General features: G+C 33.1%; 3 protein-coding genes, 5 long non-coding RNA genes and 1 pseudogene across 36 annotated transcripts; 4 read left to right on the forward strand and 5 right to left on the reverse strand.

The window, feature by feature from the left end:
• Positions 1-6,653: 6,653 nt before the first annotated feature.
• Positions 6,654-13,042, forward strand: LOC146896954 (uncharacterized). 9 transcript variants are annotated; one of them, XR_015022360.1, is made up of 9 exons: positions 6,654-7,317; positions 7,872-7,953; positions 8,876-8,943; positions 9,057-9,957; positions 10,149-10,659; positions 10,753-10,867; positions 10,982-11,161; positions 11,741-12,301; positions 12,491-13,042. It is a non-coding gene; the product is annotated as an uncharacterized LOC146896954 (long non-coding RNA). The 9 variants fall into 9 exon arrangements; XR_015022364.1 differs by lacking the exon at positions 12,491-13,042 and having other exon boundaries at positions 11,741-11,811; positions 11,903-12,399; XR_015022366.1 differs by lacking the exon at positions 12,491-13,042 and having other exon boundaries at positions 10,149-10,427; positions 10,524-10,659; positions 11,741-12,399.
• A 4,649-nt stretch (positions 13,043-17,691) lies between these two features.
• On the reverse strand, positions 17,692-18,587 carry LOC146896955 (uncharacterized). Its single transcript, XR_015022431.1, has 2 exons — positions 18,308-18,587; positions 17,692-18,132 (listed from the first exon to the last, which is right to left on the reverse strand). It is a non-coding gene; the product is annotated as an uncharacterized LOC146896955 (long non-coding RNA).
• A 125-nt stretch (positions 18,588-18,712) lies between these two features.
• LOC146896956 (uncharacterized) lies at positions 18,713-20,237 on the forward strand. The gene is made up of 2 exons (XR_015022430.1): positions 18,713-19,667; positions 19,788-20,237. It is a non-coding gene; the product is annotated as an uncharacterized LOC146896956 (long non-coding RNA).
• A 1,813-nt stretch (positions 20,238-22,050) lies between these two features.
• On the reverse strand, positions 22,051-27,246 carry LOC146896957 (glycine-rich RNA-binding protein 4, mitochondrial-like). 5 transcript variants are annotated; one of them, XM_085731735.1, is made up of 5 exons: positions 27,165-27,246; positions 26,336-26,462; positions 26,192-26,251; positions 25,263-25,390; positions 22,051-22,588 (listed from the first exon to the last, which is right to left on the reverse strand). In XM_085731735.1, exons 2-5 carry the CDS (start codon positions 26,451-26,453, stop codon positions 22,310-22,312), a joined length of 585 nt encoding a protein of 194 aa, XP_085587861.1. In that variant the 5' UTR covers positions 26,454-26,462; positions 27,165-27,246; the 3' UTR covers positions 22,051-22,309. The 5 variants fall into 5 exon arrangements, with proteins under 5 accessions (XP_085587861.1, XP_085587859.1, XP_085587862.1 ...); XM_085731733.1 differs by having other exon boundaries at positions 26,192-26,260; XM_085731736.1 differs by having other exon boundaries at positions 26,640-27,246.
• A 1,345-nt stretch (positions 27,247-28,591) lies between these two features.
• LOC146896958 (protein PIN-LIKES 3-like) lies at positions 28,592-33,200 on the forward strand (annotated as a pseudogene). Its single transcript, XR_015022609.1, has 8 exons — positions 28,592-28,632; positions 30,716-30,824; positions 31,414-31,624; positions 31,711-31,803; positions 32,061-32,161; positions 32,417-32,469; positions 32,560-32,748; positions 33,118-33,200. The product of XR_015022609.1 is annotated as a protein PIN-LIKES 3-like (transcript).
• Positions 33,201-33,448: 248 nt separating this feature from the next.
• LOC146896959 (uncharacterized) lies at positions 33,449-34,129 on the reverse strand. The gene has a single exon (XM_085736366.1). The coding sequence runs from the start codon at positions 34,127-34,129 to the stop codon at positions 33,449-33,451; it is 681 nt and encodes a 226-aa protein (XP_085592492.1).
• Positions 34,130-36,282: 2,153 nt separating this feature from the next.
• Positions 36,283-46,727, reverse strand: LOC146896960 (uncharacterized). Of its 3 annotated transcripts, XR_015021505.1 has the most exons (10): positions 45,113-45,982; positions 43,645-44,825; positions 42,499-42,615; positions 41,810-41,984; positions 41,189-41,208; positions 38,954-39,184; positions 38,652-38,744; positions 38,293-38,392; positions 37,841-37,898; positions 36,283-37,717 (listed from the first exon to the last, which is right to left on the reverse strand). XR_015021505.1 is itself a non-coding variant. In XM_085732789.1 (5 exons), the coding sequence occupies exons 1-5, from the start codon at positions 46,394-46,396 to the stop codon at positions 41,924-41,926; spliced, it is 396 nt and encodes a 131-aa protein (XP_085588915.1). In that variant the 5' UTR covers positions 46,397-46,727; the 3' UTR covers positions 41,585-41,923. The 3 variants fall into 3 exon arrangements, 2 of the variants coding, with proteins under 2 accessions (XP_085588915.1, XP_085588914.1); XM_085732789.1 differs by lacking the exons at positions 36,283-37,717; positions 37,841-37,898; positions 38,293-38,392; ... (1 more) ...; positions 38,954-39,184; positions 41,189-41,208 and adding an exon at positions 46,327-46,727 and having other exon boundaries at positions 41,585-41,984; positions 42,499-42,591; positions 43,645-43,733; positions 45,113-45,195; XM_085732788.1 differs by lacking the exons at positions 36,283-37,717; positions 37,841-37,898; positions 38,293-38,392; ... (1 more) ...; positions 38,954-39,184; positions 41,189-41,208 and adding an exon at positions 46,327-46,722 and having other exon boundaries at positions 41,585-41,984; positions 43,645-43,733; positions 45,113-45,195.
• On the forward strand, positions 41,825-42,550 carry LOC146896961 (uncharacterized). The gene is made up of 2 exons (XR_015021520.1): positions 41,825-42,146; positions 42,225-42,550. It is a non-coding gene; the product is annotated as an uncharacterized LOC146896961 (long non-coding RNA).
• A 4,107-nt stretch (positions 46,728-50,834) lies between the features above and the next one.
• LOC146896962 (uncharacterized) lies at positions 50,835-70,537 on the reverse strand. Of its 14 annotated transcripts, none has more exons than XR_015021517.1 (16): positions 70,366-70,535; positions 70,223-70,271; positions 69,454-69,960; positions 69,279-69,352; positions 69,150-69,192; positions 69,025-69,063; positions 68,799-68,913; positions 68,329-68,462; positions 68,062-68,143; positions 67,868-67,982; positions 67,427-67,558; positions 67,217-67,234; positions 67,061-67,137; positions 66,886-66,967; positions 51,127-51,254; positions 50,835-50,975 (listed from the first exon to the last, which is right to left on the reverse strand). It is a non-coding gene; the product is annotated as an uncharacterized LOC146896962 (long non-coding RNA). The 14 variants fall into 14 exon arrangements; XR_015021515.1 differs by having other exon boundaries at positions 51,127-51,238; positions 70,366-70,534; XR_015021516.1 differs by lacking the exon at positions 50,835-50,975 and having other exon boundaries at positions 50,982-51,254; positions 70,366-70,533.
• Positions 70,538-71,421: the final 884 nt, after the last annotated feature.

Raw genomic sequence — 71,421 nt, forward strand, 5'->3', positions numbered from 1 at the left:
TGTAATTAAAAACTTGGCAACTAGCGCATAATCAGGCACGGATGCAATGTGGGGGCAATGGGATCAACCGACCCCACTTGCCTCCACTTGCTTATTGTATATGTAACCTAAAATTTGATATTTATGCACTTTGACCCCACTTATATAATATTATTGTCTTCATATAGTTTATTCATAACACTAAAAAAATCCAAAACTAAGAAGGATTTCAATGAGTGTTCTAAGATCACTAGATAACAAATTAAAAGAAGTAATTTTTTATAGAAAGTTGTTGTAATTATTATATCGACAAAAATAACACTTATTTTTAAGGAAAAAAAAATTCTTTTATGAAATCTTTAACCAATTCTCTTAGAGCATATCGTTAGCAAGGCCATAAAACTACTATTATATTCTAAATTATTTTTATATTTGTTGAAAAAGCTCTGTGATTGACGTTGGTGGATGAAAAAAATAATTAATTTGGGTTATATTTTTTATACTATGGTAGAAATAGAAAAATATCTTTATGATATAATTTGGTGATTGAAATTTTTTTTTTGAGCAATCATAAACATAACCTATATAATGTTTGCACACTTATGCGTTTATATAGTTTCATATAAATTTTTATGATATAACTTTGACCCCACTTATTAAAATTTTTGGATCCGTCACTGCGCATAATACCTTTGAAAACACATAAAATAGCACCCCCCCCCCCCCCCCCCCCCCCCCCCCACCCCACACACACACCATCTATGGCTTAGTCTACCCGACATGTCGTGCACAACCAATTTGGAGTCTAGTTTAATAGACACTTTAGGATAACCCAAACTCAGGAGCTAAAGTAGGGTTTGCTTAAGACCACATGCTTTCGCCTCTTGAGGGCTCAGTTGGTCAACGTTCCACATTGTTTACGCAGATATGAAATTTCTTTTGTCGTCTCGAACACGCACATCCGCACTAAAATACTTTGCCTTGAACAGTCGTGCTGTTAGATTACCTAGATTAGAGAGTAGCTTCCATGCTTGCTTGTTCAACATAGCGTAATTTAACGCTAAAATACTATTAAATCCCACCCCTCCTTCGCTTTTGGGATATTTCGAAGTTATTGTTGGAGCACTATTTTATATTTATAATGTTGTTTTTAATTATTGATTGGGACAAAGACAATAGTATGCATGATAATTTTGTCAAAAAAAAAAAAAAGTATGCATGATAATTATTTAGTAGCTAATTGGTACGGTTGTAATCTATATTTCGCAGATGCATTTTTGTGTTAAAATTCATGATGGCAATGATGTGTCAAATAGCTATGATAAATGTTGGTACATTGATAAATATTTCCTTCTAACTTTACAACAATATCTTTTTTTGACAAAAACTTTACAACAATATCTATCAACCTTTTTTTAGTGGAATCTATATCAGCTCGTTGTTTTAATAAATTTGACTTTTTTCAAGACAAAAAGAAATAATACATCGTGCCAAATTAAATAACAAATTAGATTGTTGAAAATTGATGTTGAAGTTCTTCAATTTTCGGTCCTCTAAATATTTTCCGTCACAATTTTTGGTCCTTGCTTTTCAGCCTGGTCATGTGTACCATTCATTTTTTGGAATGAGATTTTTTCAAAAATGTTAGACTATCATAAGAATATCTTCAATTTTTTTTTAGCAAAACATGAATTAAATATGAATTTATCTCTTGTTAAATTATTCTAAACTTTTGCAAAAGATAATTATATAATGTACTAATCGTGATTGCAAAAAAAATTAAAATTTTGAATGATACTTATGAGTTGATTTAAAAGCTGGAAACAAAAGTGGTGACAAATTATTTGGAGGATCAAAATTGAAGAAATTTTACAAAGGTACTAAAAAAGAAATTTGGAAATTTTGTAGAGATAAAAAACTTATTTAACCCCTAATTTTAATTCTTCGTTTTAATTTGTTTCAAGCAAGAGGTTAGTAGTGTAAACATTTTAACAGTAAAATTGAATACATGAATAAAGAAAAAGAATAAATGAAAAAAATATTGGTTTTAATGTATTGTTACTTTACGTTTTTGTTTTATAATTTTTTTTCTTAATTTAGGTTTCATGTTTTACTCTTATTATATGTTGGTGCATTTTTCATTGAAGCACAAGAAAACAAAACCAGTTGTAAGGACTACGGACTGCAGGCTTACTATGTTTGTGAAAGCAATGGAAAGTGAAAAAAAGGACATCATTGTTTCAACCAAAGTCTTAAAGTTAAAGAAAACTAAAGATATAAGAGTAAATATTCAACCGCATGTAACAACACTTTCTCATGAATAATCCAGCACATAAAAGAAATGCTTCCTTCAATAACGAATAACAGAACAGTTAATGTACATATATCATTGCAACTGTTGAAATCCATGCATTGTTTGAATGACAAATCATTTTAGCCCATGAAAAAATAGGATTCACATTCCCGTATTTTAGAATTCTTTCATGTTCATTACAATCTTATATTGGGCCCGTTTGTTACGGATTAAAATAAAAGTGATTTTGATATAAAATAATTTAGAGATTATATTATAGAGATTATATGAAAAATCAGAATCTATTTTGCGTTTGTTTACTGTAATAAAAATCACTTTTTTTAAACAAATAATCTAGTTTGTTTGGATACAACTATATAAAAGGGATTTTTTTGTTACAAAATTAGTTCAATCTTTTAAATTATATTTTCTCTCTCCTCTAAAAAAAATCTATTTTATTTTAAGCTGCTCCTAACAGCTTCTCATTTGAAGCTGTTTTTAGATTATTTTTAGATTCTGATTTTTTTAAAAATCTGTAACAAACGGATGCAAAACTCTTAAAAGTGATTATTTGTTTAAAAAAAGTGATTTTTTTCTTAAAAAAGCTATAACAAACGGGCTCATTATCACTATCGTCAATAAACCTAATACTTGATGGCATGCTGTCATTACGTAATTTTTAGGACTTATTTTGATAATTTGGTAGAGTTCTGATGCAATATGAAGGATCCAGGGTTGTAAAAGCAAGAATTTATGGAGAACTGAAGCTAGCAAATCGTGGCGCGTTTTGCACTGCCGTGACACGATTTTCTCTTGGCAGAGGCATGTTTTTGAAACAATGAAATCGTGATACGATTATCCATGGCGTGCTACGATTAGAGGAAGGATCTGGAAGGAATCTAGGGTTTAATGACAAATCGTGATACGATTTACACTACCGTGGCGCGATTTTGGGCGCAACCAGACTTGCCTATTTAAGCTGAAGTCAGTTCCAAACATAAGGGTTATGATTTTGGAGAGCAAAAGTGCGATTTTGAGATCTGAAGACTGCTCGAAGGGCGATTTCATCCTCCTTTACTCAGTTCTGTATGTTTTAATTATTTCCTTGATTATGCTATTTGTAAACTCGATTATGAGTAGTTAAATCTCTCAGAGATTAGGTTCGAGATGAATCTATGTAACCCTAATTGATCCATGTTGTTGTGAAACTCTATTTATTATGAATAACAATCTAGTTTTTATTCAATTCAATTGTTATTAATGCTTTTTATATCTTGGTCACATATAAACCTAGTGAGAATGAATGACTACTGACCATAACTTTCAACTTAGACCTAATTGAATTGTTTTAATAAACAGGGTTAGTCTAGGAATGGATAATCGTTTGTTAGTGATATTATGTTAACGTGCTTAAACCTTCAAAGATTATTAGACCACCTAAGGAATTAGGGGGTGTACAGTTTAAGAAGACGGTCCTAACTCAAGGGATTGATTAGGACTATTTTGTTAACCATCGTGAAACTAGAGAATCATTCGTAAGAAATAGGTGCAGTATACCAATTAGGGGAACTCAGAGGATTCGAATGACCTAGTCTCATCTCTCCATATACTTTCCAAACAAATCTTTATTTTCTGTTATTTAATTTTATGCAATCAAACTTACTGCCTCGGGCATTTATAAAATTTACACATCCTAGATATTAACTTTATTGCTGAGTTGAGATTAACACAGTCCTCGTGGATACGAACTTATTTGTATTACTTCGATAATACTCATCATATACGTGGATACGAACTTATTTGTATTACTTCGATAATACTCATCACTATATGATATTGTTTATGAAGTTTCTTGCACGCTATGCATTGTTAAGAAAAAAATTATTGCTAAAAATTAATATTTAACCTTTTAAAAAAGGAAAATGTTAACTAGTACCCCCGGGGCACTGGTTAAGGAAACCAAATATAGCATAAGTACATTGGAACTTGTGTAGTCAAGATTTAAAAAATGTAAATAATGATGTTTTCAATGCAAGTATTTCCTTTTTTGTTTCCTTAACGAGTGCCCCGGGGGCACTGGTTAACAAGACCCTTATTTTAATGGGAAACTTGGTGACGAAGAATAGTTTTTTGGTCTAGAATTAGTCCACATGAGATGTTTTTAATTGTGTTTTTTTTTCTTTTTCTTGGGTCAAATAGTGTAGTGGTTAGAATTTCGCTCCTTAAGGTGAATAATGGAAAATCTCAAGTTTAAACTCCGACCCATCATATTGCGATGTTCTTATCAACTAAGAGATATTCATGAGTGTTTTATACTAGCATCAATAAATGTTGCGAAGTTCAAATGTGATGTTGTGTTGAATTGATTTTCGGTTGAGAAAATAATACAGTTTCTCATTAGATTTTCGGTTGAGAAAATAATACAGTTTCTCATTAAAATGCTATGAAAATTCATATGTTGTTTTAACTTTAGGGGGCATGGTTTTTTTTTTTGACAAAAACAAAACGATATTCATTCATTCAAATCGATATAATACATCAGATACAAACATCGTTAAAAACGTAAAGGATGAATCTGCGAACAAACTCACAACACCCAAGTTAATAGCATACGACGGCAAAATGCCTACAAATAATATGATAAAACCTAAGTCACCGAAATACTCATGCTTCTGAATCTGCAACGTTGACGCCCAAATCATTGGTTGAATTTGTAATTGACTGATGTTGATCTTTCAATAGGAACTAAACAAACACCGCGACAAGACGCAGAATCAAACGCCGCACAAGATGACAAACAACACAACGCCGCACTTAGACGACGAAATCACAAAAAGTACAAAAGGAAAAACTTGATATATGTGAAAATCACTTATTTAAATTGAAAGAAAAGGGGAAAAAAATGTAGAGGAGTGATTCTAGGTCGGAAAATGACCTAAAACCACCCCTCCTCGATGAAAGAAAGAGACGGAAAGTTTAGAGAAAAGTTGGAGTTTCTCTCACTAAAAAACTAGTGCCGACTTCTCTTATAAAACTAGTAATAGACACGTGCATCCGCACGGGTCACGTTACATTGTGCTAATCAAATAAAAAATAATTACATTTTTTTTTTAAAATGTAATTATTTTTTATATGATTAGCACAAAGTAATTACATTGTTGATTATTTTCAAAATATCAAAATTAATGTGATATTTCTATTAAATAACTTTTTATGAAAAACATTGTTCAATGTTTGCATCGCGCACGTTGCAGATTTTATGTGTTTTATCTGCATAAAACAATTTTTAAGTAAATATATGAGAAAGTTGATATGATAAAATTGTGGAAACTCATTAATATTGTCAAAATATAATAGTGTTTCTATTGAATAGCTTTTTATTTTATACGCAAAACACGTGCAAAATGTGTTTAACAGTAAACCTTTAGAGTAAGTTTTGATGATAACAAGGTATTACAAATTGACAATTGGAATTGCTACAGGACCATAGACAAAAATTTATATACAAAGGTTCTGAATGAGCAAATAAAGAGCCAAGAATCAACAAGAATGGCTCATTCAAATTGAGTAAAATTCCCACGAACTATTCGATGCAGACTGCAAATTTAGGAACCGTGCTGCAAAACAATGGACTAAACAAACAAACAAATAATAACTAGGCGCAAACATGGTGAGATGCTTGTACCTACAGTAGCCAAACAGAAAGAAAACAATACTAAGAATAAAAGAAACACGAACAGTAGCGCATCAAATTGCTTCCAATGGATTGATGGAATTATGCAGCAACAGTGAAAATAAAGGCTCAGCACACAAGCTCATCGGCACAACAGCACTATGACAATTAATTGGTTTTTTGGAATAGACTTAGTAGCAGCCAAAAATAATTTTGTTTTGGATTTCGAAAACGTAGTAACAAACAAAAGTAATGGCTGAATACTTAAAATAAAGGTTTATATGGTAGTAAAAGTTCCAAAAGAAATAATATAATAATTGAAAAAACTAGGTTCTGAAAGTAATCAATCGAAAATAAGGCATAGTAATAGTATGGAACAAGCAATTGAGATCAATGAGTATTCACGGCTGAATGGAAACTTGCAGGCTAAAAATATTGTACAGCAACTAGGGTTCCAAAAAATAAAACGGAAAAATAGGGTTCTGAAAATTACAGTGAAAATTGCGGTGGCTAGGTCTTGGTTTTCAAGTTTTTTTTGGAATATTTGTGTGTGTAAATTGTGTTGTTGGAGGTTTGGTTTTATAGTGTTAGGATTAGGGTTAGGGTTTGTTAAAAAGAAGCAAAAAAAATTGTGGCTTGAAGAGGAGGAAAGCATGTGTTTGTTACATAATTTTGGATTGGGACAACTTTGGACTTATCGAATAATATCAATCTATATATAAAAGTTGCCCCAAGCAAACTTTGAAGCCCTAATTTTTCCTAAACCCTAATGACTAAAATTCCTATTTTACCCCTAACCTAACCCTTAATTTAGAAACAGCTGTAACAAAAGAAGAGCAAAAAAGCACGGGTTAATTCTTCTTCTTTCTCTCTCTTTATTTGAATCTCCTATTTCCCAAAACAAGGTCACGCGTTTCTTCTTCTTCTTCCTCTTATCATCACCACCGCCAACCCTCTCCCCCATCCATCGACGGCGACCACCAAACCTCTCCCACAACATATCAATAGCAAAACTTTCTACCATATCTATCCTCCATCATAGTCGTATTTCTCCTCTCATCCCTCGCCGTCGTCGACTCGATCGCCGCCGTCCGTCCTCTACCGCCTCAGCCTAAACATACTGTCGTTGTTTGCCTCAGCCTCAACAGATTGGCTCTGTTCCAATTTGGTTGAATTGTGTTTTAGTGGATTGGCTCTGTTTTAATTTGGTTGAATTGTGTTTTAGTGTTTGTTTATGGGTAAGTAAATTTGGTTGAGAGGTAGAGTGTGCAGACCGAGAAGAAAATCCCATATCACATCAAAATCTCGAAATTCACGGCATTTTCATTTGCTGGTTTCAATCCATGGCAACACATTGAATTTTCCTCTCCAGGTAATCAATTTATTAACCCTTTTGTTTTGTTAATCAAGTGCAGTTAGTTTGTTTTATTTTTTATTGTATGCTTCTTTTTCAATTTCAAAATAAACAAAAATAATTGAGTTTGGTTCTGTTCCAGTTTCATGAGTTAACATTAAACAACATAAATTTTCATCTTTTCTGTGTAATGGGTAAGCGTTGCTGTTGTTAAGAATGAAATGTGGTGTGCGGCTCTACTACTATTTTCTTTGATCAATTTTCAAGAAAAAATTCATCTTTAACCTTCTCTTTCGTCTGCTGAATTTTTTATTTGATTTTTTTGAATTTTTGAAGAAACAATTCTAGGGATTCATAGATCTTTGTGAGTATGGATTAATTATGCTATATATTTGCAACTCACAATTTCCGTTAACTTCAATCGGATTCTCTTAATTTTGCTTCCTTTAATCGGAACTCACAATTTCCGTTGACTTTACAAAAATAGACATTTTTTATTTGAACATCTTTTGAATATGCCAATTTTAGTTTCGATCCTCAAAAGAACTGATTTTGCCAAGTAATTCTTTTAGGTGGACAAATTCAGTGCAAAGTTTGATGCTGCTGGAAGCAATGCTCATATTCGTGTTGCAGCTTTTGAAAACTTTTAACAAGGTTTGCTCTAACTTTGGATAAAATAGTAGATTTTGAGTGTGTAGTATAATGTAAAATTGGTATTTTCAAACTTGGTGTGGTATTCATATTTTTCAAACTGATGGTGTTTCGGTCAGGAAAGAAGTAATTTTTGTATGTTTTGTGCTTGCTTTTGTATCTGCTGCTAGAGAGTTATAAATTGATGGTTTGTTGGTTTTGTGTCTTGGTGTTTTGCTAATGTCTATTATGTTATTTTCCCATTGAGTCCTGCTGTTTTTTCAGTATATGGCTGTTAAGGTTTGTCGTTTTGGCCGGCTGTTGCTAATGTAATCTATTTTCAACTGTGTATCCTTTCCTGTTAGTGCAGAGTTGCTGTAATTTCTATCCCAAGTCCGGTGATGCCTTCATGATTGCCTTTTTTAACTACAATTTTAGTGTTATTTTAGATTAGATTGTTTCTGTTTTTCTTTTTCTTTTTCAATCAACCAATTATACTGATGTAGGAAAATAGGAAAAAAAAAGTAAAAGCTTGCTGAAAACACATAAAATTTGCACTAAAACTAAACATACCAACTGCAGGCAAAAATGCCTAGAAAACCATATATAAGTACAAAAGAAAATTGCTTTAATCTGCATACCCGACATCAAAAACAATGCAGAATTTGGACGTTCCTCTTCAAATAATTTCTGGACCTTGGTTTGTTTGTTTTTCAATTTAGATTTGCATATTGGTGATTTCACAAATAAATGTAATTGTCCACATAAATAATCGTCCGAATTTTACACTTTGATTGCTTGGAAGCTTTTTTCTTCGTATTTATGGTTTAGGATAAATATGTTTATATGTCTTTGTATATATCTATTTTGCTTTCAACTGATTCTTTATATCTGATTTCCATTCATGGCTTAAGATGACTTTTGCTTTTGGTTGCTTTTGCTTTAGGTGACTTCTGATTCTTCTATTGTCTCTTATGATGCTGCCTATTGAGCAAAATCAAACCCTCCTTTCAAGTAAGCCTTGAAATAATCCATATCCTCAACAAAAAATTGCTTCTTTTTTATTTCTGCGGATGTATTAGTTTTCCTCTATGTTCCCTTACATACACTAATATAACTTATTTCAGTATTAATGTAGGTAACATGTGCCTTAACATTGTTGACAACGGAATAATGGATTAACAGATTAAGTTATAGTGATGAAGAAGTTGCTAAAATAATAAATATCCTTTGCCTTAAGGTTGTCTAGAACCATTGTTTTGTCATGCTGCCATATGTCATTCAATAGCAGCAAACTAAATGGAGAATCTATTGCAATCAAATATACTTTTCAAAACAATCATTTAGGTAGTTAATCAAAGTGATTTTATATTATGGTATTAGAACTCTCCTTTTGAATTGATAGATTTAATTGAAGATATGAACTGTGGTCATGAATTTACTACTCATTTCAACAAATAGTTCATATGTAGCTATGTACAATTTGGTATTAGAACTCTCCTTTTGAATTGATAGATTTAATTGAAGATATGAACTGTGGTCATGAATTTACTAATCATTTCGACAAATAGTTCATATGTAGCCATGTACAATTTGCTAATAATATTTTTTATCTTCTCATATTCATATTCCACTTGAGTCTTCTTGCTCTGTTTTTGACAATCTCTACTATCATTCCTATTATTGTTTAACTTATTTTGACATCTCAGTTATTTTTTTTCCTTTCTTGAGGGGTTATTCAATTGGCAATGTAGAAATGATATAACCAAAACCATCAAATGGGAGATATGATTGTGTAATAGTGGAAACTGAACTTTTAATACTTTAATGGCTAGGATATATCACATATTTTCATATATATGTTTTGATACTGTTGTTTTACCCCCCATGACTTTGGCTTATTGTCAGTTTTTTTCCTTTCAATGTGAATGCAACGCTTTTTTCAGTTGACTCTTTTGTATCCCTTTTTCAGTTTAGTTTTTTATGCAATACTTAGATGTGCATGTGGTATGCCTTTTAATTATCTAGGTGAGAAGCATTCCTTGGCCTGATATGAGTCTATTAATATGATTTTGTTGTCCTTATAATTTGTTTTTCGCTGTTATATATTCGAGATTGGAGATGAACAATGCCATGTAGTTTAATGATTGACTCACTTTTTTTGTGAAATTCATCTTTGTGGCCATCGTGATTTTGTATCAATTTTTATTATAATGTAGGTTTTGTGACCGTTGGGTATTTCAAAGGAAAAGATGGAGTAAGTTTGATATGGATTTTAGATAGAGTGCTTGGTGACTACTAATTGAGTTATTGTGGGAATTTGCAACTTTTAGTTCTGCACGAAAGGTTGTCTTGAGTCATGCCTTTTGGTGTGTTGATAATCAAGTGGTGCGGCCTTCTTGACCGTTTCCTATTTCTTCAACGTAGACAGTTTCCTATTTTTGTGTCGTTCGCTATGACCATGATTAAAAGCCAAGGACAATCACTGAAAAAAGTTGGTATATATCTACCTCAACCTGTATTTTCGCACGGTCAACTATACGTTGCGGTATCAAGAGTAACCTATCGAAACGGTCTGAAAATTTTATTGACAGATGAGGACAACAATTGCATCAATACTACATCAAACGTGGTGTATAAAGAAGTTTTTTTGCAATTTATGAATTGTTCGGTGCTGATGAAATATAGGTGTTGCCGTTTTGTTGATACATTTGTCTGCCATCAATACAAGTATGTACTGTATTGATATTAATCTTAAATAAATGTCTGAATCATGGTCGTCAAACCTAACTCATCAGTGTGTTGCTTAATTTGTTTTTACAGGTTTTGTTTGACCTGACTGTTGCATTTGCCATCATATCTGAAACGCATAAATTCATGTTTATAGTATACTCAATGATCAATCCTTCTGTCTATATGAAAGGCTTGATGTATACAGGTATGTTGATTAAAATTTCGCATAAATCAGTTCTTCTCATATTATAAATAACTTATAATAAGGATTGCAGCAACTAATGCTTCAATTTTATGCTATCTTTGTTTTTCTTCGCAGGTTGAGCACAATTAAGCCATTGCATTTTTGGAATCATTATCATTGTTTCACCATTATTATCTTTGCTAATATATGCTCCTAATTGTTTAAGAATTTCATCTATGGTCTATTATTGACAGTTTATTACTGATAGCATCTATGGTCTATCATTATCATCGTTGGTTAATTTGTGGTTTTAAGGTACTTTCATTCCATTTTACATTGTAATTTTAAGATTGGATTTAAGTTGCTAGAACAATTTGTTCAAGCAGTTTTCTTCTTCTTCTGTGTGATGTTTTCAGTGCATGTATTGAATTGTAGTGTCATGAACAATGACATTTTGTTTGGATGTAATGTTTGCTGCCATAACTATACAATTTCCTTCCACTTGGTGTGCTCGGTAGAATTTAAATGGTATATGAAGAACATGTTTTGTTGGCATGCAATGCAATGTGGTCTGAATATGTTTTTTGTGGTCTGCCATAACTATATGATAATACTTGCTAATTGTCAAGCCTAATGTCCCTTGCTTATTTTTTCTTTGCTTAGTTCATTTTTTGTAGTTTAGATGTGCATGATAGTATCTGATGGTAATTATGATTTTTGCTTGGATAACATGCCTTAATTAGAACACTAAGAGAAATGCATAATGAGTCTTATGAAAAAAAATGGTATAAGTTTAATTTTCAATGATAAAATTTTCTAACCAGTTAATTATGTTAGTATGAAAAATTTAACTTTGACAACAATATTCAATTACATTGTTGATATTTGTTTTAGCTGTGATTTCACAATGGTGATTCTTATTACATATGAGATGGGTTAGTATAGCTTGGTTGTTTGAGAGGAAGGTCAGTTTTTGATCTTTCAAAGTGTTTATTATGCATTGATTTATTTGCATAACAAAGTTTGCTAATTTATTTATCTTGCAATAATTTACAGGTAAAAGCTTTCATATTTGAATATGTTCCAAGAATCAAGCACCAATAGAGGGAAGGAATCATAGATTTAGATGATGAGGTTTTAATAATACGAAAATGAGCCTACAAGTGTTGTAGAATACTTATGTTGCGTTCTTTTCAAAGAAGTATAAGTGTTATTTAGTTATGTTATATTAGTAGTGTAGTTTTTTTAATGTCAAAGTCAATTGTGGAATCCGAAATAGTGTAATTTCTGTTTGCATTTGTATTTATCAATTGACCTCTTTGTATAGCTTGCATAGGATCATTGACCTTTTTGATTAACTTGATTGCAGCTTGCAAGAAGAAATTGATTATAATGTGTTGTTGACCGGCAAGCCAAGCAATCCAACTATCTTTAATTAAATTTAGTTGAAGCATTGTAAGTGATATGAGTTATTTATACATGTTACTAAGATTGGACATCAATTGGTCGCATGAAATTTAATGAAAGATGGATATTTGTAATGTTTCATTGTATATTTGGTATTTCCTTGATAGTTGTTGATAAACGAATTTTCAAATTCAAAACTTTCTGCTGAATTTAGTTAGAATGAATAAAATAATGCAGGTGAAGTCATCCCAATCCCAATATTATGAAAGATAAAGTTTAAGCATTGTGCATATGTGGAGTAACTTACCTCTTTTTTGAAGGAATTAGTCTAGGTTTGCTTTGATCAAATATGATATAATGTGTTCAAATGTCTTATTTAGGAGTGCGAGTGGATTAAGATTATATGAAACCAATGACAATAAAGTTGTCTATTCTATGCTATTATTTTTTTTTTTAAGGATATTCTATGCTATTCATATCAATTAGTAATAAAAATACATTTTACATGTGATGTAACTCACCCATGATGGACGGGTGTGCGATCGAGTTGAGTTCTGAATGCTAAAGTTAATAAAAAAAGATAGGAAATCATATGCTTGAAGGAAATGTGATATCATTGGTGGGAGGAAAGATTTTGAGGTTATCTCTAATACTTTAAAAGAAGGGATGAGGATATCTATAACCAATGAAGATAGTGACAATGCTACTATAACTTCAAATATGGTCAAATATATTAATGTTAATACAAGTAATATACGGTTTATTTAACATTAAAATTTTATATGATATACTTTATTTTTATATATTACCGTCAACATGACCCGTGCGTCGCACGGGTCGTTGGTCTAGTAAATAAATAATAAAAAGGATCTATGCATATTTTTGGATTTGGATTTTTTGGACTTATCTATAACTAAAAATAAAAATAAATAAAAGTGATAAATAAGAATAAACTAAAAAATTATAAAAAGTGAAATAAATTAAAATAATGGATAATAACAAAATAAATAAAAGACGGAAATGAATAAAAATAAAAATTAAAAGGACTAATAATAATAAAAAGTTAGAAGAGGACCCGAATCAAAACAAAAATGAGGTATTTTAAAATATCTCTCAGCCGAATTTTCATTGAAAAGTCAGAGACTGATCAGTGTCACGCGACGGGTGTCAGTGGGACCTTAGGTCAAAAATTGGGGTATGACATTTTCAATTAGTTGTTTTTGCATTAATTGTTACTTCATCCATTTTATTGATTGGTGTACCTGTTGTATTTGCTTACGTCTTTCACACACACCTACACCATTATTTCTTACGTCTTTCTCTTTGTGAATTTGCTTTTCACATTCTCTTTGTATTGTTGTTCCAGAACCTTGTTTACTTTCATTATTTTACACACCACGTTTCTTTCTTTCTTTTTGATTTGCTTTTCATTTATTGTTCTAGAATTTGTTCTTTTCTTGATAGTAGTACTAGTTGTATCATTTTCTTTGTGATTTTTATTTTTGTATAATTTTGTTGTATTTTCCTATTTTTTGTGACGATTTTGGGTTTTTGCTTTTGACGTTCTCTTTGTATTGTTGTTCCAGAACTTGTAAACAGTACTTTCATCATCTTTACACACCACGTTTTTTTTTTCTGATTTTATTTTTGACTATTGCTCTTTATTTTTTGTTCTAGAATCGTTTTTGTTATATTTTCCTATTTTTTGCAATGATTTTGGGTATTTGGTTTTTTGTTTGTCAGTTCATAGAAGAAAGAGGAAGTTAGAAACTCAACATTACAGTGAGTGTGATATTTTGCATTTCATGATTTCATTCCTTGAACCATGGAAACAAGAGATTCACAAGACATTAACAATCTTCATGAATCCATCGCAACACTAAACTTTGCATTTCATGATTTCAAAGTAAATGAAGATCTTCACCATGAATCATTTCTCAAGAATTTTCAAAACCTACATACTATCACTGAATCCTTTTCACATGTTCATCATCAAACCATTTCATCTTTGAACTCTCATACATCTTCAAACTTCATTTCATCCATTTCATCTTTGAAGTCTCATTCTCTCGTACGCGAGTCATTTAAGGAAATTGATCAACGTATAGATGAATCATTTTGTAAAGTCATTCAAGAACTAACAAAAATGAATGACATATTGCAAAGGATGATTGATTCTGAATTGTCCATCGTCATGTCAGAATCGTCCATCACTTCAGAGACAAACTTGATTGTTGTGTGTCAACCGCATGTTATAATTTTGATTTTGGGTTTTTGCTTGTTTGTTTGCTAGTTTATAGAAGAAAAAGGGAATCACAAAGAGGGAATTAGAAACTCAAAGGCACCATTATAGTGAGTGTGATATTTTGTTTACATTTTTTCTAGTTATTACTTATTATGTATAGTAGTAATTGTTGTGTTTGTTTTAACTGTAATTGATATTTGAAATTTGAACCATAAATTTAACATTAAAATTTGTATTTTTATTCATGAATCTCATTTATTCATGAACCATAATTTGTATAGTATTAGTAACTATAAATAATACTACCTTCGTCCCTATATATAAGACCATTTTGCTAAAATTACGGGGATTAAGAAAGTGGATATTTGTATTAAAGTTGTTTGTAATCACTATTATTTTTACAATTTTATCCTTAAAAGAGAGAGTTAGTTTATTTTTTCCATATGCTATTTATTGTTGATTGAAGAAAAAATATGTATAATAAATAAGAACATGTATGTAAAGAAATAATTAATGTAGTTAGAAATAGTAAATGAGTCTTATAAAAAGGGACAAAAAAAATTCTCAAAAGGGTCTTATAATTAAGAACGGGGTAATAAGTAATAACTAGACAAAATGTTATACATGTACGTAATTTGAAATAAATTTAACATTATAATCATGAATCTCATTCACATTTGACTAGCGATATAGTTATGCAGCTTCGTTATATCCATCTAGCTTCATTGAGTCACTTTGAGTATCCTTTAATGGCATCATATATTGATCTAAATTAAATTAGGTAACTGGTTTGATACCCAAAAGTGGTCAGAAATGGTCCCCTTATTTTTAAGAGACCAAGAATTCCAACAAATTAGTAATTTATATAAACTCCATATTGACCAAATGTTGCAGTTCATCTGGATCCGGTTCTTTATCTTCCTCCCTAGATCCACAACCTTCCACATCTATTTGGGAAAGACTTGTATCTGAATCTCCAAAGATGTGTGTGTGTGTGTTTTTTTTTTACTTACTTTTCTTAGTGTTTAAATTTGAAGATCTTGAATCTTCTTATTTTTGTTTAATCTGTATATTTTAATGCAGAATCCAAACATTGACTTGGCTGGTGATGTATACAAAGCTTGTCTTTCCAGTATTGTAATGTTGTTAAGCATTTTAAACTTTTTTTTTTTCCTTTTGTTCTCCTTAAACTATTTAGCAATCAGTATTTGTTATTTTTCCTTTTGCTCTCCTTAAACTATTTAGCAATCAGTATTTGTTTTTTTTTTTTCCTTTTGCTCACCTTAAACATTTCATCAAATACTTGGAGTGCAAATTATACATAAACCCTAAAACTAAAAACTATAAAATTTCTAATTTAAGAGGAAAAAATGTAACATATAAACTTAAAATGTTAATGTTACTTGATTATAAAAACTAACTTGTTATTGGAGTGTCGAGTGATTTAAACTTGAAGAAAAATTGGGGGGTTTGGTTGATTTGAGAGTTTTTAGAGATTTTAGATGTGAAATGAAGAAAAATGAGAAACGAGTTGGTATGAATTTTTTGGCATAGGGTGGAGGTTCACTAGTCACGTTACTGGAAACAATAGAGGGTGTGGTTAAAGGGCCGTTCCGGTAAAATCGGAGGCCATGTTCAAATTATAAAAATGGGCCCCTATGGCAAAACAAGATTTTTAAGCAATAGTAATTATCTATTTAAGTTGTAAATAACATAAAAAATAGTCATTCTTATTAAGTGAAAGTAAGTTTATATGGGAAGGACTAACTAACTTGTGTTGAACTTCACTAACCACTAATTGTTTTAATATTAAAATTTGGGTTCATGTTTCATAATAAAAAGAAACACCAAAAACTTAAAAAGAATCATCACTTTGTTTAGTGCAAAATGGGTCTTAAGTATATTGGTTGTTGTTGCTTAAATAAAATGTCTTTGTTATCTAAATAGTGACAAACTAATACTAATATCGAAGAAAAAAAAATAGTGGCAAATTAGTACTAGCTTGCATGATTAAACTTAAAACAATAGAAAAAATACTAATTATTTACCGGATTTAATTTACATTGTTAATGGAAATAGATGACAAAAATTTCAAGATATATAGTAGTTTTATACATTCATAGTTAACTCTGAAATGCATTTTAAATTGCAATGACCTAGTAGTTGTGTATGTAATTGAGACTTTTATATTTGGTTCAAATTCACACAAATGCTCAGGATTGAACCTCAAGACCGATGACTCAAGTGCATTCTATTTTACCACTAAACTATTCCAAAATGTCTATTAATTTTTTATATTTTATTATATATACCTAACACTTTTGAGTGCTATATTAATTTGTATTTTTTTATTAGGGTTGTGTTAACCGGTGCCCCCGGGTACTGGTTAAGGTATCTAAAAAAGGAAAAATTAAATTAAAAGTAACACTTTTTTGACTTTTGATACATTGATTACACAATTTTCAATGCAAAAGATACTATATTTGCTTTCGTAACCAGTGTCCCGGGGACACCGGTTAACATTTCCCTTTTTATTATATATACTTAACACTTTTGAGTGCTATATTAATTTTTATTTTTTGAGGCTATTAAGATTGCGAGGTCCGGCACCTTAGCTCACCTTGCACATGCCAAGGGCCGGGTGGTAAGAGCTGTGAGAGCGGTAAGCGTCTGCTTATCGAGGACGGCGATGAATTGAAATTTGATAACTCAGCCTACGTATCCTTGTTTGTACACATATATTTCTTACTTTAGAATAGATGTAATATTATATATTTTTTATATTTATATTCTTTTATGAGTATTTTTGCGACCTTAACCAACTTGCGATTTAGATTTTTCTATTCTACAAAGTAGTTTAAGCTCTTCTTTGAATTTAAAAGACTTAGAACTGGCACAAAGCATAAGAAAAGCATGGGAAGAAGGCTTGAAGAAAAGCATTATACATGCTGATGTTATTGATGCATCCTTGGAAAAGTTTCCTTATTTTATAAGGTGCAATCAATTTTATTTATACACGTAACTAATATCTAATTTGATTGAAGTGTTAAAGTTCCTTTTTGTGACACTCATTCTATAGGAAGAAATTGGATGTGAAAACCATGTAGTTCATTCGGTAGAATACATGTTGTGTTCTGTTCATTTTTGTGAGTTTTCAAAAAGACGTGCAAACATTTACATTAAGTATAAGACATTTTAATGCTAACATTCTCAACAAACTTCCATGAATTAAACTTAAATTCCAACAAAATAAATACACTGCTACATAATATTGATGCTACCTAAATATAATCTTATATCAAAAATCAAATTCTTGAGAATATCTTCAGGCGATCTCAGCAACGTAGCATCCATCTCAATCCTCGTGAACATGCGGTGCGGGCGAAATACGGAGAACATGCTCCTCACGGAGTCGTCGTCTGTGAGCATTATCTTGTCGGACTGCAATAACCCAGAACGTCCATATTGAACGTCTTCCGCCCTCCTTGTGTCTTCGAGGTTGAGTCCTTGGTTGATTTCATTCAGTTTATCCTCCATATCCTTTAACGTGACATCGTCCTGAACCTTGAACAAATAAGGGTGTTCACCGTTGAAGCATACTTGAGCGCTGAACAAATTGTCCATTGTTTCATATCTACACCATAAGAAATTAAACATTCAATGAAAAACTCATTCAAACATTTCATCAAACACTTAGAGTGCAAATTATACATAAACCCAAAAACTAAAAACTATAAATTTCTAATTTAAGAGGAAAAATGTAACATATAAACATAAAATGTTAATGTTACTTGATTATAAAAACTAACTTGTTATTGGAGTGTTGGTTGATTTAAACTTGAAGAAATTGGGAGGTTTGGTTGATTTGAGAGAGATTTTAGATGTGAAATGAAGAAAAATGAGAAATGAGTTGGTGTGAATTGTTGTATGATCTCTATATACACGCCGCGTGAGTTAACTTGTGTTGGATGTAGGTTGTATTCCAACGTGAGTTACGTCACGTTGGGATTAACACTTGCGCCCATGGGGGTATTTTGGAAAGTTCGGTTGAAAGTGAGCAATTTCTGTTGTGAGAAGAGCAATTTTCCAGTTGTAAAAGTGGTTCAACAATGTGATTGATGGGCCGACTTTCAAAGGGAAGGCCGATTAGATAATTTGTAATCCGGACAGTCAGGATGGATTCTTATATTTAACCCTAAATCTTAAAAACAGTCAATCCGCAGCTCCATCTCCACGCTCTTTTGTATCTATCTGTTCCTTTGTCGGCCGCCAGTCCCAGCATGAATTCCTGTTTATCAAAGTTATTGCGGCCATCACACCGCAGGATCCTCAAAATCTCCTCCTCCTCAAAGATGATGACAACAACCCGCACTCTCCAAGGTTGTGAAAAACCCCAATCTCCCCTCAAAGTTATTGTGGATGAATTCCTAAAAAACTACGTCCCTCCTAAAAATAAAATACAAATCGTACCCTCCTTCTTGCCGCCATCATATTTCGAGGAAGATGATTATTTTTTTGATGATTATGATGATTATCCCGCTTTCCTTCCAATGATCCCCCTTCTCAATCGCGTCATTCACCGTTTTAAATCAATTGAAAATGTTATCGCAAAGTTACACTCTTACAATCTTTATGAATCTGACCCAGATTCGCATTCGTATATGTTTTTAGTCTTGTTAAGACTTTTGTCGCATGCAGGTAAACACGATGTGCTCCTTGATGCTTATCACCACATAGTAAATTATTGTGACTTTGTTCCAAATACTTTTGCTTCAAATCTACTTATGGATTCTCTATTTACAACTGGTCAGTCCCAATCTGCTTTTTCTGTTTTCAAACAAATCTATTCCCCTGATTTTTTCACTTTTGACATTGCACTTTTTCACCTTTCCCATCTCAACGATATTGCCAATATTTCACATGTCCTTACACACATGTTGAGGATGCCTTGTTATCCTAGCCATGATACTTTTAATAAACTTTTGTATTCCTTTTGTAAAATGGACGCCATACCGCAAGTGAATCAACTCTTGGGTCTAATGGTAGTTAAGTTAGGGTTTGAAATCTCTGTCAATGTTTGGGCTGTACTAGTTACTAAGTTTGTTAGGGAGAGGAGTCTCAGTCGAATTGATGCCATGATTTCCCAAGGTTTTGTACCAGATGAAGAAGGTACTTCTTCTGCTATGATGCAAATACATGATACATTTTGTGATCTTCTCTATTCAGTTTGTAAAATGAATGCCATGCCGCAAGCCTTCCAAATTTTTGGTCTAATGGTTCATAATTTAGGGATTGATTTCTCTATCAATGTTTGGACTTCACTCGTCACTAAATTCATTCAAGAGGGTAGATCGGGTGCTTTGCTAAATCAAATGTTTTCAGAAGGTTTTTTGCCTGATAAAGGTAAGTCTGTTGCAAAAGTTTATGCAATATGTGATGAAGTTGCAACTGCTGCAACATCTGGTGTGTTTCAAGTTCGTACTTTGGATTACTGTGACTATCAAACATCCCCGCTTTTTAGTTTACAAACTGAGGTTCATTCACGAGGCTTAGCCACATAAATTGTGAAATATGGTGAAACAGACAGACTTTTTGAGCTATTCCTCAACACTACCCTTATATTTATTTTTATGTTCTATTTCAAATAAATAATTACTCAACTTGGTGTAGTTTATATTTTGATGCCATTGCACTTGGAGTTTATATTTTAATGTTATTGGTTTCTAATTATTTTTGCTATTTATGTATTGTTTCATGGTTTCAAATTGCGGTATGCAATTGCGACCACAATATTGCTTTCGCAGCAGCGTCTGCTACAACATCGCACCTCAATATGCTTGTTAACCATTACTAGCTTTATTAGCATTCTACTTTTGAGTATTTGGAAACATCGTAGTATTATAAAACTTTGTAACAATTCTACAAGAGTCAGGCGTTGACACCAAATCTCAACCCTCCATTTAAAGTTTGATCAAAGGCTCTTAATTCTCAATTAATGGTCCTCTAGAAATGGCCAAATTTATTGATGTACTGAATGTCACTATTTATTTTTATTTTCGGCAATCACTCTTTATTAATCGTATATTATTTAGTGAAATCTTGTTTGTGCTCGCCGATCTCAAATTACACAATTAATCCTTATTTGCTCATGATTTTTTCTTGTTTCAGCAAATTGATTTTTTTTACACAATATTATTGTTCAGTCATTGAAAAAATCAAATTGAAAACATTGTCTACATCTCCTTGCCCTCTTGGCTAATAGTTCGTACAGCAAAGATAATTTTTACCAAATTCATGATAACCATGATAATTTGAGAGGAATATAGTGAACGTAGGACTGTGTTAGATGGGTTTGCTTCTATCTATCAGTTTATGTGCTTAACAAAGATTGAATTCGGTTCAAAAAAATAAATACTCCTGGGATTGTATCGTTCAAAATTAATTGAATATATATAAAATTAATTGTATGATTTTGATAAATTGGAAAACCCTTTAAATTGAATTGGGGCCAATTTCTCAAGTCAAGAGAAAAATCAAGAAATTTCTTTACAAGGTATGAATAGATGTGATTGTGTAATTGAGATTTGAGAGGAGAACGAATAGACTTTCAGATCAGGAGGAAAGAGTTTGCTCAGCAGGGAAATCAAGTGAAAAAGGCTCACGAGAATAAATTTAATAAGCAATTATGTACCTTTGGATTAAATAGATAAACGGTCAAGATTTGGTGTCAACGAATTCGTTGACACCAGGTGTCAACGTATCCTAACTCATTCTACAAATGTATCATGGTTTAAAGTTTTGTTGCTACTATTGTTTGGAAACGTTCAATTATAAACAGTGGATCAATAACTATTTATCGCAACAACACGTCTACGCTATTGCGGACTGTGTGTTCTAATAAACAACAAATAGGTGTGCTGATGCCACTTTGTTTAAGGGGAAAAACCGGCCCCAAGGAGGGTAAAATGATGCCGCTTTATCAACTAGCAACAATTGATAGTATAAGAGATTACAACTGTATTTTTTATCCTTGCAAGTTGCAAAGAATGAGAATTTCAGTAACCAAAATCTTTGGACAAAAGCCAGATCATTGAAATATTGTGTCTATGTACCATGCAATAATGCAACGTTTTCACCCGTAAACTATACATCTTGAGTTCTTGATCATTTTTTTTTTTTTTTGACAATAATTTAAAAAATTATTTGGATAAACATTTTTTAGACAATTATTCATTAACGGGAATTTCAATAATTAAAATTATTAGACAATTTGTACCAATTTTTTTTTATTAGACAATAGGTACGCCATTAAAATAGCGTTTATGCACCATTCCAAAATTTTATAATGCCCAAGTCCTTGAATGTATTATCTTATTATAAAAAAAATTAAAAAATAGCATTGAATTACAAATCCATGCTATTGCACGGTTTAGTTTATAGTGCAACGTGTCAAGAAAATGGTTTAGAAAAGCTTGCATTTCTATTTATACATTTGAGGAAAAACCTCAAATTTATAGTATATATATAGAATACGTGTCATGCCAATACCATGTCGGACATAAACATGTTGGATACCATACCAAACACACCTTTAATATGAATTGTTGGTGTTACACATACAATCAAAAGAAAATTATTACAAATGTAGTTGCACTCAATCCTAGAAACTCCTATTTTTAAAATCAGTCATTAAGCTGACATTAAGCTGACAAACTATGACAATGAAGTTCCCAAAACTAAAGGGGAAGAAGTAAGGAAATGTTTGAAACCCATCTTCAACAGTCGTTATTTGCTTTGTGCAAGGAATACCTTCATTCTAAAAGCTCTGTCAGCAAACTCCGTAAGTTGAACTCAACCACCTTTTTGTTTATTTCATCGTTTATTTCATCATCTTGGTCGCTACCAAGTTGACCAACATATACTAAATCGGGGTTTCTGCTGAGTTCACCATCTTGGTCACCACCAGCTGCATAACTAGTCTTGAGATGGCTGCCGTGATAGCTTCCTGGGACACCATAGTCACCACCACCAAACCCAGGATGCGGCTTTTCTATAGCATAGTTCACTCGTACCATCCGACCATATAGATCCTGTGACAACACAATTTTAGATACTACAAGAAACATTGCCAGCATTTTCAGTTTAACAAAGCAGCAAAATGAGTCGATAGAAACAAACAGCAACAATTCATTGATGGTGAAATTGTAATACACACTGCCTTGTAAAATTTTGGCCAAATATCTCTGAGATTCATCAAAGTTAAATGTTTGTAATTAAAAAAAATTACACCAAATTGGTTATCTAAGTCAATATTTTGACCATTACCATCTTTTCATCAAACTCAGTTAAAAAGTGTGCATGTGCACGTTTAAAGCTAAGTTGGTGAGTTCGAATTTACTGCTCTCAAAACTGTAGTTCAGTGTATTATTTAGTATAGGTTTGAAACAAACTTAATCAATTGATTTATAATGTCAATAGTTTTTCCTTAATGTGCGTGAAACAAACAAGTATGCTAATTAATACAAGATAGAGAAAGTACATCTTTCAAATACTTAATCTAATTCCATTTTGAAAGAATTTTCATGGTTACTCTGATATTACTCCCTCCGTTTCAAAATGAGTGTCACTTTAGTCAAAAAAAAATTGTTTCAAAATGAATGTCACTTTACATTTCCAATACAACTTTAATTTTTTTCTTCCAACTTTACCCTCAATAAATACTCCAACTTTTCTCTCACACAATTTTCAATGCAACTTTAATTTTGTGTTTTTCTTATAAAGTAAGGGCAATTTAGTAAAAGCGTTATATCCAATGATTATTTCATTCCATTTATTAATCTGTGTGCCAACGCCTAAAGCGACACTCATTTTGAAACGGAGGGAGTATATTTTTTAAATGTATACTAGAAAAGATCTAGAACAAAGAATCAGTAACACACACACACACACACACATATATATATATATAGTTTCTGGTTTAAAAAAATATCTTTATCTAAATAATTACAATTGCTTCCTCCAAGTATTGAACATTAAGTGATGAAAACTCTGAAAAAATTCTTAAAATAAGGCATTAAGTCATGATTACCATATGAATTGGTGAATGTTATAATTTAGCAAGAACAAATCATCACAAAAGTTGATAGGCTAAAGTATTATTTTGATCCCTTAACTATTTAATTGGTTTAGATCCCTTAACTAGTTTTTGTTCTGTTTAGGTCCCTTAATTATATTATGTTACACACAATGGCCCCTACTGTGAGTTTTTAACCACAATTGTCTATGGACCAACATTGTAAGTGGTCCACCAAAGACTTCATTTTTTTTTTATTTCGATCATTTGATCTTTTTTTAAAAAGAAAAAAATTGGATTTTGCAGGGTCTATTGTATCTAAAAGTTAACCTCCCACAACTAATTATTTTTACATTTCTTCAACTTACTCTTTTTCCTCACTTTGTCTTTGTTTTCATCATTACCTTCAGCAAACGAACCCAGAAAGAAATTGAAAAAAAAAAATTAAAAAAATCAAAAGAAAACAAAAGCTTCACTCTCCTCTTTCATGGTCTCTCTACTCTCCCACACAACACAACGCTACTAATAAAATAGAAAAAACAGTAAAGCATCATGTGATCCCTCTCTGAAACCAATGTCTCAAATTAAGTCTCCATTGTTACTAGATGCACCACAAAACTACCTAGGTTTGAAACTTTCTCAAAAACATGCTCACCTCAAATCCAACCTCGTAAGCATTGTGTTATTAACAATATACCCAAATCTCCAATTACATCATCACTAGATGTTGGAAGTGCTTCAAGATTGTCAATTTCAGTAACCATGAAAGGGAATTTCACAAGACAACGAATCACGCTCATCTTCTCCAACGCTTTAGGAACCGTTGGCTGGCACTAATTCTTTTCGCGTTGATTAATAAAATTGAAACCATTTGGGTTCTGTACCAACAACAATTCATATATTGAAAGAGATGGTGAAGAGAGATGGAGCTAAGAGTGGCTTGGATATTGAAGTATCGTTCTTTGTTTTCACAATGATTGAATTGAGACAAACTGGAGTTTGGGGATTTGTTTTTTCAGGTTAGGTTAGATTGAAGGTTTTAAGATGAAAACACAAAGAATGAGACTGGTTAGATTTTTTTATTGATTTACTGTTTTTTCATGAATTTTATGATGAAGGTTAAAGATGATAATGATGAAGATGAAGAATAGTAGGAGGAGGAGGAGAAGGAGGGAGGAGAATTAAGAAATGTAAAACAAAAATTAAGTGTTAATGAACCAAGTTGTTTGGGCTCCAGTGGCAATGAGCACCTTCCAGGGACGTACCCGCGGAATACCGGGTTCGATTCCCAAGGGGCACAACGCTTGGTCAGTGTGCATGACTCTACGCAAGAGCCGGATTAGTCGCCCACCATTGGTGGGTCGAAAACCGGTGCGAAAGCCAAAAAAAAATTAAGTGTTAATGGCACGTAGTAAGATACTGCACGATCAAATGGTTTCTTTTATGAAAAAGATCAAATGTTTAAAATTAAAAAAATAAATAATAATAATAATAATAAGGTGCTTGATGGACCACTTACAATATTGGTCCATCCTACACATTTGTGGTTAAAAACTAATGGAACCGACAAATGCTAGTAACAAATATATAACTAAGTGGCCCAAATGGAACCAAAACCAATTAGGCAACCAAAGCGAAACCAATTAAAAAGTAAAACGACCAAAAGAGTAATTCAGCCAATCAAATAATACCTGGTTTTTCATGGCCTTAATGGCAAGATTCATGGTCTCAAGGGCAGCCGATGCCTCCTCGGCTGTTGCAAAAGTTACGAAACCAAAGCCTCGAGGCATTCCTGTTTTACGATCCATGATAATCTTTGCTGGAGGAACATTAAAAACAACCAGTAGTAGGGTATAAATCAATAATCACCATATTATGAAATACATTTTTTTGACACAACTACCATTTTTCTCGTTGTCATATAAACATTCATTGTTGCTTGCCATTTTGCCACGCATGACAACTGGTGCCAATTACACAACTAGAATTGTAAATTAAGAGAGGAACAAAGAATAAAATCAAGTACACCCACACAAGAAACAATAGCATACAGAAGTATAAATACGAGATCTTCAATTTCATTAAAAAAATTCATTTTATCAGCAAAAAAAAAAAATAACCACTCAATCAACTCATATATGAAATTTAGGGTTAAATATACTTTTAATCCTGCCATTTGAGCAATTTTGAATTTCCAACATGTAAAAAGAAATTGGATTACAACCTAGTAAATCAAGGATTCTTCTCTTTTAGACCTTGAAAACATCAAATATGAGATTAAAGGTACTTTCGTCTCCTGCCATTTGTGCAAATTCTAGTTTACCCCTTCCCAAATCATCTATTTAGTAAAGTAAGATGCCTCGAAAGTTAAGAATCTTTGAACTACAAGGTTGGCCTCCTGAAATAAAAACAATTATAAGGGTAAACTGGAATTTGCTCAGATGACAAAGGGCAGAAGTACATTTGGATCTAAAATGAACATCATATTAGTTTGCTTTGTCTCACTATGTTATGTTATATTCAGAAGGGGATATTTAGGGGGACCAAAATCGCTAGATTGTGATACTTAGGGGCCAAAACTGCAATTAAGTCTATTCAGAAACCATTTAACAGTAATTACCATCGAGAACTTCCCCGTATCGAGCAAAATGATTTTGGAGACGGGTTTCATCAGTGTTATCTGAAAGGCCTGCATTATGATTAAAACTTGAAAAAATTGTAGCCACATTCCATTTAGATAATTCAACATGATAAACTAACATACCTCCTACAAAAAGTTTTGCAGATGACATGGATCTGGTTGCTTGAAATACCGAAAGAGTAGACATAGGTGAATCATGATTCACAACAAAATTCTTCCCCATTTTACGAAATAATGCCATTGCTCAAACCTTAAAAACATCAAACCACGGAAAATCTCCGTCTCAAATTAGAGTTACTAAGAATAATAAATAAATGTGGTTAATAAGGATATATTAGCGGAAAAAAGATGTTGCATTGGTATACAATAATTTGAGACAGAATAAGAAAGAATGGGGACACCCTATTTGAGACAGAGTGAGAATCACCTAATTTCACATGTGATATGATATGACCACCTAGTGTAGTGGTTAAAGTTCCGAAAACCCCTAACTTGTAGGATGGACGATTTCATCCTCAGATCAATGATCCGCAGGTCAGGCTTACATGCAATTGGGTTCTAAATGGGGTTGTACTGTTATACATGTCGTCATCCTATCCTAGAGTTCCATTTCAAATTACCAAATGTTATAAGTGACGACTAGTTGTCAATAGCGGCCTCGCCGCCTGCTATAGCGGATTTTTCGTGCCCAGCCGCGTCGGAGCTGTGTAAAAGTGAGAAGCTACTGCTACGGTTGATATAGCGGTCACCCATCTGCGGGCAAGTTCAATATCTCACAGCAAGATCCTACCTATTGGGGTAGTAAGTTCTTACGGAAGACATGGGGCGCAGCACCAGCTGTGGCACAACTAACCAAAACAATTTTTATAAGCTAATACCTTTCTTTGAGGAGTATGGGTCGATTTCGAAAATAACAATGAAAGAGAAGATAAAAGTAGGAAAAGAGACGAACCAGAAAACAAGTGTGGGGCGGCGGCGGGTGCCGATGGTAGAAAATGATTGAAGAAAACTAGGGTTGATGTTTTCCTTGACACAAGGAAAAAAAAAATAACCTCCCTTTTGATATTTATTTATTTTTATTTTTTTAAGAATTGTTTTTGATAGTTATAACTTATAAGTGGTTCAACAGTTCCCTCAAAAAAATAAAAAAAGTGGTTCAACAGTGTGATTGATGGAATTCTGCTCTTTACCTCTACTCATTTCTAAAGTAAATAACCAAAATGCCCCTACGTAAGTTAACTCACGCTGCGTGACTAAGTCACGCAGAAAAAACACACACTAAAACTCAACGTGAGTTAACTCACCTTGGTTTTGCTTCATTCAATTTAACACACACTGAACACCCATGATTTTTGAATGGTTGCTTTCATATAAAGAGTACATGACAATCATGAGTATATATGTATTTTGCTGCTCTTCCTCTTTGATCCCCTCAATATATATATAAACTCCTAGTTCTATACCTGTAATTATACACCACTGTGACGTTACTATAAAACTTAGTTTTGAATTTTTGTTTGTTTGTTGCCGACATGGAAGAGGAAGGAAAAATGTTTAATTTATGATAACTTGCATAGTTGGTGAAGGTTATAGTCTTATTAGGAAAAGAACAAAAAATTATGATGAAAATAAGGGAATAAGGTGGCCCCCTACTGTGTGTGCGAATGTGTGATAGAACATTGATCAAACAAAACCAGCGTGAGTTAACTCACGCCGGGTTTTAGTGTGTGTTTTTTCTGCATGATTTAAGTCACGTAGCGTGAGTTAACTCATGCAATGTGTGTTAACTCACGTTGTCATTTACAATAGCGTGAATTAACATGCGTAGGGGTATTTTGATCATTTAATTTGGGAATGAGCAAAACCGTTTGAGTAAAGAGCAGAATTCTGATTGATGGGCTTGATGGGCCGACTAGATAATTTGTGGAAGAAGATTTCTTTTTTGACATTCATTGTGTCTTAGTAATATAAGTAAATGACCAAAAAACCCAGCGGCAGTTAAGACGTGTTTTTTATATATAAGTCAGCGGTAGTTAACTAACAAACACATTAGAACTTTTTTTTCCTTCTTATTTATTTTTTGTTCTTTTCAATTATTCATGTTATTTTTTTGGTCCATACTTTTAGTATAAAATAACAAAGCTCTAACAATAAAATTATAATTATTTCGTAAAAAATTAATACAAAACAAATGTTATAAACACTTTTTTCTCTTGAAAAAAAAATTGAGTATTTTTTCCTCGGGGCCTCTTTTTATTTTTAGAATCGGACCACAAATTTCTTAGGAACGGCCCTGCAAATAACACATCTCAATACGTAAGCGGTCCTCCAGATATATGGTCAGTTTGGATCTTGATTCCTGAAGAAAAAAATTGAAATATGCCCTTACATATTTTTTTGGCCTTGGGGTGTTGTGCTGCATGTAGAAAGAAGGGTTAATACACCTTTTGGTCCCTGCAATATGGGCGAAATCCAGTTTTAGTCCCTGTAAAAAAAAAAGTTTAGATTCTGTCCCTGTCATTTGAGATTCTACAACTTTTGGTCCCTCCTCTAACCCAGTCTGCAGAATCTGCACATGTGGCACGCTGACTGTGTATTTATTTTAATTTTTTATTTTTGTTATTGTGCCACGTGGCATTTGTAATGATTTTTTTAATAAAAAATTCTTTAAAAAATAAAAAACGAAAAAAAATCTTAAAAAATAAAAAAAATTATAAAAATTAAAAATAATGAAAAAAATCTGAAAAAATTATGAAAAAAATCTTAAAAAATTTTAAAAATATAAAAAAATCTTAAAAAATAAAAAAAGTCTAAAAAATAATGAAAAAATTTAAAACGAAAAAAAATCTTAAAAAATTTTAAAAATATAAAAAAATCTTAAAAAATAATAAAAATTCTTAAAAATTTATAAAAATCTGGAAAAATTTAAAAAATCTTAAAAATAATAAAAATTCTTAAAAATTTATAAAAATCTGGAAAAATTTAAAAAATCTTAAAAAATAATAAAAATTCTTAAAAATTTATAAAAATCTGGAAAAATCTTAAAAATTAAGGAAAAATAAAAAAAATCTCGTAAAATGAAAAATAATGAAAAAATAAAAAAAAAATCTGAAAAAGTTAATATGTATCGAAATTTTCGAAAATTATGTATCGAAATTCTGAAAATTTTGAAAAATATGTATCGAAATTCTGAAAAATTCTCGAAAAATATGTATCGAAATTCTGAAATTTCTGAAAAATATGTATCGAAATTCTGAAAAACTTTCGAAAATTATGTATCGAAATTCTGAAAAATATGGATCGAAATTCTGAAAAATTTTCGAAAATTATGTATCGAAATTCTGAAAATTTTGAAAAATATGTATCGAAATTCTGAAAAATTCTCGAAAAATATGTATCGAAATTCTGAAATTTCTGAAAAATATGTATCGAAATTCTGAAAAACTTTCGAAAATTATGTATCGAAATTCTGAAAAATATGGATCGAAATTCTGAAAAAATTTCGAAAATTATGTATCGAAATTCTGAAAAATTCTCAAAAAATATGTATCAAAAATCTGAAATTTCTGTCAAATATGTATCGATATTCTGAAAAATCTGAATCAAAATTTTACGAGATTTTTTAAATTTTTCCAGAATTTTTTTATTTTTCCTTATTTTTTTCTAGATTTTTTTTAGATTTTTTAAGATTTTTTTTCGTTTTAAATTTTTTAAGATTTTTATATTTTTTTCATTATTTTTTAAGATTTTTGAATAAATTTTCTAGATTTTTTTTATTTTTTTAGATTTTTTTTTCGTTTTAAAATTTTTAAATTTATTTTTCTAGATTTTTTTTCATTTTTATTAATTTTTCAATTTTCCAGAATTTTTAATATTTTTTTCAATTTTTCAATTTTCCAGATTTTTTTATTAATTTTCAGATTTTTTAATTATTTTTCATTTTTCCAGATTTTTTTTCAATTTTTCCAGAATTTTTTTATTAATTTTTCGGATTTTTTTTATTTTTCCAGAATTTTTTAATTTTTTTTTAAAAAAAATTGAAAATGCCACGTGTACCCCCATAAAAAAATAAAAAAAATTACACAGTCACCCTGCCACGTCAGCAGATTCTGCTGACTAGGTTAGAGGAGGGACCAAAAGTGGAAGAATCTCAAATGACAGGGACAGAATCTAAACTTTTTTTTTTACAGGGACTAAAACTGGATTTCGCCCATATTGCAGGGACCAAAAGGTGTATTAACCCTAGAAAGAATCACTTACATTTTTTAATTTTAAATTATCTTCTTACATACACAATTTTTTTTTTGTGGTGGTCAAGGTTTGAACCTCGAACCTTGCATATATTATGTATTGTTCTTGTCAACTGAGTTAAGCTCACGACGACATCTCCTTGCACAACTAAATATCATATATAATTTTTTTCAATGACTAAAAAACATTGTAAATTATCATATAAGAATATAAAAAAGTTAATGCTAAAGATGAATTTGATTTGATGTCTACAGGAAATTTAGGAAATTTGCCCTTGATTATTGTCCCAGCTGTATGTAAACAAAGAGGCAACCCTGTTTGTCATAGAAATGGACTTGCTTATACTTCTTTATCAATGGCAGTACGATACTGAATTAATGCATATTTATTTAAATCAACAGCGAAATTGTCTTAATGCATATTTATTTAAATCAACAGCGAAATTGTCAGAATCAGTAATACTGAATGCACATTTCGTCAGAATCACGATAATCAACTATAGTCCGTTGATAGGTTAACTAGAGCTATTAATTTGGTCAAAGCTAATTGGAGTTAGTTACTCCAACTAATTTCTATATATAGGAACACACATTGTATCATTTCAATTATTCATTCTTTTAACAATCTATTCATTCTACTATAAATTTCTATGAGTATCTCCCACGTGAATACTCCTATGATTGCTTTCTTGCTCATCACTATGATCGCTTAGTGGTATCTTCCATTCGATTCCATGATTACCAACACAGAGGAGTACTACAATTTATAACTTAAACAAAATTACAATGTCACCATCGAAACATCCACAGAGGGAGAGTATACTTTAATGATTAAATTGATAGTTTATTCAAAAAGATATTATACATATTTGGTCCATCTCTTAGTGGTATCGACATTTCATAATAATGTTGAACTAATTTTTGTTGTTTTTTTCTTTTCTTCTTTTTCAGATAGGAACCATTTACATTTGGTCAATTGTGTACAACATTTGTTCGCATATATTCAAGCAAGATTTCCAATGAAGTTAAAGTTGATGATTCCATGATTAGCTCAAATTCTGCATTAGAAAATGATCCAGAAAACATTTCAAAGGATAGATCACACAACGAACATGTGAAGCAATTTGAAATTGAATGTACAAATTCTAATGGACAAGTAAAGGTAGCTTTATATAATTAGATTATGAAAGCATTGTATTTATTTGATAGAAGTTATTACGATCTTATATTTTCAAGAATTTTACATAGGTATCAAAAAAGGAAAAGATTATGAAACAAGTAAAAATATTAGCAGAAAAGATGAAATTGAAGGCATTATTTGCACCAGCCACAATTGGAGCGGTATGTAAAATTTCTTCCTTATTGTTTCTCTTTGTTTTTTTCTATAATTTTTCATTTAACCCATTCCTCATAGAGAAACTATAGTTTAGATCAACACATGAACATAATTCGACAAATTTCAACTTTGTGTTTAAATACTACGGTCTATTTACAAAATTAACAAACTAACTTAATTTTATACTTAACTTATGACATTTAAGTTGAAATATAATTAAACTTCAATTATTTGTTAACATATTTTCTTTGTTTGTAAGCAGCTTGTTGGTTTAATAATTGGCGTAGTTCCTATATTTCGAAAACTGTTGATTGTAAACAATGCTCCTCTTGGTGTTGTCCAAGACTCTGTAGTCATGGTAGGGTAAGTATTCTAAAATTGGTCAATATATCCACTGCATCCATATTTTGTTATTATTAGGTAACAAAACTAGAACTAGGTTAGTATACTTTGCGTTAGTGTAAAAACGTTTTACAATGTCAATAAGTTACTACTCGTATTATTAAAAAAGTTTTGTACATAACTACTTTTAAAATAATTCATTTTATTGGTTTTGATTTACTAACAGTATATACAAATTAAACTCACAAAATTATACTTCTTTTCTTTGATTTGTAGGGATGCAGGCATTCCGGCAATGACCATATTGGTTGGAGCAAATCTTATAAAGGGTAACTAATTTTATTTTATTTTGTCAAAATTTAGTAGTTTATTTGAAAATGAATGTGACAACAAAATTGAGATTTTTTGTTTGTTTTCAGGTTTAAAAGGATTAGGAAAACAAGTTCCAATTGTTGTTGGCATAATTGTGGTTAGATTTATTATAGTCTTGCCAGTAATCGGTATAGGAATTGTTAAAGGTGCTATTCATTTTGGCTTGATCCATCCTGATCCACTGTATCAGTTTCTTCTACTGCTTCAATTTGCTCTTCCACCTGCAGTAGCCCTAAGTAAGTTGTTTATGAAACTTAAGAATATTTGTTTTTAGAAATAATTATGTCATATTCCTAAAATTAGTTTTTTACTTACTGGTGTTTTTTTTTTTTAATAGGGAACAAATAAAATTTATTATATGTGAATTGTGATTGAGGCCAATTTTACTAACTATAGCATAAACTCAAACATTATAGTTTAATGATTTATCACTATATTGTTGAATGACTCCATTTTTCACTATAAGCTTTAAATTAGTTGTTATTAATAAATATCACTCTTTTCTAAACTTGTTTGCATATTTAGTATTTTTTGCTCGATTTTCTGTCTCTAGAAGATTTGAACTTTTTTTGGTTGAAAATGCACTTACTTTATTAATGTTACAGGTACAATTACTCAATTATTTGGAGTTAGTTAGGTGAGTGCTCAGTTATCATGTTGGCAACTTATTCTTGTGCTGCATTTTCACTTACATTATGGAGCACATTCTTTATACTTTAATTATTTTAAATTGCAATGCTTCAAGTATATTATTTCTAGATGTAATCTATATATAGTATACCTAAATTAGGAGTGATTTTAGGCAAACATTTTTTTTAACTATATTATTAGTGGGAAGTATTTGCTTAGACAAACAATCTTAATAAATAAAAAGTGTGAAAAACGTATATTTATATGACAACTACATTTTTTTTTTTGAGGAAAGGATAGCTCATTTCATTTCATCCATAATAAGAGAGTGAATACAATAAGGTGGATGATAGAAATACTGGGACTAGCATGTAATATAGACGCTCTAGCAAGACTATGAGCGACTCTATTAGCTTGTCTCCTAATAAAAGCTAGAGTATAACTAGCATTAGATGAGAGTAGAGTCCTACAAGTAGACAATAAACTTCCAAGTTCGTTCACATATAAATTGTTGTTGAGGACAGCATTCGCAACTACCTGACAATCAGTTTCGAAAGCAACTCGATTAAAGCCCTTGTCAAGAGCAATTTGAATGGCTTGTTGAAGAGCAGTAGCTTCACATTCGGCTGCTGTTGCAACATATGGAAAAGTCATGGAGTGAGCTTGGAGAAGACGTCCAAGGTTATCACGGAAACAAATACCGACACCAAATTGACCTTCAGCTTCAAAAAGAGCACAATCCACATTGCATTTGATCCATTCTGTCGGCGGTTTAGTCCAAGTTCGATCAACAATTTGCGCATCAGTATTAAGACGGTTGCACCACATATAGTCTTGAACCGTATCTAAAGCTAAAACACAAGATGCTTTAGCATTAACAGATTTTTGTTCCCACAAGCATGCATTACGGGCGCGCCAAATACTCCACAAAATAGCCACAAAACGTGAACGTTCTTCCACATCAAGAGTTGCAAGAATGGTAAACATTATATGACAACTACATTTATCTATCACAGAAAGTTGAGTATTTTCTGTTAAGCAAAATTATCCCTTTTTTTTTTAGAATTTTATATTTTTCTAAATGACTTTTGTTTTACTTTTTGGATATTAATATGCAACAAATCGATGCACAAAATCATAGGTTTTTGTTGAGCTTGTTCAGTACCAAGCTTACTAGCATGATGAGGAGAATGAGAGGAAGTGTTATCATTACGAGTGCCCAATGTTTATGTCATTTTTTTTAGTTGCGCTTTATTCATTACTATATTTTTTGATTTTTTTTTTTTGAAACTTTAGTATACAAGTAGTATAGATTTAACCAAAACTGATGCACATGACCTTTGAAGAAATGTACTCTAATTTTTTTGAAAAAAGAAAAAGAAATAGGTTTGGTTTGCATTAGAATTAAAGAAAGATTATAGTATGGAGGAAGCGATGTTGGTGATTGCTATACACGCTCATGCATTGGTCAATTTTGCAAGAAAAAACCATACCTAAATATGGATTATGATAGGTTTTATGAGTAAAGAAAACCTACCAGAAGATAGATAGATTCCAGTATGTGTGTTGGGGTTGGGGGAGATTAGCATCAATGCTGTTTTGTCCCTAAAAAGTCATATTGCTACTATTGGGCTACTATATGAAGAACTAAGATACGGTGAGATTGGACAAGGAATTTTGATGGTATGGTACACCCCCACCTTTAACAAGAATGCCATTATTTTCCTTTTTTGATGAGTGGATAGTTATTTAACTAGTAAAATTCCATAAAAATTTCACATTAAAGGATTAATTTACGAGTTTAAAGACTGTTATAAAAAGATTGTAATGTATGTTGGATTGATTTTACATATGTTAGGCGGCTAACCAAATTTGGGTGTGATCATCTCAAAGTCTCAAATTTAATTATCCATGATGTCAATTTTGATAGATTAGATTGACTTCATAAAAAAAAAAATCTCTAAAAGATATTTTCAAGCCTTATATTTAGATACAAAGCTAAATAGTGTCGGGTTGATGTTCTTGTTCTGGCATATTCATTTAATTAAAGGTTATTCTAACAACAGTGCAACCAATAAAAGACAATATTTTTGTGACAACTTTTGGTATAATTTTTCAACTTTTTTTTTTTTTAAGATGAGAGAGAGTTATCCTAAATGATGATACAACCATCATTTCTCATAATTTAATTATAGTCAACAGTACCTATATTATTGATCTTAAGATGAAAAATCCTTCATATTTCAAATTAACATTCCACATAGGGTTGGGAATAGGCCAGGCCGGCCTACAGGGGCCTACGGCCTGGCCTGTTTTGGCCTGGCCTGGCCTGTTTAGTAGATAGGCCTAGGCTTAGGCTTTTTAAAAAGCCTGTTTAGTTAAATAGGCCAGGCTTAGGCTTTCAGAAAAGCCTGTTAAGCCTAATAGGCTGGCCTATTAATACTATTTATTAAAAAATGTTTTTTTATATTAAAATAATTGCATATATTAAAAATATAAATATCTTTTTCTCTATCTAGTAGTCCCATAATAGGCTTTGTTGTTATAGACTTTTAAGTAGGCTTTAATCTAGTTAAAATTTACTTGTAGTTAAATAGGCTTTTAAGTAGGCTTTAAGGCTTGTTTAGCTTATTTAGTAGGCTAAATGAACTATTTGATGGCCTTAATATAAAGTAGGCCTGTAAGTAGGCTTTCAGGCCAGTCCAGGCTTTTAAATAGGCCAGGCCAGGCCAAGAAAAACGGCCTATGATAGGACATAGGCCAGGCTTAGGCCTGTAAATTTTTTCATAGGCCAGGCTCAGGCCTATCAAAGCCTTGCCTGGCCTGGCCTATTCCCATCCCTAAATTTCCACACTTCTATGCTGAGCAATCATATTATACTTCAGTGATAATTTCGCTAAAGTTATAGTTTATAGCACAAGCCACATGAAGACGGTGCACCAAAGGGTAAGTAAAAGTGGAGCAGAGGAATAAGTTGCAAACATGATAAGTGAGCATTCACTTTGACCAACTCCAAGCAAGTAAAAGTGGAGCAAAGGAATAAGTTGCAAACATGATAAGTGAGCATTCACTTTGACCAACTCCAAGCAATTGATTTTAAATGTTTTTTTTTTGAAGAAACAAAAATGAATTATATTACCAAAATCAACGTAATTGTTGGAGCACAAGACGTGCCATAACAATCACGGAAAGAGCAACATCCTGTCAAATTACAGCAGAGTCAATCGATGCCCATACATAAAAGCAGACTCGACCACCAATTATGAGTACAAAAATTAAAGACCACATTACTAACTTTCAACCACCACAAGGTATGAGATTTTACTTTATCTAGCAAAAGTGGCATAGAACTTTGACGGTTCCTAAATAATCTATCATTCCGTTCATTCCATAAAACCCAAACACACTGAAGCCAAATCAAATGGAATAAGGATCGACGGGATTTCAAGCCACCTGCATATTCAATAAATTGCATAAAATGATCTGAAATAGCAAGAGAATCTACCCTTTCAACACCAAGCCAAGCCCGCACCATAGGCCACAATGCGCCAAAAATTGGGCAAGACAAAAACATATGAGTCACATTTTCAACATGCCCACACCCTGTAACACAAAACCGAGCTTCCATAGGTAGAATTCCACGATCTGCCAAATTGGATTTTGTAGGTAATCGATCCCTCAATAGCCGCCAAGCAAGGATTGAAACTTTAAGAGGAACCTGTTTATGCCAAATTAACTCCATATTTTGATGAACATGAGGTTGTTCCTGTGATGTCAACATATCATACACACCACGAACAGTATAGCCTCCAATCTGATCCGGTAACCACAACCACCTATCACTTTCTGATTCCTGCAAAGAGATTGTTAGTAATAAATCCCTACACTCCTCTACCAAGTCCTCCTCCCACACCCATAAACGATGTCGCCACTGCCACACTCCCCTACCCTCCTCCACCCCCAACAAGAACATGTTCCTTACTGTGATTACTTTATTGACAGTTAAGTCATATAGTCGCCTAAAGCGCTCACACAACGGAACACTACCACACCAGCAATCTCGCCAAAAATCTGTTGTGATTTTAAATGATTTAGTTTTATAGAATTAGTTTTGGGTGAAACTGATTTAAAAGTAAACTAATTTATGTTTGTATACATTTATAAAAAATGATTTTTATGAACATATGTTTGAAAAATTGGGTTTAAAATTACTTTTGTTTGTGTATATGTCACTAAAGTCAAGAATTGATTCTATGTTAGAGTAGAAGCTAGACATATTAGCTTTTTAGTACTATATATACACACTACATAGTAATAATTTGATAAATACATGAGGAATCAAGTAATAATAATAATAATAATTGTAAAGTATGATAAATAAACAACTTACTAATGGATACTGCAGGAGGAACAACATAGTGAAGTAGTAAAACAAATTGATATAATGGATCAGAGTTTATCAAGCTGAAAGGAGCTGCACCTTTCACAATGCATATACCTATTGCTGGCAATGCAATATACATTACCACTATAATGCCAACAACTAGTGGAACTTCTTTCCTAATCCTTTTAAACCTGAAAATCATTCCCTCACATTCATTTTCAAATTTAATTGACAACTAAATTGAATTTAAACACAACATATAGATTAAAAAGAAAGTTGAAAATTTCATTTCATTGTGATAATTGATTCATTACCCTTAAGAAGATTTGCACCAACCAATAATATCATTGATGGAATGCATGCTTCAATTCCCTGAAAATCAAGAAAATTGCTAAAGGGAGTATATAATCTATTAGAATAACTATATATTTTAATATAAGGACTAAATTGTCATGCCTTCATAAATTTGTTTAGATGCATTTTTTACACTCTTTCAAAAATATTGGTGACAATTATCTTATCATTTTAGTAGAGAATAGTAGGAATAAAGTATATACTACTTTACGTAACTAAGTTTTTTCATTAATATAATAACTTAATAGATGTTCCCATGTGTATAACTCAATTGGTAGACATTGTATTATATATGAAGTGGCCGGGGTTCAAGCTCGAATTTCCCACTTACTTACCTTAAAAAAGTGAAATTCTAACTACGAGACTATTTAAAAAAAAAAAAAAAACCAAATAGGAGGTAGATGATACTCACCCCACATAGCTATAGAGGTTTGAACGACATGGAGATGAGCACTTTGACCAACTAGTAGTTTTCGAAATTGAGGAACTATACCAATTATTACTCCAAAAATCTGCATGAATATATTCTTAAATCAAGATCACATTGTCTCTCTTAAGCTTTAGTGTATAACAATCAACTTGTTGATGTTTGTTTAAAGTAGACATTAACATTAACTCAAGCATTTCAAATGAACTTAGTGCTAGAAGTTAGTTTGAATAAACTTCTCTCTAAACACTTCAGAAAAATTTGTATACCATTTCCTTTTTATTACTTGATTAAAAAATAATCAGAAAACTAATGAGAAAACAATAATAGAATTATGGACGTACCGATCCCCACAATGCAGGTGCAAATAGTTCCTTCAATTTGATTTTGTCGCATAATATTTTCAGATGTTTCATAATGTTTGGCTTTTCTAGTACCTGTGAGACACTTGAAAGTATAAGACCTTCCTACCTTCCTTCTTTTAAATAATTAAATTAAATCCTTAGTGCATGATGACATGCCATTTTGCATTCAATTCACATTATCATTTCTACAATACAAGAAACTTTACATAAAGTAAATTATATACTAAGAGCCAAATTGAAAGAAAAAAAAAAGTAAATTATATATTAGAAAATACACCAACCTCTTCTTGACCATCAATCACTTTACATTCTACTTGAAGTTGATCAATATGACCATTAGACAATGATTCTTCCTTAATTGGGGTCAATGCTCTTATGGAACATTTAGAAAGGTTTTTTGGATTATTAATTTCTTCAAATTTTGTGGATTCATCAAATTTGACAACCTTGGTCTTAGGTGTATATATGCGGAGAATGTTGTACACAATAGACCAAGCATAAATGTGTCCTACCTGCAAAACAAGAACCACATTTAAAGTAAAAGTTTTAAATAGTTTAGAAATCTCAATTAATTCAACTATACATAAATTTTTCAAATGATTGGAGTTAGTGTCATACTGCCATTGTTAGAGAAGTAAATGCTAGTCCTTTATGGTAGCAAAAATCTACGTCTCCAAAAGGATGACTTCTTCCCTTACAGATAGCTGGAACTATGATAAGAGGCAAATAGCCCAGATTTCCTGCATACATCAATATGCACACAAACATAACACATGAATATAATCTAAATAACTTTAAAACAGATGAAAAATCACGATAATTGTCTAATGACAATCAGAGCATAACAATAATTTTTTCTTTTACAATAGATAAAAAATTCTCTCAAACTCCCCACGACCATCGGTAAACCCACGCTCTCCAAGCAAATACATAAGCATATCTCACAACACGTTAAAATAAGAGTATAAGAGAAAAATAAATAAAGTCAAATACAAGCATAAAGAGCTTCCGACTGGTGCATCTTGTGACAAATAACTATAACCCATATTATAGTCTTGGTCTTCCTCTTCCTTTACAAGACTAAGCACTATGAGATTTTTTCAACATGTATCATTCAACCATCACTAACAATTTTCGCCTTGATTGAAAATTATACATATGCTTTTACTATCAACACCATAGTTCAAAACAACTATCATACTTTCCCGTAAAGAAAAAAAAAACTATCATACTTCACCATTAAAATTAGACTTCACGTGAAGTCAAACCACTCTATGAATTTTCACGTTGTCTTCACCGACAACCATAATTCAAAAGAACTATCATACCCAACCATAAAGAATACACTTCTCTTTAAGTTAAAGCACTCTAAAAATTTCCATATGTTGAAAATCAGGCTGCAAATTTATGGTGTAACTTTTTTATGGCTGAAAGTTCTTCAACCACCATCATAATCTCACAACACACTTCGCATCAATGTAAATCAGTGCCCATATACTAATCAATACTTTGTACGATTCCGATTGTATCAACGGATCTTTGACTTTAATACTTAACAAGACAAAAGTTGATTCCTCCATCAAATGTCTATAACCTAAACTTCACATCGAAACATGAGATTGCAACTAAATTCATACTATAAATTATGCACAATGTGGTTGTTAGGAATGAGAGGCGGAGTCACATTAAGTATCAAATATTTCCAAGCCAACACCTTTACAAGTTAGCACTTTAAAAGCACCGCCTTTATTTTATGATGTGAAATATCATACAATGATATAGCCATAGAGCACGATAAGAATTCTTATCCCTTAATGAAACAAAATCTCTTATAACAATTGTTGGGAGTAAAAACGGATCAATGTTCTAGGATCACAAGAAAGTGAGACACCATGTTTTCACCCAAAATTTTAAGATATTGAAAATCTGAGTCACATTTTTTATATATCTAACTTTTAATAAATTTATAAGTTGATGTGAGATTAACACTCACAATTGATTATCATGAGATGGAATCTTCTCAAGGATTATCATGAGGGAATTAATTTGAATCCTCATTTGAATTTGAAAATTCGGGTTTTTCAAAACAACATTGTTTAGGACTAGCTTATTTAATTTTTGTTTACATTATCTTAAAAATTGATTGATTTTCAGAGATATTATGTAAAGTAGAAATTCACTTGTATTTTCTTACATATTACAATTAAAAAATAGAAATGATTTTAACAGTCTCTTCCATATATCACATTTGTTTAATGGAAATCATTAGGGGTGTAACGGTTCGGTTTGGACTGGTTTTTAGTCAAAAAAATGTCCGAACCAATGAAACCTTCATCGGTTCGGTTTGGTTCGATTTTCACTGTTTTTCAAAAAAGAAACCGAACCAAACTAATCGGTTTGGTTCGGTTGATCGGTTTGATAAAAAATACAATTAAAAAAAATTCATATTTTCATAAAATATTTCATAGAACTCTGTATAATTGTATTTCACTGTTTTTTCACTAAAAAAAAATTACCTCTAACGATGTCTCCTTTTCTAGCTAATAATAAATAACATATGGTTATTAACACTCTGATCCCAGAGTATAGATTAAACTAAAAACCGGCAATCAAATAAGAACTAGAGGCATTAATTCTACTCAATTAACAACAATATAGTAAAGGAAGATTTTTAGTGGCACAAATTCACCAAAAACTCCAGCCAAATATATCTCAGTGTCACAACACCTAGTTTTCTCTGATGCATGATCACAAATATGTCTCAGTGATGTGATAGGTTCTGATTGTTGGTTGAAATTATGGCATAGAAAAACCATTACAGAATATACATGTATTTATATGTCACAGGTACTTATTATGGTGCCAAGTGCCAAAATGGTTGAGAATTCAACTAAATATAGTATACATGAATATCAATAATCTTAACCACAGCAGCAAAAAAAAAACCCACTATAGATTCACGATTAAATTGCAATATTTTAATCAAGAAATAAATATTATTAAGCTAATTCACCACTTGCAACGGTTTTGTCTTTTTCAACATCCACTTGCTAATCCTTCCCCATACAATACCTTTCCCATACAATACCTTACCTATATATATATATATATATATATAATATCTACAAAGTTACTACATAGGTTTGTCTTATTTGGTTATATTTTTCTATGTATATAATGCCTTTGAAGCAGTGTTCTCCATCGCTTTCCATTTCCTTCCACAACTTTGCATTGTTTTGCCATTGAAATCTTCACTTTCCATAGTCTTCATGTTTCTCAATGGACTTCTCATATGTTTCTTCCTTTTCCTTCCTGCAGAATTATTTGAAGAGGGGGAAATTATTAGGAAAGCTATTACATGAGAAAGGTGATAAAAGAGAAACAACAAATATGAAGGAATGAGTGAGAAATTGTATACTACTTCAAAACACAATGTTTGACCTATTCATTGTTTTGCTTTTCACTTATACAAAGGTATTCCTCAAATTTCTGATATGCATCCATCCTTTAATGGCATTCACTAACTTTTTATCATTCTTTTCATTTTTGCAGATGGAATACTTCATAATGTAAGCAAATGCTCTTCTAAATTCTGGAGTTTAAACTACACTAATATAGCTAACGATAGTCGTAACTGAATTGTGTTCTTCATTATTCAAAGTATGCTAACTTAACCAAATTATATTTATAAACATGGTAGAAATTGATTTCATTAACTTTAAAGGTAGAAATTGTGAAGATAATGTTTGTTTTTCAAACAAAGATTTGAAGGCTCTAATTGCAATTCAAACACAATGATTATATGAATACAGACATCGAGTGTTACCTGCATCTTTGGACTGATTGCATCAAAATACCAGCCTTCACACTAGAGTCATGTGAGTAATCTTGGCACTCCATAGTAAAATGGTAATAATCCCTAAAACAAGGGTTTACCTTCACACTGTAATCAAATCATTGAAGGTATAAAAACACTTTAACGCTATAAAAAGTTATCAGTAATTCAATTTATATTTTTTATTTCAGCCGTTCTTATTGGTTATATTCAAGTTGAAGATTTATGTTCTGAGAATCTTAAAGCAACCACGTCAGCAAGATTTTAATATTCAAGTTTTAATTGAACATATAATGTAGAGTTAAAAGATTCATTGTTGCATTATCGCATGTTTTATTACCAAAATGATCAATGGTTCTCACCTTACAATCAATTTTGGTGGTGATAAACTGGTTGAGAAAGAATGATCAGAAAATAAAACAAAAGCCATGATTTTAAGCCACATATTGCATGCATCACATACTAGAACCTTAGAAGAAATTTCGCAACAAAAAAATAGTTTAATCTATCACCAGAAATGAAATTCCAGATTTCAACTCCGAAAGGTAAATAGATTTTGAATAGACGTTGGGAATTTATGATTTATACATAAATCAGTGTGAAAAACAGATTATGCAACAAAAACAAATTCAACATTAAGATTGAATATGGAAAGAAAAAGTTCGCACCATTCAAATTCACTAACTATAACTATGATATAATAATAACATGTTTCTCTATTTATATAAAACATATAATTAGTCTACAAATTCATGAAAAAGTTGCAATATTTTATCCAAGCAATTTTATATTATTATAAAGTTAAAAGTGTCACACTATCACATAAGGCTACATACAGATTTTATGACTTTAGTTAGGAAAACGACACAATATTTCAACTATACAGTAAAGGCAATACATGTAGACATGCATATTGCAATATATTAGGTTTGTCTTATTTGGTTTCATTTTGGGATATATAATAGCATTTATGCAAATTGTAAAAAAGAAGTAAACGCAGTACAATGTGAGTTCAAAATTTAGCTTATATTTCAAACATTAAACCTAATATACAAGTAAACCTATATGGAGATGATGCGTCAGCATACAGAATAGGAGAGGGATGCATACCAAATAAGTATGCTTAGTGAAACTCACCACAAAGAAAATTCAGCAGCCCCGTTAGATGAAACACCTTTGCTCTTAATGGCTTCAATTATGCGTTTTGCAACTTCGAAACATTTGTCCTGCATCAGAGAATGACACAATTTGATACAATCTGTAATGTTTAATTAACAATCAGTAAAAGCCAGATGACAGTAAAGAAAACAATTTGTAAAAGCGGATGGACAGTAATGAAGTGATAAAAAAAAACACAAATACGACATTTTCAGTTTACTTGTGCGTATTCCAAAATCAACACATTCCTATTTCGGTGATAAAACTTTGATTTCAATTTATTAGCCAAAAAATTTGTTTCATTTAAACGTATCACAGAGGAAATCATAAACAATTGAGACATTAAAGAGGACACAATAGTTGGCATAATTCTCCAATCAAGTGAATTATTCCCCATCTTCCAACAATCAATAATCTTAACCACAGTGCTAAAAAAATCCCACTGTTCAAACGGGAATAGTTTATATTATTTTGATTTGTAACTATTATTTTGATTTGTACATATGGAGTACATGTTATGGTGGGCTCCTGCGTTGAACATTTTCAAATGTATGGCTGTAGAATAAAATCAGATTAAATTAACATCCACTTGCAATGGTTTTGTCATTTTTTGCATCTACTTGCTAAACAATCCTTCCCCATATAATACCTACAAAGCTACAATATAGGTTACAAACCTACTATACAAGTTTGTCTTATTCAATTTTATTTTTCTATATACTCCCTCCGGTCCTAAATATAAGCAAATTTCACTTTTTAGGTTCATTCAATTAATGATGTATGTGGTCCATATTATGGACCATATACATCATTAATTGAATAAATGTAAAAAGTCAAATTTGCTTATATTTAGGACCGGAGGAAGTATATGTTGTCTTTGCTAAAGTGCATTCCATCCCTCTGACCCTTCATACTCTCTTGTTTATGCATCATTTTATAAGCATTTCTCATGTTTGATAAATTAATTTGTCCTTCATGTTGAGATTTGTCTTCATAATTGTGCTCCATGCTCTAACTTTGATGATGCATGTGGTCTATTGGAGGATATAAATCAACAAGTTTTGTTAATGGTATGTAAACTTCTATACAAGATATGTATGCAATTTCATGCTTCTTCTTTGTTTCCAATTCATAGGTTTACACAACTAACTCATGAGACTCTTGAGGCAACCACAACAGCAACATGAAGGCATGCCAAAAGAATACAACAATTAGTCTCAAAAGTTTAAATTTTATTTTGAAAGGAAAGATGATTAAAGGGCAAAAGGAAAATTGAATCTTTTCATTTTTCTACAATCTGTCCAAGGTGTAAATATAGTTTAACAAAAAGGTTCTCATGTTTATTCAAGAATTCAGGGTATAAATTGAGCAGTGCCTGAAGCAAACAAACCAACATTTTTCTTGAATTATCTCATGCTATATTGCCAACATGATAATTGGTTCTCACCTCACAATCAATTCTGGTGGTGATAACACTGGTTGGGAAGGAACCATAAAAATATTCCAAAAGTAGACAACTCATCCCTACACCTGAAATAGTTAATCAGAAGACTATTATTTTAAAAAAGTAAACTTTCGTAAAATTTAAATTTAAATATTAAGAGAAATAATACAAAACCTATGATTTTAAGCCATAATATATATGCACGCTTACATGCATCATACTAGAATCTTAGATGAAATTTCAAAACAAAAAAGTCCAATCAATCACCAAAAATGAAATTTCATATTTGAATTTTGAGAAGAAATTATAGTTCAAAATAGAAATTGAGAATACGTTGTCCATCAATCAATGCTATAAAAGTAGCATAGTCAATATAATATGAAGTAGATATTAGTCGTAGTACAAAGAGCTAAATTGGTAGTTGTCCATCTATCCTTGCTATAAAATGTTTTTGTATCTATTACTCAATACTCAATATAATACTAATATTATTTTAAAGTTAAAATATTAATAGAATACCATGTCAATAATTAAGTAATTCAAATAGGTGCCACTTTTTGGAAGGAATGATACAAAATATAATAAGGGATGGAATTAAAATCATTAGGGATAATACTCATATTCTTTGTAAAAACTAGGATAGTTCTAAAAAAAACTTTAGTATTAAGAGATGCTTCTAGAGCTTGGTGCTTTTGAGAAAAGAAACAATTTAAGATAGGGATGATTCATTATTTTCGATGGAGCTTTTCAGAAAGCATGACTATCAGTTAATATTAAAAAAATACAATATTGTAAGAGATCATGAGATTTATAATTACTTGAATCAAGTTGACAAGAAACCAGAGACTTTGAAAGAAAGGAGCGAGAAGCCAAGGAACATACTCCCTCCGTCCCATATTACTTGACCTATTTAGAATATTTGCACTATTCATGCAGCATGCTTTGACTCTATTTTTCTACTAATATATAAAAACAAAATATAGCATATAAGATGTTGTTAGATTCGTCTCGATTAATATTTTCAAAATATCAAATTTTCGTAATTTTTTCTACTAGATTATTAAAGAAATTTAAGTTTAAAATTGTGCATTGGCATACGTGACAGAGTCAACTAGGTCAAGTAATATGGGACGGAGGGAGTATTATTTTTATCATGCTCTGAGATCATAGATATTATTTTTAAAATACTGCATTATTTTAGGTCTACATAAATTTACCAGCAGCCATTGCAGGAGAAACGAGAACATTAGCTTTCCTCAGAACTTGCACTACAGGGTCACAGGGCATGTTTGAACTTAGGATTTAAATAATAAGAAGCATATTTTATTAGTGCACATGACAGTAACACAAATTGTAAATTTACTTTGAGTAAATTTGTAATGCTTTATCAAAATATCAAAGCCACAAGTAAAGGTGAGATAGGCAATTGCTGAAGTGTTAAAAAAATTAGACAGTCAAACATATGGATTTAGACTTGCACACTCCGAAACCAAAATTCAAATAAGTATACAAAATTTATCACAATATATTGAGAAAAAACAAAATTTGTTTCTTGTTTACTTCTAAAAAAAGATCATAAACAATTGGTTAAATAATACCCAACAGTTTTGTGATCTTTAATCCAAATAGGCCAAAGAAATAAGGAACAACCGCATAATAACAATCAATAATATTTCCAGTAATCAGTGTGATATGTGTTTCTTGAACAATATATCAGATTAAATTATTGATACAACATGCAGATTTTTTTATATTCTAGCGCCACACTATCACATATTGAACTTTTTTAGATTCCTATCTGAAAATCTGATAAAGCAACAAAACAAATACAAGATTAAGTTTGGATTTGGAAGGAAAAAGTATTAACGCTTCATAAAAATTGGGCAATTAAGATTTTTATGCAAACTATCCACAAAAGAAAAAGGAATATTTTTTAAAATATAGTTTCTAATATGAGGATATTGCATAATGCTACTACCCAGTTTTTTTTTTTTTTGCTTCAATCCATCTGAATGTAGACTGAAATTATAGCCAAGTTAGCATACTCCTATACTAGGGCTAGGCTATCATAAAGACTATGAATCTATTCAGACAATAAAACTATTTGATGTGATTTTGATTTTTTTTTTCCCTCCAATCAAACTAAGAGGTTAATAGCATGCAAGCACATGAAAGTTTCTTTTTACATTTCACTCCTGCAGTTAACAAAACCATATCAGGTTCTCTGTATCAAGAATACATTTTGGCATTTTCTCCAAGGCTAGCGCAGGAACCCAAAAATGCATATCAAAATCACAAATTCACATCGAATGATATTACTTTTTTACATTCAAACCCATAGTACAGTCCATCACCCATGAAAATAAAATTTCAAGTTTCTATTATAATTACTCAATCTGGCATTCACACATACAAATACAAAATACAAATAACAACACATCACATTGTTTGAACTTAGATTACCTGTTGGTTGGTTATTACCATGATTGGTCATTAACTACTTCAGAATATGCAAAAGGGTGGGCTTTTGAGGAGACACTAACAATTCATGGTAATCTCTGAAAATTTCAACAAAAAAAAAATTAGAAATTCCATTTACAGCATAAATCGGTGCATATTAAAAAATAATGATAGTGTGGGAAACAAATTTAATTTTCTCAATTAACACGTGGAATGAAGCAATTAACAATAAATATATGAGAATGTAACACCTAATAGTATAGATGATTTGAATCTGCCTCATATATCTCACCTAAGGTTTCCAGCAACATTAATGGTCTGTTTGGTTGAAGAGAAATAAGGAAGAGAGAAAGAGAGAAGAGAGAAAGAGGGAAGAGAGAGCAACTTTCTCTTGTTTGGAATGAAGAGAAATAGGGAAAAGAGATTAAAAAGTAGTGGGACCCATCACTTTTTGGTTTCTCCTCACAATAGAGAAGAAAGGGGAGAGAGAAGACTATTCACTTTGTTGTTCCAATATTGCCCTTGCATTAAAATATTATATTCTCAATCTATTCACTTTATTGTAGGGTCATTTTAGTACTTTTATAAATAATCAACACTTTTCTCTTTTCTGTTTCTCTCATCTCTCTCTTATAACAAACAACACATCAAATCTACTCTATTTCTCACATATTTCTCTCTTCTCACTCTCTCTCACCTATTTCTCTCTTCACAACTTCTCTTCCAAACCAAACACACCCAATGATAGAATACCCATTTTTTCGACCTGCTGCTTTCGTACCTCTATCCAGATAGAAAGACAGACATTGTTGAGGAGATGAAGAAAATGAGGTTCTTTTGGCCAAACGAGGCCAATCTCGACGGTGCATGCGGGGAAAGGTTGGCGGCGGAGCATGAGGAAGGAGAAAATGAACAACCCGTCAGTTTTGATCTAGGCTTCAGAATGAAATAAATGAGAGGGAGACTACCGCTCGATTTGTGATGGATATATTGGGCTTGACCCAATTCTAGATAGTGCAGGGGTGTCCGCCTAAAGCAGTGGTACTAATAGCAATGTATTCAAAAGTGTTTTTTTTTTATTGAATTCAATTCAAATTACCAATGTCCATGAGACACACCGGTTTAGGAAACATATATAGTAGGTACCCCTCCGTCCCGCAATAGATGACCCATTTGAAATGTGTCATTTTGACCTAAATTTTTTCTAATATATTATTCAAGATATTTAAGCTCAAAGTTATGCATTGACATGCGTAATAAGGTCAATTGTGTCAAGTATTATAGGACAGATGAAGTATTATAATTATGTATTATAATGTGTAGTCAATTACTCAAAAGTCAATGAAATATCATTTTCAGTTTAAAAAATGTCACGAAGGCACAGGTTAGCATGATCCAATGAATAAAACAATTTCAAACCCTACACATTATATCAATCAATTTTTAAAATACCAACCCTATAAAATATATGTTCTAAAATTTATACAAAATATTTTCTATTTCAAAATACTAAAATTATTTAAATACGTCAATATTTGCTATTCTTGAATTTGAATCTTGACTCTTCGCATGAACTATCATTGAAAGAGTTCTCTCTCGGAATTAAAGAAAAAATTCATTTTATTGTAGCCTTACCATCACTTATTTTTTGTTCCTATTAGTGTTTAATAAATTTGAAATTTATTTCTATTTCGTGTTGTTTGTTGTTCCATAACAAAGCAATTTCATTGTTCAAAATAGTTGTTATGTTCTAACTAAATTATTTGTTTATATATTCAAAATATTGTATTAATATTTTCCTTTTTAATTTAATCATCGTTATCGGTTTACATTGTTTGTCTCTAGCTTCTATAATTAGTTTTATTGCTTTGGGTAGTTTGAAGCTAATCATGTGTTGATTTATTTATTTGGAAATCAATGACGATATCCACCCCGTACGCACGGGTGCTAGACTAGTAGTATAACAATAGCATCAAGCCTACCAGTATCTTCCAAAACACGAAGTATTGGACTCCATTCAGTAGTTCCATTTCATGTCACCTCCTCTTTAACCAACCTGAATATTGGAAAGAGCATCAACAATACGTAATTTCAAATAAATAATAATGGCGAGTTGCAAATAAAATGGCAAGAATATGTTATTAAGAATGCAAAATAATTAAACAAGTCAAAGAGGTGTTATTAAGAATGCAAAATAATTAAACAAGTCAAAGAGGCGCCAATTTTTGGAAGGAATTATACAAAAGATATTAGAAGGGAAGGAATTAAAATCATCAGGAATAGTAATCATATGGACAGTTCTAAAAAACTTTATTATTTGGAGATGGCTATAGCTGATAGAGCTTAGTGTTTTTGAGAAAAGAGAGATCAAAAGCTTTATATTTACACCACCCTTTTAGGCGTAAATAATAAAATATAGAGTATAACCTATTTACAAAAAATATTAACAAAAAAAATCCAAAATAGCAAAATAAACCATATCTCGTGTATCTTACGTTGTTGTTGCATGTATATGACAGAAGTGGAGAAGTCACGAAAAAGATTGGATCCAAAAGATAGATTCATGATGAAAGCTACAAATCTGTTGATGGCCGGAACAGAGGTGTAGCATTTACAGCCATGGTGTTGATGATTTCTGACACGGTGGTCGCCGTTGAAAGAGTCACGATAATGATTGTGATTTGCGAATTTTGTAAAGAAGATGAAGAAGAGTCCTTCTAGAGTAACGTTTTTTCGAAAAACGGCTTGTGTTTAGAGAAACTATAAAAACCCGTTTTTTCTTTCTCCTTAATTAGTGAATCTGTCAGGTTAGATAGATAGAGAGGGTTGAGGAGAATAAGAAAACATATTTCTTTTGGCCAAACGCGGCCGATCTCAGCGGTGGCGATGGGTGAAAATCTGGTGGCAGCTGAATGGAGATGAAGAAGCGGGCGCTTCACTTGAAGGTTTCAGAATGAGGGAGAGAGGTTACTGGTTTGTTTACAGAGATTGGGCTCTGCCCAATTCTGATTAGTGCATGGTGTTGTAAACAAACTTATCATATGCACACATATGTTTCAGATTTAAAAGAAATATGAAACAAAGCTGCAGAATATAATCAAACAACACTGAAACAAACTTTGTCTAGAAATAAACACCGGCAGTTTTTGCAGCCACCTGATCCACATTTAAGGTATAAAAAATGGCCATCTCTTTGATTTTATATAGCTTAAAAGGACCAAAAAATGAAAAAACACTGATGAACTTTAAAGTGACCACCTTAAATGAAATCAAAGAAAATGTATTATGAGTTGTATTGTATTTACCTTAGTTGTGGAATGAGCCACAAGAACTTCCTTTTCTGGAACTACTCGAACATCCATTTTTTTGAGCACCTCGACATCTTTATCATGATCGCAGCATGCTCCTGATCCACATTTAAGGTATAAAAAATGGCCATCTCTTTGATTTTATATAGCTTAATAAAGGACCAAAAAATGAAAAGCACTGATGACCTTCAAAGTGACCTCCTTAAATGAAATCAAAGAAAATGTATTATGAGTCGTTATTATATTTACCTTAGTGGTGGAATGAGCCACAAGAACTTCCTTTTCTGGAACTACTCGAACATCCATTTTTCTGAGCACCTCGACATCTTTATCATGATCGCGGCATGCTTTCAAAATCAACCTGATGTATCAATTTTCTAAAGATGAATAGTAAACTTTCAGAATAGATCAATCATATAGTGTACTAATTTGAAAGAAGCTCTAACACAATTCAAATACTCTTCAATATTAGCTCAGCAGACATGGTAATCCATCTAATCCACTCTTAAGACAGAAGAGATTTTGAAGACATTCTAAAACAAAAAAATCATGCAAATAACATTGAGAATTTCTTCGGGAAGCACTACTCCTGAACATTATCAAGAATTAAGAATTTGAAATTCATGTATAGGCATATATGATGGGCAGTTTCTATCAAAAAAATTCTCAGCAACATTGCCCCTTACTTTTTGACTACCAAAGTGTAAGAGTTAACTTAAAATCAGGTTCAGAATTTCAGAAGCAACGTGCCACGATGGAGAGCAACGTGCCACGATTGGTGGTTTCAGATCCTGAGGCAAGCACTGGAAAAATCGTGCCACGATGGAATCGTAACGTGGCACGATGGTACGCTGAAGGAAATAAAGAAAACGTATTTTCAGTGCAGATTTGTTCCATATTTTAAGGGTTACTTTTACTATAAATATAAACCTTGTATCAGATGAAAAAGAGAGGAGAAAACAGGGTTTAGAAGCCAACATAAAAAAAACTAGGGTTTATAGAGAATTCTCTTGGCAACAACACTAGGGTTGGGTTTGTTTTCGATTCACCTTGAACAAAGCACTATTAGGATTGAGTCTCTTGGTCACGGGAAGAGGCTGGGATTTTGGGTATAATTAGGTTTGAAGACTGATTCTTGTAACCCTCTGACATCTCTTTGTAAAGAAACTCATTTCATTATAGTGGAACGGAGAGCTGCTCTCTCCCCCAGAGTAGGTCATCATTAGACCGAACTGGGTAAACAGATTCTCGTGCTCTCTCTCTCTCTCCTCTCTTGCTGTTTTATTTTGTTTGTTTTATTTTTGTCATCCGCTTCAATTGATTGCTTGGTATTAATTTGCTCCACACATCAAGTTTATTATTGGTGTGGTTTTCACAACGAATCCGCAACAATTGGCGCCCACCGTGGGGCAAAGGTCAAATCAATAACCAGGTATCATGGGTTCGAAGTGGGATATTGAAAAGTTTACCGGTAGTAACGACTTTGGGTTGTGGAAGGTAAAGATGAGGGCAATTCTAATTCAACAAAAGTGTGTTGAAGCATTGAAGGGAGAAGCACAGATGCCTGCGCATCTGACACCTGTTGAGAAGGCGGAGATGAATGATAAAGCGGTCAGTGCTATCATTCTGTGTCTTGGGGATAAGGTGTTGAGAGAGGTATCAAGGGAGACTACTGCTGTGTCTATGTGGAATAAACTTGATTCATTGTACATGACCAAGTCCTTGGCACATAGACAATGTCTGAAACAACAACTCTACTTTTACCGAATGGTGGAGTCAAAACCTATAATGGAGCAACTGACGGAATTCAATAAGATTATTGATGATTTGGCGAACATAGATGTAAACCTGGATGATGAGGATAAAGCCTTACACCTACTGTGTGCTTTACCTAAGTCCTTTGAGAATTTCAAGGATACAATGCTTTATGGCAAAGAAGGCACTATCACTTTGGAGGAAGTTCAAACAGCTTTGAGAACCAAAGAGTTAACCAAGTTCAAAGAGTTGAAGGTTGATGATAGTGGAGAAGGCTTGAATGTCTCAAGGGGAAGAAGTGAAAACAGAGGAAAGGGGAAAGGCAAGAATTCCAGGTCAAAGTCTAGGTCAAAGGGTGGTGATAATAAAACAAAGTACAAATGTTTTCTTTGTCACAACTATGGTCACTTCAAGAAGGATTGTCCGGAGAGAAAGGGCAATGGAAGTGGTAATCCATCCGTTCAGATTGCAAGTGAAGAGGAAGGTTATGAGAGTGCTGGAGCACAAACTGTGACAAGTTGGGAACCTGAAAAGGGCTGGGTCTTGGACTCTGGATGCTCTTATCACATATGTCCGAGAAAGGAGTACTTTGAAACTTTGGAGCTGAAAGAAGGTGGAGTTGTTCGCCTTGGTAACAATAAGGCTTGCAAAATTCAAGGTATGGGTACTATCCGTCTCAAAATGTTTGATGACCGTGATTTCCTTTTGAAGGATGTGAGGTATATTCCTGAACTTAAGAGAAATTTAATATCTATAAGCATGTTTGATGGTCTAGGACATTGTACTAGAATTGAACGTGGTATGATGAGAATTTCTCATGGTGCATTAGTTATAGCTAAAGGGTCTAAAATACATGGTTTATATATTTTAGATGGTTCCACTGTTATAGGTCATGCATCGGTTGCTAGTGTAGACACTCTGGACATAACTAAACTGTGGCATTTGAGGTTAGGTCATGTCAGTGAGAGGGGTTTAGTTGAGCTAGCTAAACAAGGTTTGCTAGGGAATGAAAAATTGAACAAACTAGATTTCTGTGATAATTGCACATTAGGCAAACAACACAAGGTGAAGTTTGGGGTGGGTGTGCATAAATCTAGTAGGCCTTTTGAGTATGTTCATTCGGATCTTTGGGGTCCAGCATCAGTTAAAACTCATGGGGGAGGTTCATATTTCATGTCTATTATCGATGATTATTCTAGAAGGGTATGGGTTTACATTCTGAAGAATAAAAGTGACGCTTTTGAAAAATTTAAAGAATGGCATACACTTGTAGAAAATCAGATTGGAACTAAACTGAAAGTGTTGAGAACTGACAATGGCCTGGAGTTTGTTTCAGAGCAGTTTAATGAGTTTTGCAGGAAACGAGGTATAAAGAGGCATAGAACCGTGGCATACACACCTCAACAGAATGGTCTTGCTGAAAGAATGAACAGGACCTTGTTGGAGCGTGTGAGGTGTATGTTGTAACGCCCCATTTTTATTCTAATATTTTAGTAGATGTGTGAATATTTTATATATGACTTTAATTGCTATATAAATGATTTTATGTGAAATATATGTTTTATATGATTTTTATATGAAATATGTTATGATGCAATTTTATTATATGAATATTGGGGTTGTGTATTATTTAAATGAATGTTGTTATTATTTGATAGAAATAATATGAGAAATAGAAATATTATAGAAATAGTATTTATTTTTGGTTAATGGGAATTAAGTGGAAATTAATAGAAATTAAGGGAGTTGGGTGAGAAAAGAAAAGAGAGATATTTTTGAAGTAAAAAGAAAGAAAAAGGGAGAGAAACATTTTCACGTGAAAACATTAGAAGAAAACCTGCTTTTGGAGAGAAAACCTAGAAGAGGCAAAGAGAGAGCTAGGAAGGAATCGATTGCGGTAGCTTGTCGTTTGGTGTTGCTGAATTAAGGTAAGGGTGGGATTCCTTTCAATAATCTTGATATATAATTTGAAAATTGATGAAATTGTTGTTCTTGAGTTTAGGGTTTGAGAGGTTATGTTAGATGATAATTTATGATAAAACATGTTTAATTGTATGAATATAGGTTGTTTTACCCCTATGATGTATACTAAACCTGTAAACATTGTTCTAATTCATTTTGGGTGATTGGGGGATCAAAAATTGGGTTTTTGGAGTGAAAACTGGTCTTTCCCGTAAGCTGTGAATGTCCAAAATCGGGTCCCGAACTGCCAAAATCGGGCCCCGAATTCTGAGCTGATTTTTCAGCTTTGGTTCGACAAAAATCGGGCCCCGAACTGCCGAAATCGGGCCCCGATTTCCTGTCAGTCAAAACTGGAAAACACTCACTTTTTCGCCCGTTTCTGTTTTGAATTAGCTTTCGGTGTAAACATAAAAGTTGTAGATAATTGAGTTAGCTTTCTAATGGCCTTGGTTTGGAGTGGAAAAGATTTGTAGATTTTGAGTTATGATAAAAATAGTCCAAGTGGGTCTTTAGCAAAATTTAAGAAAACTTAGCATAACTAATCCCAAGTTAGTCCAAAAACTTATGGTTGGTTTCCCAACTTCAAACTTAAGTGTTAGGGCTTTAGTTGAGGTGTTTTATGGATATTTGACTTATGTTCTATTGATCAAAACTTAATTGCTTTTGGGGGATGTTTTAGACTTGAGCTGAATGTAATTGATTTATAAATATATGTTATGTTGTTGATTCCGTTGTTGACGTTGTTGTATCATCTAATGTCAAAGTTGGGGAGTGTGTCATAATTGTTTTAGGCACATATGTTGTTGTTGTAGTCGCTGTTGAAGTTGTATGTTGATATACACAAGTTGAGTCCATTTGCATACTCACATCTGTTGGGGGCTTATGCCCTGGAATGTTCATCATTCAACCCGTTGGGGGCTTATGCCCTGGAATGTTTATCATTCACCAGTTGGGGGCTTATGCCCTGGGATGCTTTAACCATCCAAATTGTTGGGGGCTTATGCCCTGGAATGCTTAGCATTCAACGCGCGTAGATTGGTACCACCTGCATGATGCATAGTTGTTGTTGTCGTAGCATTGTTGAGTAGTTGTTGTTGTCGTAGCATTGTTGAGTCGTTGTTGTTGTCGTAGCATTGTTGAGTCGTTGTTGTCGTTGTAGCATTGTCGAGTTGTCGGTGTCGTTGTGGATAATGTTGTTGTTGTTGTTGTTGTACCTTGTTGCTGAAATTAATTATGTTGTTGCTTATGTATTTATTTATATACTTTATTAATTATGTCTGTTGTGATATGCTTTGTTGTTTTCATTAATTTGATGAATTATATATTATTATTATTGGATAAGTTTCTCACCCCTTCTGCGTATATGTTGCCTCGACCGTGGGTAATGTGCAGGTAATGATGGCTTGTAGGTTGATTGGCTCAAGTGTCTAGGGCTCTGATACATATTAGGATGGGGATCGTCGCGAGTGTCTTCTCATTTCTTTTATGTATCACATATTTTGGAAAGGACTTGCTATTAGAATAAAGTTGAATTATGTTGTGGCCTTTGTGCCAAGATTTTTATTGATGTTGAATTTGGTTAAATTTATATTTTAAAGAATTATTCCGCTGCAGTTTATTAAGATTTTTTTATGTTGGCCTTAAATAAATAGATATTTTCTATTTATGAATTTTTGAAAAGTAGTGTGACACTCCGTTGTGTGATTACTCTGATTAAGTTAACTAATATTACGCTGTTGGGAGAACGGGGTGTTACAATTGGTATCAGAGCAGGTCGGTCCGTCCGGCCAATTAGTAGAGTCGTGTCGAGCCTAGTAGTGTTGTGTGACAATTTTGTATTGTCCTTGTTGTCCTGATTGTTGTTTGTTGTTTGTTGTGCAATCCCTAGTATGAACTGGTTGGAGTACAACCATGTTCATATTAATTGTTTTAGAAAGACGGTGTACTTTTCTTCTGCTGAAGAAGAGAGTGGAGCAGAATTTTTATCTACCAAGCAGCTGAAGCGATTAGAGCATGATGGAAACTCAATGTTTTCCTTGATGGCGTAGTTGTCTGTAGAGAGTCAGTCGATAATTGATAGATTACCCATTGTGAATGAATTTCCTGAAGTTTTCCTGATGAGATTCCAGATGTACCACCAGAGAGGGAGGTTGAATTTTCGATCGATCTTGTGCTGGGTACGAAGCCTGTGTCGATGGCTCCTTACCGTATGTCAGCAGTTGAGTTAGCAGAGTTGAAGAAACAGTTAGAAGACTTGCTTGATAAGAAGTTTATAAGACCAAGTGTGTCACCTTGGGGAGCGCCTGTGTTGCTAGTTAAGAAGAAGGATGGTAGCATGAGATTGTGCATAGATTACCGTCAGCTGAATAAAGTGACGATAAAGAATAGGTATCCACTTCCGAGAGTTGATGACTTGATGGATCAATTAGTGGGTGCACGTGTGTTTAGTAAAATCGATTTGAGGTCAGGTTACCATCAGATTAAGGTGAAGGATGAAGATATGCAGAAGACGGCCTTTAGGACACGGTATGGGCACTATGAATATAAAGTGATGCCTTTCGGTGTTACTAATGCGCCTGGTGTGTTCATGGAGTATATGAACAGAATTTTTCATGCTTTTCTAGATAAGTTTGTTGTTGTATTTATTGATGATATTTTGATTTATTCTAAGAATGAAGAAGAGCATGCAGAACATTTGAAGATTTTCTTACAGGTGCTGAAAGAAAAGAAGTTGTATGCAAAACTGTCAAAGTGCGAGTTCTGGTTAAGTGAAGTAAGTTTCCTTGGCCATATTATTTCTGGTAGTGGTATTGCTGTAGACCCGTCGAAGGTTGAAGCGGTATCACAGTGGGAGACTCCTCAGTCAGTTACGGAGATCAGAAGTTTTCTTGGTTTGGCTGGTTATTACAGAAGATTTATCGAAGGATTTTCGAAGTTGGCACTTCCATTGACTCAGTTGACCTGTAAAGGTAAAGCTTTTGTGTGGGATGCTCAGTGTGAGAATAATTTCAATGAGTTGAAGCGAAGATTGACGACGGCTCCAATTTTGATTTTACCAGAGCTGGATAAACCTTTTGTTGTATATTGTGATGCGTCCAAGTTAGGCTTAGGTGGTGTGCTTATGCAAGATGGCAAGGTAGTGGCTTATGCTTCAAGACAATTGAGAATACATGAGAAGAATTATCCTACACATGATTTAGAGTTGGCTGCTGTGGTTTTTGTGTTGAAAATTTGGAGACACTATTTGTACGGTTCCAGATTTGAAGTGTTTAGTGATCATAAGAGTCTGAAATATTTATTTGATCAAAAAGAGTTGAATATGAGGCAGAGAAGGTGGCTTGAGTTGTTAAAAGATTATGATTTTGGCTTGAATTATCATCCGGGTAAAGGCAATGTGGTTGCAGATGCCTTGAGTAGGAAAACATTGCACATGTCGGCTATGATGGTGAAAGAATTTGAATTGCTGGAACAGTTTAGAGACTTAAGCCTTGTTTGTGAATTGGCACCTCAGAGTGTGCAGTTGGGTATGTTGAAAATTAATAATGATTTCTTGAAGAGTATCAAAGAAGCCCAGGAGGTTGATGTGAAATTTGTAGACTTGATGGTTGCTAGTAATCAGAATGCCGATGGTGATTTTCAGGTTGATGATCAAGGAGTGTTGAGATTCCGAGGCAGGATTTGTATCCCTGATAACGATGAATTGAAAAAGTTGATTTTAGAAGAGAGTCACAGAAGTAGCTTGAGTATCCATCCGGGAGCTACAAAGATGTATCATGACTTGAAGAAACTGTTTTGGTGGTCTGGATTGAAGCGTGATGTCGCACAATTTGTTTATGCATGTTTGACTTGTCAGAAATCGAAAGTTGAACATCAGAAGCCTGCTGGTTTGTTGACACCATTAGATGTGCCAGAATGGAAATGGGATAGCATCTCCATGGACTTTGTGACGAGTTTACCAAACACGCAAAGAGGGCATGATGCCATTTGGGTTATTGTCGATAGATTGACGAAGTCGGCACACTTCATTCCGATTAATATCACCTATTCAGTAGCTCAGTTGGCGGAGATCTATATTCATAATATTGTGAAGTTGCATGGTGTTCCATCGAGTATTGTGTCGGATAGGGATCCGAGGTTCACTTCGAGATTTTGGAAGAGCTTGCAAGAAGCTTTGGGCTCTCAGTTGAAGTTGAGTTCAGCGTATCATCCGCAAACAGATGGTCAGTCAGAAAGAACGATTCAATCATTAGAAGACTTGTTGAGGGTGTGTGTACTTGAGCAAGGTGGAGCTTGGGACAGTCACCTACCATTGATAGAGTTCACGTACAACAATAGTTACCACTCGAGTATTAGTATGGCACCTTTCGAAGCTTTATATGGTCGAAGGTGTAGGACTCCTTTATGTTGGTTTGAGTCGGGTGAAAGTATTGTGTTGGGGCCTGAAATAGTTCAGCAGACTACGGAGAAGGTCAAGATGATAAGAGAGCATATGAAAGCGTCGCAGAGTCGACAAAAGAGTTATCATGACAAGCGTAGGAAAGACCTTGAGTTTCAAGAGGGTGACCATGTGTTTTTGAGGGTCACTCCTATGACCGGTGTGGGTCGTGCTTTGAAGTCCAAGAAGTTGACTCCAAAGTTTATTGGTCCTTATCAGATATCTGAGAGAATTGGTACGGTGGCTTATTGAGTTGGTTTGCCACCACATCTTTCGAACTTGCATGATGTGTTTCATGTGTCGCAACTTCGGAAGTATGTAGCGGATCCTTCACATGTCATTCCTAGAGATGATGTGCAAGTTAGAGACAACCTTACGGTAGAAACTTTACCTTTGAGGATTGATGATCGCAAGGTGAAGACATTGAGAGGCAAGGAGATACCTCTAGTGAAAGTTGTTTGGGGGGGAGCAGCTGGTGAAAGTCTTACTTGGGAGTTGGAGAGTAAGATGCAGGAGTCTTATCCTGAGTTGTTTACTTGAGGTAATATTTCGAGGACGAAATTCTATAAGTTGGGGAGAGTTGTAACGCCCCATTTTTATTCTAATATTTTAGTAGATGTGTGAATATTTTATATATGACTTTAATTGCTATATAAATGATTTTATGTGAAATATATGTTTTATATGATTTTTATATGAAATATGTTATGATGCAATTTTATTATATGAATATTGGGGTTGTGTATTATTTAAATGAATGTTGTTATTATTTGATAGAAATAATATGAGAAATAGAAATATTATAGAAATAGTATTTATTTTTGGTTAATGGGAATTAAGTGGAAATTAATAGAAATTAAGGGAGTTGGGTGAGAAAAGAAAAGAGAGATATTTTTGAAGTAAAAAGAAAGAAAAAGGGAGAGAAACATTTTCACGTGAAAACATTAGAAGAAAACCTGCTTTTGGAGAGAAAACCTAGAAGAGGCAAAGAGAGAGCTAGGAAGGAATCGATTGCGGTAGCTTGTCGTTTGGTGTTGCTGAATTAAGGTAAGGGTGGGATTCCTTTCAATAATCTTGATATATAATTTGAAAATTGATGAAATTGTTGTTCTTGAGTTTAGGGTTTGAGAGGTTATGTTAGATGATAATTTATGATAAAACATGTTTAATTGTATGAATATAGGTTGTTTTACCCCTATGATGTATACTAAACCTGTAAACATTGTTCTAATTCATTTTGGGTGATTGGGGGATCAAAAATTGGGTTTTTGGAGTGAAAACTGGTCTTTCCCGTAAGCTGTGAATGTCCAAAATCGGGTCCCGAACTGCCAAAATCGGGCCCCGAATTCTGAGCTGATTTTTCAGCTTTGGTTCGACAAAAATCGGGCCCCGAACTGCCGAAATCGGGCCCCGATTTCCTGTCAGTCAAAACTGGAAAACACTCACTTTTTCGCCCGTTTCTGTTTTGAATTAGCTTTCGGTGTAAACATAAAAGTTGTAGATAATTGAGTTAGCTTTCTAATGGCCTTGGTTTGGAGTGGAAAAGATTTGTAGATTTTGAGTTATGATAAAAATAGTCCAAGTGGGTCTTTAGCAAAATTTAAGAAAACTTAGCATAACTAATCCCAAGTTAGTCCAAAAACTTATGGTTGGTTTCCCAACTTCAAACTTAAGTGTTAGGGCTTTAGTTGAGGTGTTTTATGGATATTTGACTTATGTTCTATTGATCAAAACTTAATTGCTTTTGGGGGATGTTTTAGACTTGAGCTGAATGTAATTGATTTATAAATATATGTTATGTTGTTGATTCCGTTGTTGACGTTGTTGTATCATCTAATGTCAAAGTTGGGGAGTGTGTCATAATTGTTTTAGGCACATATGTTGTTGTTGTAGTCGCTGTTGAAGTTGTATGTTGATATACACAAGTTGAGTCCATTTGCATACTCACATCTGTTGGGGGCTTATGCCCTGGAATGTTCATCATTCAACCCGTTGGGGGCTTATGCCCTGGAATGTTTATCATTCACCAGTTGGGGGCTTATGCCCTGGGATGCTTTAACCATCCAAATTGTTGGGGGCTTATGCCCTGGAATGCTTAGCATTCAACGCGCGTAGATTGGTACCACCTGCATGATGCATAGTTGTTGTTGTCGTAGCATTGTTGAGTAGTTGTTGTTGTCGTAGCATTGTTGAGTCGTTGTTGTTGTCGTAGCATTGTTGAGTCGTTGTTGTCGTTGTAGCATTGTCGAGTTGTCGGTGTCGTTGTGGATAATGTTGTTGTTGTTGTTGTTGTACCTTGTTGCTGAAATTAATTATGTTGTTGCTTATGTATTTATTTATATACTTTATTAATTATGTCTGTTGTGATATGCTTTGTTGTTTTCATTAATTTGATGAATTATATATTATTATTATTGGATAAGTTTCTCACCCCTTCTGCGTATATGTTGCCTCGACCGTGGGTAATGTGCAGGTAATGATGGCTTGTAGGTTGATTGGCTCAAGTGTCTAGGGCTCTGATACATATTAGGATGGGGATCGTCGCGAGTGTCTTCTCATTTCTTTTATGTATCACATATTTTGGAAAGGACTTGCTATTAGAATAAAGTTGAATTATGTTGTGGCCTTTGTGCCAAGATTTTTATTGATGTTGAATTTGGTTAAATTTATATTTTAAAGAATTATTCCGCTGCAGTTTATTAAGATTTTTTTATGTTGGCCTTAAATAAATAGATATTTTCTATTTATGAATTTTTGAAAAGTAGTGTGACACTCCGTTGTGTGATTACTCTGATTAAGTTAACTAATATTACGCTGTTGGGAGAACGGGGTGTTACATATGTTGTTGGGAGCTGGATTGTCCAAGAGTTTCTGGGGAGAAGCTGTTAGTACTGCAGCATATTTGATTAACAGATGTCCATCAACAGGGATAGATCTCAAGACACCTATGGAGGTTTGGAGTGGGAGACCGGCAGACTACTCTAATTTGAAAGTTTTTGGAGCTTTAGCATTTGCTCATGTCAGACAGGACAAACTTGATGCTAGAGCTGTGAAGTGTATTTTCATGGGTTATCCTGAAGGTGTGAAAGGTTACAAACTGTGGAAGATGGAACCTGGAGGATCAAAATTTATTATAAGCAGGGATGTTACTTTTGATGAGACCCGCATGGGGATGAAGTGCAAAGACCTGGATACAAGCTCAGAAACGGGGATAGAGAAAATCCAGTTTGAGGTGGAGCCTACCACTGATGAAAGGGAAGGGGAGGATCAGACTCCAGTACCTGATGAGAGTGAAGGCCAAGAAACAATTGATCCTGACTATCAGCTAGCAAGATGTAACAGCCCGGTGGGCCCCTCGCAAGGCACTGCACCCACCACACTGCACTGTTACTCACAAGCTTAATCACTAGCCCCCTCACCATACTAGTGTTTTTGCCTCCCGTGGGAATCGAACCTAGTACCTGGGGATAAGTACTACTTCAATGCATTCCCACTACCAATTGAGCTAGCTCAATTGGTAGTGGGAATGCATTGAAGTAGTACTTATCCCCAGGTACTAGGTTCGATTCCCACGGGAGGCAAAAACACTAGTATGGTGAGGGGGCTAGTGATTAAGCTTGTGAGTAACAGTGCAGTGCGGTGGGTGCAGTGCCTTGCGAGGGGCCCACCGGGCTGTTACAATAAAAAGGCGCCTTTTTTATTGTAACAGCCCGGTGGGCCCCTCGCAAGGCACTGCACCCACCACACTGCACTGTTACTCACAAGCTTAATCACTAGCCCCCTCACCATACTAGTGTTTTTGCCTCCCGTGGGAATCGAACCTAGTACCTGGGGATAAGTACTACTTCAATGCATTCCCACTACCAATTGAGCTAGCTCAATTGGTAGTGGGAATGCATTGAAGTAGTACTTATCCCCAGGTACTAGGTTCGATTCCCACGGGAGGCAAAAACACTAGTATGGTGAGGGGGCTAGTGATTAAGCTTGTGAGTAACAGTGCAGTGCGGTGGGTGCAGTGCCTTGCGAGGGGCCCACCGGGCTGTTACACAAGAGATAGGCAAAGGAGAAAAATTAATCCACCTAATAGATACGGTTATGCTGACCTCATATGTTATGCTTTGAATGCAGCTGAAGAATTGCAAGACTCGGAACCAAAGAACTTCAGGGAAGCATTAGAAAGCAATGAAAGCAAGGACTGGCTGAAGGCAATGAATGAGGAAATACTTTCATTGGAAAAGAACCAGACTTGGAAACTTGTTTCATTACCTAAGAATCAAAGGGTAGTGGGAAGCAAGTGGGTGTTCAAGAAGAAAGAAGGTATACCAGGGGTCGAAGCACCAAGGTATAAGGCAAGACTTGTAGCAAAGGGTTTTACTCAGGTGGAAGGGATTGATTACAATGAAATTTTTTCACCGGTGGTAAAACATTGTTCTATAAGGGTACTTATGGCGATTGTTAACATGTATGATCTTGAGTTAGAACAAATGGATGTGAAGACCGCATTTCTACATGGAGAGTTGGAAGAAACTATCTATATGCAACAACCAGAAGGTTTCGTGGAAGATAATACAAAAGTGTGTTTGTTGAAGAAATCTTTGTATGGGTTGAAGCAAAGTCCAAGGCAGTGGTATCGTCGGTTTGATGAGTTTCTTATAAAGGCTGGTTTTGTGAGAAGCAACTATGATAGTTGTGTGTACATGATGAGAAGGAATGAGAAAGTCATTCTCTACCTTCTCCTTTATGTAGATGATATTCTTATGGCAAGTTCTGACATGCAAGAGATTCAGAAGCTCAAGGAAAGATTGAATGATGAATTTGAGATGAAGGATCTTGGTAATGCAAAGAGGATACTTGGTATGGATATCATAAGGGACCGAAACAAAGGTGAGCTATTCTTATCTCAGCAAGGTTACTTGAGGAAAGTGGTGGAGCGATTCAGAATGAAAGATTCTAAAGTCGTTGGCACTCCTCTTGGTCATCACACAAAGTTGTCAATAAAGCAGTGTCCTCAATCCGATGAAGAGAAAAGCAAGATGGAGGGTACTCCCTATGCAAGTGGGGTTGGAAGCATCATGTATGGTATGGTTTGTAGTAGACCAGACTTATCCTATGCAATAAGTGTGATAAGTCGATTTATGGCAAATCCGGGTCAAGTGCACTGGCAAGCTTTGAAGTGGGTTCTAAGATATTTGAATGGGACTTTGACAGGTGGTCTGAAGTATACGAGGTCACAACCAGGAAGGGATGCTTTGGAAGGATATGTGGATGCGGACTATGCAGGTAATGTAGACACTAGAAAATCTCTATCAGGTTTTGTGTTTACTTTGTTCGGTACAGCAGTAACTTGGAAGGCAAATCAACAATCAGCTGTAGCTCTTTCAACAACTCAAGCAGAGTACATAGCCCTTGTTGAAGGGGTCAAGGAAGCCATATGGTTGAAAGGTATGATTGGAGAAATGGGGATTAGTCAAGGGTGTGTGAAGATATATTGTGATAGCCAAAGTGCCATTCATTTGGCAAATCATCAGGTGTATCATGAAAGAACAAAGCACATTGACATTCGTTTGCACTTTGTTAGAGACATGATTGATACAAAGGAGATCATGGTGGAGAAAGTGGCATCGGAAGAAAATCCAGCAGACATGTTCACCAAATCATTACCAAGATCAAGATTCAAGCATTGCTTGGACTTGATTAACTTCATTGAAGAATAGATGAAGGTTGGAGAGAGCAGCAAGGTGATTGATGGTTAAATTGGCATCATCACTGATTTGAAGTCAAGGTGGAGAATTGTAAGATTTAACTTAAAATCAGGTTCAGAATTTCAGAAGCAACGTGCCACGATGGAGAGCAACGTGCCACGATTGGTGGTTTCAGATCCTGAGGCAAGCACTGGAAAAATCGTGCCACGATGGAATTGTAACGTGGCACGATGGTACGCTGAAGGAAATAAAGAAAACGTATTTTCAGTGCAGATTTGTTCCATATTTTAAGGGTTACTTTTACTATAAATATAAACCTTGTATCAGATGAAAAAGAGAGGAGAAAACAGGGTTTAGAAGCCAACATAAAAAAAACTAGGGTTTATAGAGAATTCTCTTGGCAACAACACTAGGGTTGGGTTTGTTTTTGATTCACCTTGAACAAAGCACTATTAGGATTGAGTCTCTTGGTCACGGGAAGAGGCTGGGATTTTGGGTAGAATTAGGTTTGAAGACTGATTCTTGCAACCCTCTGACATCTCTTTGTAAAGAAACTCATTTCATTATAGTGTAACGGAGAGCTGCTCTCTCCCCCAGAGTAGGTCATCATTAGACCGAACTGGGTAAACAGATTCTCGTGCTCTCTCTCTCTCTCCTCTCTTGCTGTTTTATTTTGTTTGTTTTATTTTTGTCATCCGCTTCAATTGATTGCTTGGTATTAATTTGCTCCACACATCAAGTTTATTATTGGTGTGGTTTTCACAACGAATCCGCAACACAAAGCATGAACCATTTAGGATTAGATCAGAAAAAATTAACTTTGTCATCAACCATCATACATACAGTACTCCTTAAGATTCATCAAAGCTTGCCGAATCGTATTCTCGTCTTGATTGGAATATTTCAGGCATAACAACCTTTGCGCAACATGATAAGCACTCTGTATCAAGTGATTCTGCAAGCAGTTGACATCCATCATTTTCTTTTCCTAATGACAGTGAGTCATATCACATGTTAGTGTCAGTGCTTAGTGCCGGTTTATGTTTAACACTTGCTCTCTATCCACTACATACTTAACAAATGAATATGAAAAACAGACAAGAAGCAAACAATTTTGTGAAACATAGCTGTATTCAAAATAGATAGCACAATCATTGTGAATTGTGATGACAGATTGACAGCTTAATGAAATTAAAAACAAAAAAAACCAATTAACCTGTTCATATAACAGTTTGTTTGACTACAAATTTTATATGCATTCATGTATGAGTTTCCATGTAAAAATTTAAGCACATGATTCTCTGTTATTTGCACTGGAATTTCCTCCAAGAGTATTTATAATTTAAGGAATCAAGCTTCATTATCTTTTCTTTCATGGAAAGTTAAAGTGTGCATCATTTAAATTAATATCCTATTTTTGCAAGCATGATATAATCACCTTTTCTGAAATCCTTAATTGATCCATCATGCATTCACTAACCCAATCTAGAACTTTTCAACCGAATTAGTTTTACACCAAGCCGATTCATATAACTCAAGTTTTGGATTACCTAAAGTCAACCATGTACCTTAAAATTCTGTGACAGAACAGCTGTGTTTAAATAGCAACTGGGACATATAGGCAAATTATAAAATTATGAAATTAAACATGAAGAAACTACTGTATGTCCTCTTTCAAACGCAACTGGTCCCACTCGAAAAGGATTTTCCAAGCTTAAGATATTAACTTTCTAAGCTGACTGACGCAACATAACTTGTAAAATGGAACAGCTCAATTCATAAAATCACTATAAATCACATAACCAATATAAAAATATAAGACTTGACAGTATTAAAGTCGTAAAAGTAAGCTTTCCAATCTAATTGGTTTCACTCAAAATTGATTCCAATCGCTCAATCTATACCCAATTTAACTCAGCTACGTCATAATGTTTTTAAGCAGAAAATAATTGTATTTGTTTCGCTCACAACCGCTATATCGCATATAATTTATTTAATAACAACTAATTCTTCATAACACAATAATATCTTTTGCTTGAGGGATGCAGCCTACATCACAACAACAGATACAATAATCATTAGTCAGATGATCGCCTTTCAGTTTAAATAACTTTTTATTTTACTATGAAGAACATCTAAAATGAGAGAAGTGACCTCTGCCAATTTGAAGAGTTTTTCCGTTGTTTCATGGGTGGCCTGCTACCTTGAGTAGTCCCATAAAATTCCATCAAATTCACTTCAAAGAATGCAAAATTCAGAAGGTTATTACATCACACTGTAAAATAAAGTATCACATTGTAAGACTATATAGCTTCATAAAGTGACGTACACCGTCATTGACTTGGATCTCCCTTCGTTACTTAATAAATCACGTAAATGAGTCTTTTTAATGTCCTCAACATGGTCCTGTAAAAAGCAGAAGCATTGAATAAATCTTCAAAATTTTTGCATTATGCATATTTAAGAAGTATTGTTCCTGTCACACCTTTAAGTCCTTTCATAGCTGAGTGTCAGAGATGAGAGTCGAGGAAGCCATTCAGAACTGTAGTTATAGCAGAAAATATGGGATATCAGTCGCCATTTACCATAACCGAGAACATAAAAACTATCACCGCAATCTGCCGTAGTGACAGATATTCCATAACAATGCTAAGAAAAAGCATTAGAAACAAATTAATTTTTTCCAGAATCTCACCTTACAATATGTCTGGATAGTTGATCAGACATTGTTCACCTTATAAATGGTGCCTGGATAATTCTGTCAACCCAGGCTCTTTTGTCATTGTTTTCAAATTCAATGAACGTAGTGTCAGGCCGATTGATATATCTGTGGAGCAGAAAGAGTTGATAAGCAAACATGAGCAGAAAGTAGACGGGGATTTTAAATGCGTTGGATAGAAAACCATAACCTTGCTATTTTCAAATTTACCTATGTCAATAATGTTCAACTGATATGACATTTTATTAATGCCTTTGGTTCTAGTATGATGATAAATACAATAGTTCAAATTGGGGTATTGAGATTTTGTTGTTCTAATGGTAGTATCACAAAACTCAGATTATGATGAGTCAAAAGAAAAATAATTTCAGAACACCAAACCATTAGCAAAGATAAATACATATACATAATGTATACCTGCAAGCTTGCATTGAGCATGAGTCAATATCAGAACAATAGGTCCTATATCATTCCGATCAGCCAACTAACTCAGCAATTGTTTTCTTCGGATGCATACGAAGAAATTCATCCTCTAAAGAACAAATGCTAAATAAGCCTAAATTTTAGCTAAGAAATTTTCACAAAATTTAAGCAAAAGGTTCAGTTGGCACCTTGAAGAAAAAAACCTAATGCAAGAAGCTTAAGATCCCGTAAAATCGCCTTTCTAGTCGCATCAACTTTGCAAGATGGTTTCTGTTGAAGAAACAGATAAGGTAGATTAACAAATGAACAATTTATCAACAATGTTTCAATACAAATTCTGATTCTAGTCAAGTATCATAAAATTAATATAGATCAAAGAATTCAAAGATACTGCATTATCACTAAATAATATCATTACATTCTTTGTAACTATAGAAAAGTTTCAAGTAACATACCTTGTATGTGAATGCTAGTGCAACACCAACAATAAAAAGTAAAAATGGCATAACAAAATCTGCTATTGTTAAGCCATTCCATGGAGAATGAGTGCTGCAATAAGTCCACCAGCATCATCCACCAATATCATAAGCTGCATTGAGTTTCAGTTGCACATATAAGGAGAGGTTTGTTCACTACCTCAGAATAACAGATCTATGAAACTGATGCATAAAAACTTGGCCAGCAAAAAAGGAGATATGTAAAGAGATATATGTACTGAGCATTCTCTTTTTAGTGTTATCGATTGCGAATGGCAGAAAGTAAAAAGACGCAATAAAAACACTATGGCGTTGCCATGCTTCATGAATTGGTCATGGTGGTTGCCACGAAGTATATCAGCGCAATCCGCCATGGCCGATAAAACTTTCAAGCTTGAAAATTACATAACCCATGAACTGCAAAAAGTGATAAAAGGTCATTTAATTACCTGCATTGTGATCCCTCTTTTTCACGCTGGCCTGAAAATTTAAGGCACTAAAATATATAATTTTGATAAAGTTGTATAGTCCATCACCAAGGATTAATGCAATGGAAATAGAAACCTGCATCATGAAAATAAAGAAAAGTTAAGACTTAAAATGGAAGAGAAAAAACACAACTCAAATCAAAGAAGTTCTAATAGAGTGTTCTTAAGTTTTTGTTTATTCAAAGACCTTATAACCATTAAGACTCTTCATGATGTTTCTTTGTCTCTGCAACATAACATACACATTGATGAGAAGATAGACATAAACTTGGAAAAACAGCTTCTAGTGTTAGGTGTTTCAGACCAACAAACCTAGAACTCTGTCATGAGATCCCTGAACTTTTTAGTCAAGGAACTGCAATTTCAAGGAAAAGTAGATATTTTAGCTTCTTAAATTGTTTTTATCAAGTATGCTAATAAACATATACACTATATATATACTTTGTCATATTCATTCTTGCTCTGTCAATACCGGTTCCCTTCTCACAACCAGGCTTTTGTCTATTGATTAGATTCTGCATAAAACATATCCCGGTTAACTATTTTTTATCCGTATTTGAAATCTATATAACAAACTGAAATATGCTAAAACAATATTCAGCTAGCATCACATTACTTCTCTGTTGATAGCTTCAATTTTTGCTTTGACCCCATGTAAGAGGTTTGTTAGTCATACAAAGAACACTAAATTTCACATAGATGTGATGTCTTAATGGAAAAGGTGACACATTCAAACAAAATAAATATGAAATATTCAATGAACGTGTCACTGTTGTTAGCAAGACAATTGTCATGATTCAGTAACCAGTACCAGTAAAATCTTATGAGCATTAAACAATTTGAAGTATCAACCAAAAACCCAGAACATAGATATAACATCAAAACCACAAAGGAAACCAATAAACATCCCAAAAACTGATACAACAAAGACAAACCACAGGCTCAAAACAAAAACATGCAACAACAAACATACACAAAAATCAGAAACCGAAATCAACCAAACACAAACAACACAAAAACAGCAAAATCATACAAAAACAAAACAAAATGTCAAGAAATAATTGACATAAACAACATCAACTACCAGAATCACACAAACCTTTAAACTTGATGGCAAAGAAACCTGAAGAAGAACATAAAAAACAGAGTTAGAACAGAACCAAAGCACAAAACACCAACAAAACAAAAAACAGAACAAAATCAAAGCACAATCAAAAAAATCTAACAGATAAACGACATGCAAAGTGATCAAAAACAAAACACAAACCCTTAAATTTAATAGCAAACAAACCAGAAGCAGAACATGAAAACCTAACTTAGAACAAAAACAAAGGACACAAAAAGCAACAAAACACAAACATGCAATGCAATCAAACAACCCAAACCTTGAAACAGCAAAGGATTGTACCAGAAGCTGCTATCTACAAAACAAACCTGAAGAAGAAGATGAAAACCAACATTAGAACAGAACCAAAGCACAAAAGAAGCAAAAAAACACAAACATGCAAGGCAATGAAGCAACACAAACCTTAAAACGACAAAGAACCGGACCAGGCGAAAGAAAAACGGAACCGGACACAGGTCATAAGAAATATGACGAAGTAGTAGTAGTGGGATGAAATAGTGGGAAGGAGAATTGAATCATATCACCCCATATATATATATAGATGAAGAGCATGATTTACTAATTTACCAAACTACCCCTACAGGGGTTAAATTAAATTGTAAAAAAAAACGGATAACAATTGTCCTATTTAGTTTAGTAGAAGATAAAACAATTTCAATATAGAATTATATAATTAATTTTCAATATTTCAAGAAAAAATAATTAATTTTCAAAATACCTACATCCTAAAATATATCTTTAATAATTTACTAGTTACAAACCCGTGCGAACCGTGCTTCGCACGGGTTCAATAACGTATTCGATAAAAAAATTCTTCGAAAGAAGAGATGTTAAAACGACGGAACATTGTGATTCATCATAAAATATGTATGGGCTGATTAAGAGAGCATATAATCAGTTTATGAGATTATGAATTGACATAATATTTAGGATGAAAACAATTGGAACCAATAAAGGAACCAATGATGTGTGAATTTACATATTATCCAAAATTATAAAAAAGAGTGTTGTTGTTATAGAGTTAGCAAAAAATGATTGATACCCATATTTACATCAAATGAAATCAAGCAAAGAAGTAGCATCGGTGAGTGAAGATAATCTAGTCTAGGATTAGAGTTAAGGTGATCTGTTGAAAGTGCGGATCATGAACACCAAATCTTTATTTGGAAACGACTTGAACATGCATATTTTTAGGTGGCTTCTCTAGATCAAAAATTAACTTATTACCTACCTCTAACATATGTTCTCGACAAAATTTGAACCATTGGCCGCCTAAGTATTTTTGTAACTTGCTCTCTTTGCCGTTATCAAGCGACACTTATACCTTTTTTGAGCCTGTTTGTCGATGAGTGTGATTGTTTTCCGTGTTCCTTTTAGAAATGTCAATGATATCTCATTTGAGAAGTGCTGGGTATAAAACAAATTGCAGTGTTAGTTAGAAGTTATATATATGTACAT

Source organism: Medicago sativa, chromosome 8, assembly GCF_051527215.1.
Source record: "Medicago sativa cultivar Bolivia chromosome 8, Bolivia_mono, whole genome shotgun sequence".
NCBI classification, from domain to species: domain Eukaryota; kingdom Viridiplantae; phylum Streptophyta; class Magnoliopsida; order Fabales; family Fabaceae; genus Medicago; species Medicago sativa.

Bases quoted from the DNA above. Each gene is read 5' to 3' on its own strand.
- LOC146896960 (XM_085732788.1), bottom strand. From the start codon at position 46,396: ATGCCCTGTGACCCTGTAGTGCAAGTTCTGAGGAAAGCTAATGTTCTC. The intron at 45,196-46,326 runs GTAAATTTATGT...TAACTATTTCAG, and splicing joins TTCTCCTGCAATGGCTGCTG to GTGTAGGGATGAGTTGTCTA. The intron at 42,616-43,644 runs GTGAGTTTCACT...ATTTGATTACAG, and splicing joins GCTGCTGAATTTTCTTTGTG to TGTGAAGGTAAACCCTTGTT.
- LOC146896957 (XM_085731733.1), bottom strand. From the start codon at position 26,453: ATGGCATTATTTCGTAAAATGGGGAAGAATTTTGTTGTGAATCATGAT. The intron at 26,261-26,335 runs GTATGTTAGTTT...ATCATAATGCAG, and splicing joins TGCAAAACTTTTTGTAGGAG to GCCTTTCAGATAACACTGAT. The intron at 22,589-25,262 runs GTATTATTTGAT...GTGTTGTCACAG, and splicing joins TTAAGGCCATGAAAAACCAG to GATCTATATGGTCGGATGGT.
- LOC146896959 (XM_085736366.1), bottom strand. From the start codon at position 34,129: ATGTTTACCATTCTTGCAACTCTTGATGTGGAAGAACGTTCACGTTTT.